General features: G+C 39.5%; 2 protein-coding genes across 2 annotated transcripts; both read right to left on the reverse strand.

Moving 5' to 3' along the window:
• Window positions 1–9857: 9857 nt before the first annotated feature.
• Window positions 9858–46313, reverse strand: CPZ (carboxypeptidase Z). Its single transcript, XM_052682750.1, has 11 exons — window positions 46014–46313; window positions 33021–33044; window positions 31398–31772; window positions 30390–30602; window positions 28743–28939; window positions 27604–27765; window positions 21136–21294; window positions 17899–18034; window positions 16530–16669; window positions 13305–13404; window positions 9858–11513 (listed from the first exon to the last, which is right to left on the reverse strand). Exons 1-11 carry the CDS (start codon window positions 46099–46101, stop codon window positions 11164–11166), a joined length of 1944 nt encoding a protein of 647 aa, XP_052538710.1. The 5' UTR covers window positions 46102–46313; the 3' UTR covers window positions 9858–11163.
• Window positions 46314–60694: 14381 nt separating this feature from the next.
• On the reverse strand, window positions 60695–67641 carry GPR78 (G protein-coupled receptor 78). The gene is made up of 3 exons (XM_052682754.1): window positions 66364–67641; window positions 65891–66004; window positions 60695–62230 (listed from the first exon to the last, which is right to left on the reverse strand). Exons 1-3 carry the CDS (start codon window positions 67029–67031, stop codon window positions 61993–61995), a joined length of 1020 nt encoding a protein of 339 aa, XP_052538714.1. The 5' UTR covers window positions 67032–67641; the 3' UTR covers window positions 60695–61992.
• Between the last annotated feature and the right edge of the window lie 4448 nt (window positions 67642–72089).

A 72089-nucleotide genomic window follows, 5' to 3' on the forward strand; every position in this document is an offset into this window, starting at 1 on the left:
GCAAAGTCATTTACTGTTTTGAAACTGAAAGAGCAAATTCTGCATGGTCTTTGTCACTGGTTTAGCAAAAGAATTTTCAAACAACATTTTCACCCAAACTAGTAAAACTCTGCTTGCAATGGCCATGTTTCACAGGCGCCGTTCATAAATTTATGGAGCATAGCTCTTAAATCCGCACTGATTTAACATTCAGGTAACTCCTGTACCTTTAATGTCTTTCCTCCCAATTCCCACCTGCAACTTTGAGGGTTAAAGAAGCCCATTGCACTCATTTAATATTTCATTAATTGGATTTTAAGTCCACTGTAAAACCACGTACTGCTACCAGTAAGACATAAGGAAACACTGTATTAAGATAATATTGATTAACTTAACCAGCATAAAATGAATAGAAGTTCATATTGAGGCAAAGCTGGTTCAAGACAATGCATCCCTGGCTGTTAACAATTGTGACTCAGCTACTAGCAACTGCAGAAAGAACATAGGAAGAGACTCTCCAGTGCTCTCTAAAGTGTGCCATTAGTCTGTTGTTTGGAGTCACCAGACTGTCTTGAGTTGGTTTTTGCCCCCTAGGCAATCATCACAATTAATTGGGCATGCAATTTATCATAGACTAATTAAGTAGTTTCTACTGCATTTATCACTGCTTGTAAATGGAAGGGAGCTCATTCTGGCTTTTTATTTTTAGCACTGGCAGAACAGTTTAAAGCATATAGATTCATCTCTTCTCAATAGATAGGATGTTCTCAGCAGATGAGCACACTTGTACCCAGAAGGGAATGGTGGTTCACCCCAGGAGTATAGGATAGGTACATTTGCAGTTAAAATACTATTAGGCTGGTTTCTACTGGAAAAGACCTTGAAGCTCTTACAGGGTTTTTATGTGATTATATGTATTCCCACTTTTTTACCTTCTTTCTCCTTTTTTCTTCTTACTTTTTCTTGATCATTGGTCAATCGCAATCAAAATTTGAGAAAGATCTCAAAAGTAAGAAATCCTTCTAGGACTCCCACTAAGAAGGTGACTTTCCAGTGAGTTAAGCTCTTCTTAGGCCTGGAGGATGTTTATGGGAATATCAAGACACAAACCAAGAGGACATCAGGAACCCTGGGTTCCTGAGATGATGGAGTTATCAGTACTCTCTGCTGTTATAACTTTGTGATGATACCAGAATAATTGCTTTGCTCATTTGTCTCTAGGAGTCAATCTGCAGTCACAAAAGAAGATAGTAATTTTCCCACAGTGTAATGAATTACATGAAGTCATTATGGATAGAAGAGTTCAAATCCAAATGATAAAAGGAAAAAAATAAATGTTCAGCATTGTTTTTGTAATTGGAACAGGAAATCAATTCTCTTTTGAGCACAATGACACAGCCTAGCTACTTTAGTCAATTGTTAAGGCATCTTAACAAATACTCCTGAGTCCTCATCATGATTACTAACATGTGCCCAAAGGGTTGTGTGGTCTCTTGTCTTAGTTTATGCACAAAGGTTGACTGCAGTTCCTTCCAAAAAGAAAATAAAGACTGCAAAAAAAAAAAAAAAATTTCTCAACAAGCAGATATTTCTCATTTGGTTCTTAACTGCTTATTGTATTTCCCATCCACTTAACCATAACATTTATTTTTATAAACTGAAGTGCCAGGGGCATGCTTGCAACACCCTTTTGTGTTTTTAACATGGATAAAATAGAAGGAAACTGGATGTATTTAATGGTGTGACTCTAGTGCACATTACTATGTGTTGCAAGCAGTTGTGATTTACCCACTTTAAGCCAAGTGTATGTGGGCACTGAAGTTCTTTAACAATAGCTGGAGTGAGCCCTCCAAAGCTGTTTTTTCCCCTCATTTTGCTCATTTTTTTATTTTCCCCTTTGGCACCAGAATGGGTGGAGGATGGATATTAGCAGAAGTCAGAGGAAAGTAGTCCTTGACCAGTACCCCATGCAAAGATGTATTCCTTAAGTCACTTCTCCTTCTTAGAGAAATTTAGGCAGTAGCATTACATGTTTGAGCATGAATTTATCTTCTGGATTATATAGAAAGTTACATAGGTGCTCATGAAGATACCAACAACTTTAAGCCCTAAGATTCTCTAAAAAGCAGGCAATTTTAGGCCAGATGGCCTTTATCTACCTAATGGTCATTTTTATGTAAGGAAATGCTAATCACAATATCTTACAAACTTTCAGGATTCTGTCTGAAAAAAAAAGAAAAAAGAAGCACAAGGAAGCCTACTCCTGCTAAATGAAAACTTGGTTGTACAACCAGCCACGCAATGAAAAGATTGGGTTTACAGCTCCTTCCCAGCTTCTGAATATTTCTACCAGTCAAGTTCTACCCAAAATGCTTTTCCAATAAATCATTTAGGGGTTTCATTGGAAATCTGGAAAAATGCTTCTTGACTTGTGAAATGTTCTAGACTCAGACTGAGTACAAGTTTGCATGTTCATTAAATACAATTAAAAGTGCACTTTACAATTAAAAATAAGTAACACTGCACTTCATAGAATCATAGAGTCATAGAATCATAGAATCATAGAATGACCTGAGTTGAAAAGGATCACAATGATCATCTAGTTTCAACCTCCCTGCTATGTGCAGGGTCGCCAACCACCAGACCAGGCTGCCAAGAGCCACATCCAGCCTGGCCTTGAATGCCTCCAGGGATGAGGCATCCACAGCCTCCTTGGGCAACCTGTTCCAGTGTGTCACCACCCTCTGTGTGAAAAACCTCCTCCTAACTTAACATAAACTAGGTTGAATTTTGCTCTCTTACCAGTGCACATATACTTTGTACTTCTGATTGTTTTGGTAGTTCTATATATAAAAATATATTTCTACATGATAAAGTGTTATGAAAACGACTTAAAATATTCCTCAATGAGTTTGACAATATCCATTAAAGTACGATATCTTCAAATGTCACTTGACTCCTAAGAGTCTGAAGACTACAGATTTCTTATTTTTGTCAGTAACATTCTCCAATAATCTATACATCTGCTTCTGCTCATGCCTGGAATTCAGCTAGTAGGACTGTTATAAAGATGTTTACATCTAAGTTAATCACTTCATAACGTATGTTGAGAAATGTGTGCAGTTTTAGGCCAATCATGCTGTTTCTGAGACATGAAGTTGATCTCTAGATTAGACAGACAACATCTTAAAAATGCCTAATTCCATGCATTAACTATATGAAGAACTTGCAGCTATTATTTTGGTTGTCCGCATTTACATCAAAGTCTGGTGAAATTAATTCCTCTAAAGGTACTCCAGGTCCTCACATGTCCAGTCTGATAAGTGTATTCAATGCACTTCATGAAGAGTGAACAATCTCTTGAAAACAGGGAGCCACAATACAGGATTATTCTGTCTTTTTGTCTTATTTTTCTGAAAACATGGAGAAAGCATAAGAAGTATGCTAGAAACCTAAAATGGCTTAGTGATCAGAAAAATCAAGTTAGCAGGAAAATAAGGGAAAGAAATACTTTTTATGGAGGGATGAGCTGAACATATAGCAGCTATATTATAAACACAGGGCTATTGAAGACAGGGCTCTGCCTTCTCTAGCTGAGATTTAAATGAAAACTGACATAGATGAGCAACCTGAGCGCTGAATGGACCAAGCCTTTCAAGGGAGGTAGTCAGAGGAAAATCCAATTTGTGAATCCCAGCAGAGACAGAAATAGGAGCCTTACCCCTGAGCATGCAAAGACTGACGCTTTTGAGCAATCCAACAAGCAGACATTTAAGTGAGCATTAACATCAGAAGCAAAGTAAACATGGACTTTTGGTACAAAGATTGGAGTAGCTGAGCAAAGGTTCTGAGATTTTAAAATCAGAACTTGTCTAATTCCTACATATGGAATGAAATGGCCTTATGGTCAGAAATACATTTTCACATATCCTCTGTGCAAATACAACAAATGTATTCTTAGCAATTTTAACAACAGTGACTGATTTACTACAGGACTACTAGTCTGTGTTCTATTTTTTGAATGTTTCTCCTTTCTTCCTTCCCTTTTTTACATTAGTGAAGAATAGATATTTTTGTCAAAGGAATCTTCCAATTTCCTAACTTCCTACTGAAAGACAGCAGTACTGCCTAGAGCATTCATTTAGCCACATGATAGTGTCATTTTATATTGTTATATCTCTGCATGGTTAGCTTTCTAGAAGCCCTAACCTCTAAGCCTTTCTGCTGTCTTAAACTACTCATGTTTCACCTTTGATTTCATAGCCAGTTTTGTTAGTGAAGAACTGCACCTTGTAAACTGTTGAAGTTTTATATGGATAAAAGTAACATAGCTAACTAAACTTCTTTGCAGTAGCTTTTTTTGGCTAGAAATGCACATATTCATATTCTGGTCATAGCTGTGCTCCATTCAGTTTAGAATCAATATAGCAACAAGGAAAAAAACCTTAAGTTTCATGATCCACCTGCTTTTGCAGCCTTTGTTATTTGGCTTGAAACAAGGTATATTAATCATGTCTTCAAAAATCACAGCCAATTTAAATGAAAGCAATATTATTTACTATTTATATTATGTTATATGTTATTTATATTATTTACTACTGTTTTCAGAAATCACCTTCTCCCTGAATAATATTCTAGTATAAAATAGCAAGTTGCCTATATTTCTTTCTTTGCATATGTATATATTTGTTTCTCAGAGGTTTATTCCTTTTGTAGAGTATAAGTTTATATTTGGTGGTTTGGTTTTTTAGTAGATTTATGGATGATTTTAAAATTATGTTTGTGACCAGCATTACAACTGAGGCATCCAGGGTATGACTTAATGATGTTCATTTGAATACTGGGTTATGTAGTTCAAGCATATATTTGGCTGAAATATTATTACAGACATAAAATTCTAGTTAATGTCAGTGTACGAGCTACGCAGTCTTATTTTTCCTTCAGTTAGCAGTGCATTGCTTTCTGGAATATACTGCTGCATACTTGTCTGTGATTTGTATCTATGAAATTTTATTTTCTGATGACAAATGTTATCTTTATTCTTGTTAAAGAGGAATAAAAGGAATAAGGCAGTGAATTCTGAAGTCATTTTTTATTAATCTAACTTGCATGGACTTCACCAGCCTGCTTGTCATTAATCATACATTATTGGTATCATCTATGTTGGCTGTTACATATGTAGCTCTAATAGAAATTCCCATTTTAAAATTGCTGGCTGCTATTGGATCTAAACTAATTCTGTTTCGTGCTTGAGGAGAGCAGGCAATGGTAAGCACTGTATGTACCTGAGTGAAAAAGATGGATAGGGCTCTTGTAGTTAGCCTACTGATTACCAGCTGAAGCAAAATTGAACAGAAAACATACTAAAGAATCACTGCTTGTTTCCATGTGGTCAACCCTTTATACAGAGAAATAGACTGGAAAGTAGACTGGAAAGTCTTTTACAGCAGGCCCAGCACAGAGAAAGCCAAGAAGTCCTAAGATTAAATCCTCACTCTGTCACTTCATGAATACTCTTAAACACCCTCTCAGATTTGTCACTAACCAGTTTTCCAAAAGGATTGCCAGCCGCCCAGCACAAGTCATCTCAGACTTGCTGAAGCAGATTCACTACCAAATTTCATCCTCATCACTGTAACATCTTATTTTCTTAGGCCCTTCTGCATAGGAAAATTCAAACTCCATGTTAAATATCTGCTTGTACTATATAAGGCACATTATTCCTGAAAAATTCATTGGGCCGTAATGTCATTTGGACACTAAAATGAAGGAAAAGCAAGAGACAGAATTTCTACTGAAGTGTTTAAAGTCTATGATGAACGTTCTTGGGAATGGGGTTACAGGCACTGCTTCAGTGCATTTGGAAGTATTTGGTTGCAAGTAATCATTAAAACTGAAATTAATTAGTATTATTATTAGGCAAAAACAGAATCACTGAAGAGAAGCAGAAGTAGGAATTCTGTCTGAACTACCCTGATCCAAAGTGAACAGTGGAAAGGAGAGCTGTGAGTGTGGCACAGCCACTGCCCTGAACAGGCAATGCAGCGTGGAACCTCTGCACCGTGCAGCTGCTGCTTGTGCTCAGCAACAAGCAAAAGTAATTTGGGAAATTGACATGGTACAGTGTGAAACAATCACAGCATTTGTCTTACTGCAGCGCTGGAGAAATGGAGCAGCAAAACTAAAATAGCTATGGCGTATCAACAGCTATGACAGAGCCTTTAAAGTTAAGTAGAGATTTAGCTTTCACTTACTGAACATCTGTGCCAAAAATTAGAATTATAGAATTATAGAATCTTTTTTTTTTTTTTTTTTTTTTTTAAAGAACATTAAAATAATCTATCCCAATCCCAACACATTCCCACCGTGTGTGCTAAACACATCACTCAGCATCACATCTTTATGTGTCTTGAACAAATCCAGGAACTGTGACTCCATCACCTCCCTGGGCAGGCGCTCCCATTATGTTCCTATGTTTCTTGTAAATTTACCCCTTCTCTTGTTTAAGGTTTAATTTCCAATTATTGTAACACTGCTGGCATTTTACACATGTAACTGCAGCACAGATGTCAGTACCCAGGCATATATTGCAGAGCATGTATTACACCAACATGACTGAAGCTCCTCGGTGTTTTTTTAATGAGAAATTAACAGATTTTGCATTGTATCAGGAAAACCCTTTCCCTGACAAAATAATAATAATAATAAAGCAAATACTGTATATTGATAGTTTTAGCAGATTATACATTATAACAATTATTAATGAGTTGGAAAGGAAAAATAAACTTGTTTTTTATGAAGTTCCCCAGAGGGAAGGAGAGTAATTAAAAAGATATTCTTCAGAATGTAAGTGGCTGCAAGATGCAAAATTATATTTGAATTCTTAACTGACATTTTAGAATTGTGTTTCTGTGTGAATTGCGAAAAATGGAATATCCTGACTTCATTGAAACAGAACTGCCACTATCATTGAAGTAGTGGTATTTTCAAGCAGAAAATGTCTTAAAATGTTTCATTAGATTCAGTAAACATAAACATCAGTACTCATTGCATGAAAATAAACAGTATGTATCTTGTGAGAAAGAAAACTGAAAGAAATGAGTATACATTACGTTACTAAATTCTATTTTGAAAGAAGGAAACTAAGGAAGCCAGCAATAATATCAATATTCTTTTAGATTAGTGAAGTTTTCCCTGTTGTTAGAAAGCGATACAACTCCTTAAAGGAGTATTTAACTAAAAAAGACTCTTCTCCCATCATTTAAAATAATCCTAACAAAGTTTAGCTACCAATGCTTGTTAGTGACTTTTTTCCCCCCTTTTGCTTCCTTTTGAAATCAAGACCTATACATTGACACAATGGATCTGTTTCAAAGATATATATGTAAATTTCTAAAATATTTTTTTAAAGTTACACTTCTTTCCATAATTCAGTTCTGAAAGACACTTCAGCAACAAACACCTGTCAAAAATTTAAATATTCAGATAATTCTATATTTATAATTTTATTTATTTACTTCTTTGGGGATATGACTATACTTTTCTACCTTTAAGAACTATTCATACATCAGAATGATATGGGAAAACGATGTTATGATTCCAAACTTTGTAACAATTATGGGTCAGTCTCAGTACTCCAACGATATACTTACTGATGGTGTTCTCTCTTCCACTACACTGCCATGATGACACGAGCGCAATTACTTCTCTGCTGTTGCGTCACTGGGGGTTCCTAGGAGCCCAAGTGGGAGGAATCCCCCTTCATTCATCGTGTATTCATTCAAGTAGGCCTAGATCCAGAAAAAGGACATGGCCACAAAAAAAGTGCTACAGAGAAACCCTCCTGGGCACTGAGTTGGCAAGCCCAGCTTGACAGCTGGTTCACAGGACTTCCAAGAAACCTGAAATATTGCTCTGGAGTGCTTTCATTTTGCTGTTAAAATGAGATGTTGAAAGAGGAAGAATGGGATAGGCAGTACAAAAAACATAAACAGGAATCTTCAGTGGATAGTGATTTTGACATAAGTTGTGTTTCTAGGAAATCAGCTTAAAACACTCTCCTCTTTTCTGTTGTGAAGAAGATGAAGACACTCCTTATTACATGTGGGTGGCCCAAGAATGAAACATCACTTTGTTAAAATAGATGAAAATGTCAACTACTGCAAGCTTTTCTCCTTTAGCGTCTCTCTTATGAATGGAACAGAGACCCAAGGCTTCTTCGGTGTAACCATATATGCAACTTTTGATTTAGCTCCTGGTATTTTCTGTAGGTGTTCTTGATTTTTTTCTGCAATAAGAATGAAAAGTAATTTGTACATATGACATAAAGAGATCTTTGCTCTTTATGTCTGTAATTGTATTGCTTAGATTTACGTATTTTGACTTGGTGGGAAGATTCATTGCTGGCAGCCTGATGAGTTCTGGATATTTGGCAGATTAGAGCATTTATTAATGTTATTGCTTTCTGCAGAAACAGTTTGGCTCCATGGCTGAGAAGATCCCCTCAAACGTGGAGACTAGAAAATTAATTATTAAGGAGGATGTTACAAAAAACATATGTCAATACTGTTCAATATGTGGTTGGAAGGTAATTGAAAAAGTTATGTAGTCTCTGACTTAAAAGGAGAGGGAGTCTCATGAACACACACTGTAATTCTTGAAAGCAGTCCAACTGCTAAACGTGTAGTCCTCTGGAAAAAGGCCAAGCTGAGTCTGCAAGGCTGGTTTTGACCAATGATCTCTTTTTTCCTTACTTTTTTTTTTTTTTTTCTTTTTGTATCTTCAAAGCATTGATAAAGACACCCCAAATCTAATCTAAACTCAAACGAATGTTTGAGATCACCAAGAGAATGCTGGAAGTCTTTTCCATCTCCAAGGAGCTGAGAACTGAAGATTTTGTTTCTTGGAAAAATGAATCAGTTTCAGAAGACTGAGGTATACCTTTTCCCAGAACTCTCATAATTGCTTCAAGGCAGTTTTACAGATCCCATCTCTACATGTTGCTGTGTGTGAATCAGAAGTCTGATCTCAAATTTTTATCTGCTGAACACCTCCTTTTATGGATGAGACAGAGAGATGTAAGGAGGTTACTCTTGTTCTATTGTACCAATTTCACCTTAGAGCTATGGTAGTCCAGAAGAGCTGCTTTTTACACTCTCTCAAACTTAGCACTTCTTAACAATTTTCCCAGAAAATTGTCTTTCCACACTCTTGATTGCCATCTGCTATTTCAAATGGGACTCATGGAAAGGAATGGTTTTTCTGCACAGCCATTCTGTTTTATATTTCAGTTGGCTTAGCTGTACTGTGCTTACTTGAAAAAATTCCAAATAGTCTTATGAGAATATGGGATATACTAATAGAAAGCATCTTTTTAAGTGAGCAAGACATTACGTACATAAAGAGAACAGCTAATAGCTAGCAATTTGGCATATTTTTCTGATTTTGTTAGTCTTACCATTTTTTTCACAGTATAGTGTCTTTGTAAAAAATGACCATAGTAAACAGTGGTAATACTTATTGCAGGAAATACAGTCTGGAGGTATATCTCTTGCTTATTTCTCTGTGAAACATTTAGGATTCAGAGTTTCTTCAGTTTAGTAAGCCTGGGAAAGGATCGCTAATTTGTGTATGCAGTACATTTGGCCTCATATAACTAGTTTTGTTAATGCTATGAGTTGGTTTTCCTTCATTTTTACATAGACTCCAGACCTGCAAACATTTAAACACTGGACTAACAGATTCTGAACTTCTATCAGGTTACAGCAGGAATAAGGCACTCAGCACGTACAGTGTCTGGCTGCAGACTTAAAGTCATTAATCTCCTGGGTCTTGTTAGGCAATTATAGTTTAAGATACATGCACATGGAGTACAGGACTCATGTAATATGGGATTTTTTTAATCTAAGTTGAGGAAAAGGTTTTTAGAAATCATAGGGCAATCCAGACAACTAATACAGCAGTTCCTGGAGGAAGTACATCAGCTCCAAACACCTTGATCACACAGTGTGGCATTCAAATGAGAAATTACTGTAAGTGCATGAAGCTCATTATCCACTGCAAGCCAAAAGGAAGTATGAGTCTAAATGTTTCATCAAAATCATGGATATTCAAAAAGCATTTCTGAGGGAGGACAGCATCTTGCAAGACCACTATTTATGTATTTAACTGTTTTGGAAAGAACTTAATGATTTATTAGATTATTCCATTAATAATCCAGTGGACTAAAGACTGCGTGATATTAACATCCTTTAGCATAATATGTCATATTCTTCAAAGTACTTCATGCACTTTTCTACATAATAGGTTGTGTGTACTTCCATGAGTGAGCATATTTTTCTGTGTTTTGCTTTATTTATTAAACTAGAAAACTTCAAATCATATTAACATTTATACATCATAATGATTGGATTTTCACACTTCTTGGAACAGAATCTACTTTCCAAGCATTTTTCTTGATTCTGTAGGTCTATTGATGCAAAGGAGTTCAAGGAAATAAGACTGACTAACAATTTTTTATTACATTTGTCTTCAAAGGGTAATTTCCGAAACAGTACTTGGGAAAACATTATTTAATGATTCCTCATTAATACTGACCTGTCTGTGAGCAGCCCATTCTACGGAATGTGCTACTTACTCAGGTACAGATTTACTTCCATATTCCTAATGATTTTTTTTGCAGTCCAAAATCAATACTAATGTCACACGATGGACTTAAAAAATGACTGTGAGCTATATTAGAAGAGCTAATGAATGGAACTCAATATAGTAAAATAATGTAAAAAGAGAAGAGATTTCTGAAAATTGTTTTTAGTACGTGGTCATTAATATGTTAAGGCATGTACAAAAATGCATTAAAGGATCAGGAATATATTCCTGCAGGTACTTAGAACCTAATAAATAATGAATGTGATGATTAACTACATGGGCAGAAGTACAGCACATTACTAAGGAAAAGACTACATAAAACCTGTCTCTTGAATGGGTGAGCACCGTTGCTTTTAATATATAAAAACAATTGAACAGACTCACTTGTGTGCAAAGAGAAAACAAAAGAAGCAAGTGGCTTGAATTAACATTGTACTTTCAAATGACACAGATTTAAATATTGCTAAGAGCAATCAGGGTGCATGGAGCTGGGTGGAAGGGCAGCAGAACAAGGTGTGCAGAGCACAACGGCACCATTCAATGCTGTTTAAGCAGCCAGAGGGGTTTATGCAGGCCTAGAGAGCTGAAGTAGGACCACCACCAGGGCTTCTCCCTGACCTGCTGTGACCCTCCCTGAGCCTGTGCATGTTGAGCATGAGGGTCAAACAGTTCCAGTGGGTCATACTGGTCATTCATGCCTTCCATGGGCCGGCGGAGAAGTTTGTTAGGCCAAACCTCAACGGGTCTAAGGACAAAGTCGACTCGTCCAGCCCGTTTCATCTTGATGGGAAGGGTGACCCTTTTCATCACCCTGGTATAGCCCATGGCTTGGGCAGTGATTACATACGTCCCTGGAGGCAGGAGTCGCCAGTAGTCTCCATCAGCAGCTTTGGAAAGGCAAAGACACAAGAAGACAGAGTTTAGTTGGTCTTCCATCCTTTACAGACACATAGTCATACTCATGTATACTCGTGAATACATACATACACATATACACAAACATTTAGGGAGCAGGTTTTTAAAGGATTTTAGATTCAAGTCAACACAGATTTTGGAAAAAAGTTCAGACTAAAATATTTGAAGGACAAAAATATACTCTGCCTTTGAAAGTCTGGCATTTGGGAACTTAGGGAGTAAAATTCACATACAAAATTTCAGTAACTGGGGAGCTTTCGTTGCTGCTTGCCTATGGGCACAAGGAATAACTCCAAAGAAATAATATGAGTTAAAAACTACGTGAAACTTAAGAAAGTGAAAGCAGAATCCAAGCTGCAATATACACATAAATATAGCATGTCAAAAGAGGTAAGAAATCCCTCTTTTTATTATATTACATTCTACTACTTTACAGATGTTGTAGTGCATAAGACCATGGAGTCGGAGCTGCAGATGGTATAAATTGCCATTAGTATAAAATGAGTGTAAATTTCCTCCAGCTGAAGGTTAGGCCCCGCAGGCAAAAAGCAGGGAGTTTTAAAATGCAATATTTACTCTCCATTTTGTATTCCCTTTATTTTAAATGATATGTTTCTTAACTCAGTTAACGCTGTATTAATGTTATTTTCCCATGGAATTTTTCAGTCCTTTTTTTGACACTGAAATTTAAAGATGTTTTAATCCTGTAACATTTTTAACCCCACCTAACACAAGTACAAATGCTCCATTTTACTTCAGTATAAACATATTTTTTATTCAACCCTTAATTCTTTAAATGTCCATTGCCGATGTAAAGCCATCACCTGGGAAGAAATTTGAAAGAGACCCTAATTCATGCCAGAATCTCCCATCAATTTAAAGGATATGCATAATCTCCACTATTGCATCCTCTCTGATGTTAAGGTGTGTGTTTTTTTTTTAACTTGTGATTTTTTATTTTTTTTTCTTTTTCCCCGAAAGCTGGAAAGCATCCACTACATAATAAGTCATCGTAGCTTTCCAAATTGATTCAACTATCGTCATAAAAAAATGTTACCATTAATGTCTTCTGTTTTGCAGTCCTATGGCCTATCCTGTCCCATTGAAATCAATAATAAAATGAAAGTATTTATTCCAGTGCTCAGAACTTTAGGACTGTGAAAATTAGCAGTTGCACACACCTCGATATGTAGTTATCAGCTGGTGACGTTGAACATAATTCAAAATTCTATGTTCTTTTGCATTTGATATAAACATTGTTCACAGACTGCTTATATTTGTACTGTTTTTCACATGGAAAAAGTTTGCTTGCCTTGCAAACACAGTACTTATTCCAGCTGCTAAAGCCACTGTAGATCCTACTATACATTCTATATCTCATGCTGTGAATGTCTCATCTATTTTCCATGAATACAAGATGGACAGAGTAGTCTTGGTCTCCCAGCAGGGATATTGCTATATTCCTCCAGACATGAACTGTGTACTTCTAGATGGATTTCTGAATTTCTCTAATACTCATTCTTTTTGATGGCTGGCTGACAGCTTCATGTGGAAGTTTTAACTGCAAGGACTGTGTCATCCCAGAGATATGACAGACTCAACAGTCAGTTTGATGTTTGCTCTCTCTTACTTTTCTCAAACTCACAGCTGAGCCTTGACTTCTCAATAAGGTGACATTTCCATCAGATATGACAAGAGTTCACAGGTTCACTTCTCAGCGCTTTCACTCTGCCCCAGGAAAAAATCTGAAATAAAAATATTACCTGTAGTGATATCATGCTGGATGCCTCTGACTGAAATTCTAGCATTTTTAATTGGGTTGCCAAATTTATCAGACACAATTCCTTTTATTCCCCGATGAACCTGGAAAAGCAAAGCAAGGATAGATAAGAGTCATTGATCATAGCACCACATCTGAATATTCTACCCGTGTTGAGAGGAAACAACTTTTGAGAGGTTTGATCCATTACAGAGGATCTTGGGTGCTAATAACTCTTCTGATCACATCTACACTGAGATCTCAAAAGCAGCAATATCTTCTTGGAGAAAGCTGATGAAAAGGGAGAACTGAACAAGCACTTTCCCAGGCTAGGCATGCTGCTGTGCATTGCAATGAGGATCCCTTCACTGCGCAGATAAGTAGCATCTCATGATACAACTTCAGCACTTAGAAACTGTTGCTGATTGCCTACCCTAGACCCAGGACCGGAAAGAAATGAAAAGTTAAAGCTGTAAAAAGTAATCTGATGCTCTACACACAGTGTAAAGGCATCATTGCTGCTATGAGCGGAATCAAATCAGCATAGAGCAGTGGCCCTTTACTTAAAGTGCAGCATTAAAAGATGTGAGAAGTAAATCAAAATCATGCATAATTCTTAGCTTTAAGACAATAACACACATAAACAATATACTGCCATGCTGGCAGCAGAATCAGTTAATGAAGTTTTACAAAGAAACTAGGTGTTTTTTGTTAGTTGAAATAGGTAGTTTTCATTTTCTTCCACTTCTTCCTAAGGGATCTCAAAGTGCTTAAAGAAACAAAACTGCACAACTGTCTTGTGGTAGACATAATTTTACTATTTTAGAGTAAAAACATACAAATAAAATAATAACATGAATTCTAAGTTAAGGAGAAATTAGAAGAAGAATAAATATTTGTAATGTTATATTAATATTATTAAATATGTAATCCTTTGTGCAATCCTGATATCCTATGCAATTCTTAATGCAATATTTTAAAATCATTTTCAACACGGGTTTATGAATATTAATCAATATATAACACTGAATACAGTTACAGAATTTTAATATTTTTATGTCATATGAGCGAATAAGAGTATTTCAGGAAAATTTTTAGCCACTTTGGACTCATCATCTCCTTGCTGCCTACACATCACTACATGTCAGACTGTCATGATAGCAGTGTGTACAATATCCTTCTTCTCTTCTCTACAAGCACAGCTGCTTGAGCTGATGAGAAATGTGTTTGGTGACAAAATAAAGAGCAATGTGAATTCTGTCAAAAGAAAAGGTGCAAAAAAAAGCTCACTTTATATAAGAATCTTTCTTTTGGAGCTTTCAAAAATGGAAATTTTTCTACTGGAAACTCTATATGAGCTTTGTAATTGAAAAGTGATTCTACTTCTGTTTTTCCTGTGAATTGCTATGATTAACTTGTGCTGTTCTTCTTTACTTATTTTTCTTCCTGACTTTAAAGAGCAAAGCATCAAAGCAGTGAAAAAAATAAAGTGGAAAATAGATACGTTTAAAAACAAGCAGTTGAACATCTGAATTTATGGTAACTTTTTCATACTAAGCTTTTAAAATAATTAGCATTGTCAAATGACAGCAGGCTTTTATTTAAGGTGAGATTCTACTGTCATTTTAATGTAGCCTTTCCATACTGAGTAGAGCAATGCACTGATGGATTTAGGAATGACTCAGTCTAAGGACTTAAAAACTGTCCCTTAAAAAAGATTATGATGAAGAACTGCAATTTACTTTTCAGCATTGAACTTGAGGATTTATCATATGGATAGTGGGTAAATCTGGTCAGAAGAGTCATCTCTGAGCCAAATTGAATTTACACTGTAGACATACTCAAAGTAGTATGACCTCATCCAACTTCAGTAATAATTTTGCAATTACAACATGAGAGGATAAAAATGACAAATATGAAATTTGTTTAATGATGTTGATTTGGTTTGCTTTATTAAATACACTGTTTTTGGGTTTGCCTCAGGTCTGTGCCATGTAGTTTTCAGAGTGTTTTTTGGTACAACTTCCAATGGGGAGAAGAGATGAGTGTTTATGAAAATGAGTGCTACTTCAGTGTGTTAAGCCAAGGAGATTTGTACAACACCAACCAGCCTGGTATGTATCAGAATAAGAAAAGTTAGAATTGGTTGTGGCAGACTTAATCCTTATCGGGAGTAATTCAGTCATCCTTATCTGCAAAGTTGTTTTGCTTACTGTCCTGCGTTTACTCAAAAAGCTTTTCCAGCACAGACTTCTACAGTATCTCACACTATAAAAATCTTTACATCTTGAAGGCTTCAACTGCAATATATATGGATTTAACCCAGCTCCATTTGGATTCACTAAAACTCATTTTCATCAGACAGCTGTAAAATGAAATGAGTTTGGTGGTCTGTACTGTAGACTTTATTGAATGATGATACTTACCACAAGTAGCAAGAGGTTGCTTAGAAAGGCAATAAAAACACTCCTAACTATTTTAAATTACTGTGTACTCTATCAAAATAAGGCATGACAGAAATCTAATCTACTAATGGCTGAGAGAAAGAGGAGCAACTTCTGTTTCTGTGCTCACTTACTTATTGTCAATGAAGTATTTGTTTTTGCTGAGCTCAAGCTTATTATTAAAAATGACTTTCTAATGGCTTGCTTTAATGCTCACAGACATACAGTTGTCCCTTCAGAAAATGAGGCCTCAAGCCTTTTAAACTGTTTTCATCTAGAAATTGAGCTTAGAAGTGTGGAAACAATGTTTCTAGCAAGTTACTAAGAACCTCCCCATTTCAACTGAGTCTGTATCTCCTGTTGCTGTACAGCGGAGTTTGGCCGTGAGCACAGAATATTACAGTGAAAAAGCTCCAAGAAGCTTTCTGGAAAACAGATCTTGGTTTATTCTTCAGGAGAAAGGCTGATTTGTATTTTTCTACATGTATTTTTTTTTCTTGGCATTAAAGTTAGAAAGTTGATTTATAACATTGAAAGTATTTAGATACAATTCCCTTTTTCATTATTTTAAATTCCTCTATTTTCATCATTCCTGAAAGACAAGGCAAATATTATCTGAATGCTCTGTCAGACAAGTGGAGGCCCTGGGCTGCAGGTGGAATGTGATGACTGATTTAGTGCTGTCTCAATGATAACTAACCAGGAAAACAGTAATGGGAGAAATATTGACAAAGAAAATAAGAAGAAAACCATAAGCATTAAGGTCTGAAAATGTAGAGTCATACCATCTCCATGTAGTTCAGAAGGGCATCTCTGTTTTCATGCCAGATTGTAAACAGTTCTTCTTCCAATGGAAATTTTTCACATCCTACCTCCACAGTAACTTCAAAGCAATTTGTATGAAGATAATTAAAATCTGCCATACCTGCAGGTTCAGAAAGAAAAAGAAGAGATAAAGAAGAACCCATTTAACTCCAAACTAGAACTTTGCTGTTGCAGTTGGATGAAGGCAATGGCCAATATTTATAAATTATCCAACAAATTCAGAATGTTAGAACTTGTTTCAGCTGCAAATTAACTAATGACTGTAACACTGCTTTCCAGTGAAAAAAACATCATTTCAAGTATTGTACACCTGGCCAAGAAGCAGCAATAGAAAGATAAGAAACGGAAAAGGCCGGAAACCGCAGCATAGGAAGTTCCGCACAAACGTGCGCAAGAACTTCTTTACAGTGAGGGTGACGGAGCACTGGAACAGGCTGCCCAGGGAGGTGGTGGAGTCTCCTTCTCTGGAGATGTTCAAGACCTGCCTGGATGCCGACCTGTGCGACCTGCTGTAGGGAACCTGCTTTGGCAGGGGGGTTGGACTCGATGATCTCTGGAGGTCCCTTCCAACCCCTACAATTCTGTGATTCTGTGATTCTGTGAAGAATTGGCTAATCACATTAATTGGATAACTAGCCATATTAGATATAATTGCCAAAGCTCATGAGGATATACATGACCATTTGCTATTAGAATGTTTGGAAATGTTTCTGCACAAATGGCACTGGATATAATTTTCAGAAGAATGGAAATCTAAGATATTTAAACTTGATTCTCACTCATGCCTCACATCTTTCTGAGTGCCCAGAAAGATTAGATACTGATTAGATACTGAAAAAAAATGAATAATACTATTGAGGAAATAAAATTACCAACTTAAGCACAAGTTAATGGGAAGTTTGTTTCTGCTGTTGTTTTTCATTTAAAAAAAAAAGTTTTTTTTAAACAAACTGAAAAAGCAATACATTCAGAAAGAATACAAATACAAAAAGTGAAATCAAACCTATGGTACTAAGGTGTGACAGCACAGCATTAAGCATTTATTTCTACTTTTCAGATTTAAAAAATAGAAGGATGTTATATACAATAACAAACATGACTTGTATAGCTTGTTAATTTTTCTAGGTTTTATCAGGCTTAATTATGTCCCTTGGCAGCTGGAAATAAGTGCTATACATATCAATATTTTAATTCCTTACAGATAACTTTTTGCAAGGATCAGACTAAAATAAACTGAACTGAATAAAATTACTTCTGTCAAACCCTTGTATCTCATAAAGGTCGCATAGAGGTTTTACCTCACTTGAAATGATGGTAAAGTGGTTTTACCTCCAGTGAAGCTGTACCACTCAGCACCATTTATAATACCTCCACGTTTTACAAAATTTCCACCACAGCGATGTTCCGATCGGTCTGAGATGACTGGATGTGCATCAGCATAGGCTTTTGCCAGCATTTTAAACATCTGGAAAAAATGGTGTGTAATAAACAGTAAACATGTTAACCTTCAGTCATGGCTATTGCTGCTAGAAACTCTTGTTGTTGTTGAGCCCAGACAGTGAGCAACTCTGAGTCCTTGAGGCTGATGGAGAGGAAGAACCTCTGTGCAAGGATGTTCTGTCAGAAAGCTTTCACTTGCTTTCTTCTCTAAGGTGCTTCTCTGCAATCCAATTTATTTAGACAATACTAAATACCAGTTGATTTTGTAACACTTGGCTTTAACCTGTCTTCAGCAGACATAGAAGTTTGTTTGGTCGGTCTAAATCCCAGGTTTAATAGCTGAAATCAGGTCTCTCCATTATGTTCTAACTGTTGCTATTTTTACTCCTTCAGAAACACCTACACCAGCTTCAGCCCAACCAGATCTTTGCATCAGCTGCTGGTGATTAAAATAGACAGTGTCAATTTGGTTTGCACTTATCCTTCTCACAGGACAACCTGCCAGTTTGATCTCAATGACAGTTGCTTCTCCATGGGGCAGAAAGCATTCCTAAAAATGGAAAGATAGGATGTAGAGATGGAGTATGTCACCACCGATCTCTTAAGAGTGTTAATAGTGATGAAGAACAGCTGAGTCACCATCCAGAAAGGAAAAGTGATGAGTACATGAAGTGAAGACAGAAGAAGCAGTGATCTGGGGGAGCCATTTCTTTGAGTCAGTTTTCTGTCACTTTTTCTTCAATGTGTATTCCAAATTTTAACACGTATACTCCCATCTGTTTATTTGATTCAAATCTCATCTATAAAAACTACAATTCCAGATTTCAGCCCTGAAATGACAGCAATTGTAAGAAGCCACCAGATCAGATCAGCATTACAGGTTGCACTGCACAGTTCTTAAGACAATGTGCAAGGAACTGGGTGTCTAAAATCTTAGGTCACTTCCAACCCAAACCATTCTAGGATACTGTGATTCCCTGTAAAGAAAATTTGCCAAAATCTTTCTGATGGCCAGAATAGCTGTGACTGGCCACAGACCTCAAAATAATTCCATGTTTATACAGAAGAGTGCATTATATAAAAGAGCATAAAGGGAGATAATGAAGAGGAATTTTGGAAGCGTGATGCTCAGTTGCTAGAACAGGGTACATGCTGTTACATGCCAATACTGATCCCACTGATTGACACAGGTTGGTTTTTTTGAGTGGGAGAAAGGGAAAGTTTCCATTCTGCAAAGGGAGTGAACTTGACTCCATTTTAGTGTGTGTGTTTCTGGTCACAGGGATCAGTGCCACTTCTGTATCACAAAGCAACAACAGTTTGCTGGAAACAGCAGGCAAAAAAAAAAAGGAAGGTTCTGGATTAGGTTAGCCCAAACAGATGCAAGAAAGTGACATAAGGGCATGGGTCAGTTTTGAGACTCAGCAGCTAGAAGCCTAGCCAGTAATGCAGGTTAAAGAGGCTTGAAATCTGCCACTGCCAGGAGGATCTCCATACTGCCACACATATACCATGAGAGACATACAGAAATGGCAGCATCCAGGAGCTTTTGGAGATCTAGTTTGAATGTGCTTTGCAGAATTTGACTTTTGGAATTCTGAACATTATCTGTACTGCAGCATTTCACCCAGGGCTGCAGCCAAGGGTGCAAATGTGCCTCTCTTCCCCTTGCATGGTGCATTTGGTAGATCACTGTTGAGAACAAGGGATACAGCTAACATATAGCAGCTAAAACATGCTGCAATACTTCAGGTTGCCAGTTGCCCAGAAGCAGCAGCAGCAGATGACATTAGTTAAATGCAGGTCACTTCACTAGTACACATTTTATAACTTCCTGAGCAAAAGCCAAGTGATGCTGGTAGCATTATTATGGTTCCTGAGCTGACTATTGAAAAGCTGGTTTAAATGGAGGACATCCCTAACCCACCCCTATATGTTCTAAACTTCCAACCTTGTAACTAGTTTCCCAGGCTTTGCTGATACTGACTATGAAGCCATCTCAGCATGAGGTTCTGTGTCTTACAAACCAGGAATCTATGTCTCGCAAACCAAGGATACAATTAGGGCTCACTCCATCCCAAAGGATGGAGTCTTTTGTGTTATGTTATGTTATTAATCATTTCATTCAAAACATCCATGCTGTCTCTGAATGGAGATGATGGAGGGACAGTTGTCCTTCATTCCCACATCTGAACTGCTGGATGAGGCGTGAGTGGCCACAATCTTGCAACATCTCTGTGCTAACTGGGACTCCTTTAGCTAAATCATTGTTATGCACACACAGCCAGTGCACTTCATGCTGCTCAGAAGAAATGAATTGATATGGAAAGTGTTAAGTAGTGATAAATATTTAATAGTTGCTGATGAGAACTGTCACTTTAGAAGAGATTCATCCCAGAGATGTGCTCAAAGATAAGGGATACCTCCAGTCAAACACCAACTTCCAATGATTTTCAATTGCTGTAAGCTGGGTAAGGAACCACATTTACTTAAGAGGCCAGGGACACTTTTAGCATACACTAGAAGGATAAAGAGCTGGCTCTTCTCCTAGTGGGCTTGTCAGCAATGAATAGTAGATTGAGGAAATCAAAGGGAAATAGGAAAGACAGCAAAAAATTTTACAGAAGATTTACAGTGATTCCCAGCTGAGGAACCTGAGAGGGGAAAACCATTCCTATTCTTCTGGAATAAATGTTACAAGGCTGCCACCATATGGTAGGCAGCCTTTTTGTTACGACAGATTTCAACGAGAAATAACACTTCTGATGAGGATTGCTTCTATCATTCTAGGAAAACAGTGGTAAAAATAGCAGAGCTTTCACCCATTATATAGTGATATCCTTACTTTTCTTAACCTGGGTCTCCTGAAAGCATGTTTGGCCTCACAAAACATGGGTAAATTTGTACACATCAATCTGATAGCTATCTTTTAGAGCACATTCATTAATTGTATGAATTACTATGAATGCAGAAACTTTTTTTTTTTTTTTTTTTTAATACCTCCTATTTATTTCCATGGAAACTACAACAGATACAAAGAGCTAAATAGCACTACTTGATAGAGAAAATTCAAGTTCTGGATATGGATACCATATCAATATACCTACTGTACAAAAATAATCTTACCTTCTCATCAGGTGTAGGGGAGAACTCTTTTTCTTCCATAGGATGCCTTGAATAGTCGTAAGGATAAGTCACAACCAGTTCACCCCCATGGAGGCTGGCAGAGAGAACAAACGGGATGGACCTCATCCACTTCATGACTGCTTTAGTCTCAGGTGCCACCTGAAAACCAGGAGGAAAAATAGCCATGACTGATTGTTCAGCTCTGAAGAGATTTGGTTTTTAGCAGGATAAAGTCCAGTGAAGAAGAGTGTGTCAAGAAGGAGAATGATGAAGCTCTTCAGCTCTTCCATTCCAATGATTAATGGGGGAAAAGTTTCAGTTTGCTCCAGGGAACAGATTGTAGAACCATAGGATTTCTGAGCTGGAAAGAACCCTTTATGATCATCTAGCCCTACTCCCCTGCAATGAACAGAGGCACCTACAACTAGATAAAGTTGCACAGAGCCCTGTCCAGCCTCACCTTAAATATCTTCAAGGCAGAGCATCCATAACCTCTACGGGCAACCTGTTCCAGTGCCTCGCTGCCCTTACTATAAGAAATTGATTAGATTACACGTACTGTTTTTATATCCCTATAAATCAGAAGCAAACACTGTGGAAAAACTCATGAAAAAAACCCAAACCACCACCACCAACAACAAAAACCCAAACAACAACCAAAAACAAAAAAACAGGAACTTTGACAAAGAATACTTTTTCACTGCAGTGACATTTTCAGCAGTTCAAAGTGATGATGGCATTATTTGTCGCGGTGCTTTACTATTATTTGCAAACCAGATGTCTTTTCTAATTACACTTCTGAAACAGCAGGACTGACTTTGGATGGAATACAAGGACCAATTTGTAATGCTCAGCATTGTTGCAAATAACGTCTCATATATTAACCTTAGCTCTGCAAATAAAAGGAAACGAAAAGATATAATACACAGCAACAACTGCAGTTCACTTGCAGGGAACTATTGCAAATAGATCACAAAATTCGTCTTTCTGGCAGTGCATGTGAGGTGATAGCTGCCGGGGAGTGGGGATCGGACATCGCAGACGCGGGGTTCCGTCCTGCTCCGTTCTGCGGAGCGATTTCACGGACCCAGCTTCGGCGTTGGTGAATTCTTCGGGCTAACAGTGTCACCTGGTGGCTGGTCCTTGCAAGCCCAGACACCAGTCGCTGCTCTTGGAGGTGAGGCTGTTTTGTTTGCAACTTGCGAGGATATCAGGGAAAAAGAACGTCGTCGATCCATATTCTGCTTTGCACAAGTGCAGATATGCAAGTTTAAGTATATTAAAAAAAAAAAAAAAAAAAAGTGCAAGGTTTGTTATGCTAGATTTACTTCAGTGTTTTCTGCAGGGCTGCCAACACTGCACGTCACCTTTTGCATTGATTCCATCCACTCTGGGGAAATCTTCCAATCAGGGTCCTGGAGGGGCTAATATCCAGTGCTTGTGAGGCTAAGTGCCTCTAATGGTTGTGCTATATAGCTCAAAACACAGTAGGTACAGAACTTAAATAAATAACACCCTAAAGACAGAAACATTAGGTTCACTGCAACAGTAATTCCTGTTTTCTTCACATCAGTCCCTGCGCAGATGTAACTTTTGGATGAGGCACATCTAAATGGATATTCTGGTATATCGACCAGGCACACTAGGAAATCACACTTTTCTACATCTATTCTCTTCATACATCCACTCACAGCTTTACATTTATCTGCATACGATTTGGGTGTATTAGCTGCACTGTTTGAAAAGTCTGTACCTTGTATTTGGGAAGCAGTAGGAACATGAGGGCCATGACACTGCTGCAAGGTAAATCACTGATGGGCAGATGGTTGGATTTGATGATCTTAGTGGTCTTTTCCAATCTTTATGATTCTATAATTCTATAATTTTATGATTAAGAAATGTGTGAGTTGCAGCTAACATATGGACACAGCTAGATTGCGCCACCTGTCCACTACCAGCAGCACTCTGCACACTGGAAACCTAAATCAGGCTTTTTGTTTAATTGTGAAGATTAGTTCCCAGAAAGGGCATGGCCTGAAAAAACGTTCTGAAAGTCAGATAGAGAGCACTCCAGAAGGAAAGGGTACTCCCTGTCCCACGTGCAGCTGCCCAGCCAGCAAGGACATGCCCGATGCCAGAATCAGCCATACTTTCAAACAGTGCTCTTAGGTCTTGATGAGATTTTAGCTGCTTCTGTCATTCCGTGGGCAAGGGTAAAATTAGAATTTTGACTCAGAGAGCTCTGATATTCTGCTCTCTTCTGCTTAGCTGACTTATTCACTAGATACCTGCATAAGCTGCAAGGCACTGCTGAGTCACATAGCCAATGTCTTGTTGAACCAAACGTTGTGGAAAAAAACAGTAATTTCACTGTCATTGTTTTTATCCTAATAGCATTTCAGCAACTTTGTGATCCATGATTAAAGCTTTGAAATGTGTCCATCCCTTTTTATCTTGGTTCAGATCCTTTGGATGATATCAGATTCTGTCTCACTCTGGCCTTTGAATGTTCATAGACTTTTACTATAATGTGGATTCTGTGTTTGTTTTTCATTTTTTTCACCAAGACTCTTGTTTCTCAGTCAGAGGAAATCAATCTTAAGGTATCCATCTCACAAGAACAATTTGGGATATAATTAGAAAACAGCTAAATTATTTGGGCATAATTACAGTGAATGGGCATTACCTTTTAAAACGGGAATCTCATTTTTATCAATTATACTGCAATTAGTTACTGTCTCCATAGCTTTCAAAGGCTTTTTTTCCCCCTCTTTTAGAAACAACAAGGTTCATTTTTCAAAATGCTATGCCGGCCTCCACTGGCACAGACCTCCAAATTCTGTTAGAGTCAAGCCAATTTAACTGGATTCACTTCAAATGAAGCCCAAAGTCTCTTAGACCAAGCATTCAGACCCCTTAGTTCAATAATTTAAAATGCCAGGGAACAAAAACCACTGTACAGTAAGGTCTGGAGGGAAGTCAAAGCTCTCCTGAGATTATGAGATTGGCTGGGACCACTTACAGTGTCCTGCAATACCCACATAATTACTTTAATAAGGCAGGTAATAAACACTATTAAGTAAATGAAAGCTGAGACACTGGTGTTGAAATGCATGATCTAATGCTTTTGCATAGACAAAGCTGACTTCTGTAGGAGCCATGGGTTTGTTTGCCTGACAGAATTGAAACTCCTTATGGGAAAGGTGCTTTGGCTGCCCTCTAACTGCCACCAGTGGAGGAGAGGAACCCAAGCTGGTGAGACTGCTTACACTTATGTTTCTGAACCATGCATAACTACAGTTATTAAGGAGATTTTGTGGTGCCATTCACACCACAGACAAATTAGTTCTCTCCTTTGTTCTGCAAAGCACAAGGTTTTGGAGATGCTTTGGGTATTGTTTAGGTCAGGAACCATTTTGGGATCAAGGAAGCACCTAGAGGTCCCCTGAGTCCTTTGGTAGTATGAAGAATGAATCACTGAATCATCACCTTGTTTCTAATTCATTTTCCTAAGCAAGGACTAGCCTTTAGGAGAAGGGCCATGTTTATACCCCAGGGCTTGTTCCCACTAAGGTAGTCATTAACAGAGGGTGGGTTGGTGCCAAGGTTTCCCAGTTCCTTGTTTGTAGCGCAGACACATGGGAGTGACCACGGACAGAACTGGCCACAGCAGTAGAGGTATCTGTGGGAGAAATGTTAGCCTGTCTTCAACTAGCCCTCTATAAACTGCTCTGATGATACACAACATCTAAGAAAGCTGAACAGGTGGTTGTAAAAATAACTGCAGGAGGCTGCCTATACTAACTATCCCAAAGAGTAGCAGAGTGATCAGGACAGACGTAGAACTCAGAGGTGGAATCAGGGAGGTCAGAGAACAAAGATCCAGACAGTTATGAGGACTCTAGGCTGCATATGGGATAAGCTGACGGTGGACTATCACAAAGAGGGATAAAGGTCATCTTTTACTTTCCTTAGGTGTGCTACAGCCTTCAGCCCTGCACCTCTGGATGCAGTGAGACGGAGTGGCACATAACTGGAGGCAGATCTCCATTCCTTCCCCAGTGTCTGCTTCCCACTCACTACATCCAGTCTGAAAGGACAAAACCAGCCTTCTTGGATACCTCAAAGGAAAAGTAAAAGCATTTTCAATTAATTTTTCAAATGTGTCAGATGATTCTGTATCCTGCCTGCTCAGGGGACTTGTATAGCCCATGAAAGAGCTCCTAAGGCAGGGAACAAATCATTGCAAGCATCTCCCTCCAGGGAAGCACACATATAGATATGGATCAAAAAGAAGTGCATTTGCATGGAGTAGCCAACTTAGACAAGATTGAGAACAAGGCAATGTTTGCTCTCAAACCAGGAACCCAGCAAGAAGTTCTCACCAAGAGTCAGCTTCGGCAAGTGGGCTTAAAGTAGCATAGCTACTTCCAATAAGCTAGACATATATATTTATAATGACTGTTGTGATATAACATTGTTATTACTCAGCATGTTCTGGGTAATTAGTACTTCGTGCTGTAAATGCAGGCAGGTTCCCAACTAAATGATTAATCTTGGATTGCCATTTGGGAATAGGATAACAGATACATAGAAGTGAGCTGTGCTCAGAGATTTATTGCAAAACACAGGCATTCCTAGTCAAAATTCTGGCTTTAAAGGGAGGAAAAGAAATTCCTTAAAAGAGAACACGGATGGCTCTGAGCCTAATACCTATATGACAAAGTAAATCCTTCACGAGACAAGGTAAACCATGAAAAAACTACAAAGCACAAGTGGAATGACCTGAAACAATTCCCTCTCTAGACATCTATCCTAAAATACATTTTGTCAGCTGTTTTCATTTAACCTCTGGTTCTGCTTCACATGCTCTCAACTCTTTCTCATCTGAGGCTCTGTAAATTACTTGCATTTACTGTTCAGTGTTATCAGTCATCGTTCAGGAAAAAGTTGGAAATTATTATGCCCATGACCTCTTATTCTTTCAGAAATCTAGTGACATGAGCTGGGATCTGTACAACAACATGCATAAAGTAGAATAAACTTCTTGATATGACTTACGTTGAAAATCAGTGATCTGATAGAAAGTGCACCGGTAAGTTCCTCATAGCTTTGCATCATCACATCTATATTAGGCTGAGGAAGTGAGGTGCTTTCATCCACGTGTCAGTACTGTGAAATGGGTTACCAAAACACTGGGGGAGCATTAGAGATTTCTTTGGGATATAGTACAGTCCTTTTATGAGAACATCTATAGAAAAGTAGAAATTCACAGAGTGCTGTCTCAGATTTTTTGCTAACACTGAAAAAGGCTGCTGAAACAATCCTGTTCCCCATGGGAACTCTGGGTATCACTTAGTGAAGATAAGTGCAAGTTCTTGCAGTGGAGTTTCTGTTCTGCTCTCTGAGTCTAGAGGTGGCAGCAACTCTCCATTCCAACACCACTGCCTCCCGACTGGATTTTCCCATTGCTCCAGCTGCTTGTAGTCATTTATAACCACTGTTTTTGAGGAAAGCATATGCCACATGACTTCACACTAAGCCTTTTTGTGGTTTCCAAGTCAGAAACCACAGCTGCATCAAACCTGTGCAGAGCTTCATGCAATGAGATCCGAGTCTGGCAATCACAGAATTGCTGGTTTTGGCAGGGACCTCTGGAGACCACCTAAACCTGGACAGAATACTCCAGATGGGGCCTCTCCAGGGCACAGTAGAGGAGGAGGATCACATTCCCCTACCTGCCAGCCACATTTTTTTTAATGCAACCCACAATATAAAAATGCATAAAAAAGCTTTTCAACATAGAATCACAGAATCATAGAATGGGTTGAAAAGGGCCAAAATGATCATCCAGTTTCAACCCCCTGCTATGTGCAGGGTCACCAACCACGATACCAGGCTGCCCACAGCCACATCCAGCCTGGCCTTGAATGCCTCTGGGGATGAGGCATCCACAACCTCCTTGGGCAACCTGTTCCAGTGTGTCACCACCCTCTGTGTGAAAAAATTCCTCCTGATATCTAACATAAACCTCTCCTGTCTCAGTTTAAAACCATTCCCCCTTGTGTTTCTTTGACCTTACTGCTCAAGTCAATCACAATTCAGTTTGATAATCTCTTTCTAATGAAATTAGAGTGCTTGAACAACGTTAAGGGAGGCAATGATAAAGAAAAAACAGAAAAACAAAAACATGCTACCTCAGTTTAAAAAACTAACAGTGAATTGATACCTGTTATGATTCTTAGTTTATAATAGCATCATACAAATTATCAATAAATTTTCCCAGTGACATCTGCCTCTTTGGCCAGACCTACACCAGGATTTTTCATGGCAATTCTGAACATGTTAAGTTTAGTTCGACATATAAAATCTTATTACTAGAGAATAACCTAAGGCCAAGCAATCTCAGGTTCTTAATTTCTGAGCTGCTCTGTAGTATATGAAATTTATAAAATCTGTAATTCATACCTTACCCCACCAGTAGGATTGCGGAATGGGGATATGGTCCAGGCGGGCCCCACGAATCCCAGCTCTTCTATAAGCTTCTGAAGTCAGATCAGGGAAATTTCTGTTCAGGTCCAAGTTCTGAGCTGTCTGCCGGCCAATCACCCATCCATTGTAACCAGCACCCTAAGATGTAACACGGAAGCCCAGTTCAGTATAACTTAGTGGGAAAAGGAGGTGTTTAAAATTTCATTTTATAATTAGCAATGTTACATTTTAAAATACATCAGAGATAAGCTAAAAAAAATGTATATGCAGTCAGAAAAAGCCATAGTTATTAATCATTCCTCATCCCCAAGATTGCCCTTACTAGCATATGAAAGCTATTTCACTCACCAGTGATGTGACTCATGAGAGGAGCACAGCAGTTTCTTACTCAACACAGAACAACATGCAGAGTGGGTTAGAAGAGAAGAAAAGAAAAACAAAATTACAGCTCTTGCTCAAAGAAAAGTTCAGGCAGAACGCAATACCCCCAGTATCATTCTAATGGGTAAAGCTCACCACTTGAGCAACTCAAAAAAAGGAAAGTCCTGATTTCATGTTTCATGCCAATTATGCTATTGATAGAAGTGAGGTAAAAAGAAGAATGCTAGGTAACATCTGTCAGAAGTGTTGCTTTCATACATCTCCTTCAGACATCAGCTGATCTCTGAAAACTGGCATCCTCATGAAAGCTTGAAAGTACAGACCATATTACCATTTTATTACATCTGTTAGTCTACAAGAGGAATAACGTCTATTCCACAGTATTAAATTATGTTTCCTTACTTACAAATTAGTTTAAAAGTCATTGAAGTGAGTCAGTGGGCATCTTGTTCTAGAACTGATAACAGAGACTGTGAAATGTGTGAAAAAGTAGCACAGTCATTCCCACATCAATGCATGCAGAGAGGAAAAATGGCTAACATGGCTCTGGTTGCTTTGAAGGTCTGTTCGCATTGTCTTCAGAAAGCAACCTACCCCCATAGCAGCCTGGAAGCCCAGCTGCTGATTATTAGCACTCTGTTCCATACTTGCTGCTTCACTTAAAGTTTGTATTTTCCTAGGGGGAATTTTAGAAGCAGGAAGCACTGAACATTTATTTATACAAAGTCTCTTACTTCTTCCGCAGCCAGTTCATACCCATCTGGGTTGAGTGAAGGCAGGAGATGAATTCTGGTGTTATTGATCAAAGTTTGGATGCGAGGGTTCCCGAGAAGATACTCTGAACACAGATACTGAGCAAGGTATATCAGCAGTTCTTTTCCCACAACTTCATTTCCATGCATATTGCCAATGTACTTAAATTCTGGCTTGACTGTGGAACATGAAGCAATGAGATGCTTTAATTTGATTATACCTGGATGGCTTCCAAAAGAAGAGTAACACAGACAGCTTATAGACGAAAGTTTTATTTACAGTAATTTAATGCATACATTGCTGTAAACAGTACGCCAACTCCAGATGAATTTCTCTCCCCTACAAGTCAGTTCAGCAATGATTTAAATCACTTTCTGGATGGGTGAAACAAAATCCATACTTTCAGGATCATGTACAATAAGGGGCACCCATTGCTCTAAGCTTTTATTTATTTATTTATTTATTTTGACTCATTAGTTGTGATGCTGCAAATGTCAAGCTGTAGAAAAGGGACAGAACACACCCCTGGCACTCTCACTTAGCTTGGGCAGCTACGATGCTTTGTATTGTCACACATCTTAGAAATGACCTGCAGATGTGTAATATATTACCCACGTATTTGGAACATAAATTAGGTAATGCATAAAAAATGCCTTTTAGGCATTAGGCTAAACAGACTTGGAATAGAACTATTAGTAACACTAAACCTCACAGTTCTCTGCAGCTATTCTCCCAGTTTCCATCCTTCATTAGAGATTAATGGAAAGTAGAAAATAGATGCACCCTTTCCTGTCTAGCCCTTTGTTTTCATCTTTGATCCCGTCCATCGCCTAGCACTGGACCTGGAAGGAGGGCTGGCACAGAGCTATTGTGCCAGCTTACTAAGGCTACCAAAATCACATCCTGAGAATCATGGAGCAATAGATTTAGAAGGAAATGCTAGGTGATGTGTTAAACTACCATCTTTTATCATACTATATCACACTTTTTATTTTAAAGCCTGATTCATAGGCTTTGTTTTATCCTGGCAAACAGAGTATTGCCTAAAAAAAGACACCTGCAACTTCCATCCTTTTTACACAAGAGAAGAAGGACAATTGGCCAACAGATAGGAGTTTAGAACTTTGCTGTATTAATGATTTCTTCTGGGATTTTGCTGAAGTTCAAAGGCATCTCAGAATATCCCCACACCGTGCAAGGAAGTGTGCCTGAGAGCAAACAAAATGAACACTAGGCTCAGCTGCCCTCTCTGCCTCCCCAGGGGCATAGCATACAGAAGACACAGAAGCTTTACCTCAGGTAATAAGCTCATAAATGTATTTGGATGTAGCTCTGTGCTGAGCCTACATGGATGCTGAAGAACTGTCCAAAAACTTTGCAAACTGGGCATAAATAAATAATAGTCATACCACTGTGCTCGTATACATGGCCATATATTTAGGAACAAGGAATTTAGGAAAATGCAACTGGGCAATAATTACTGCAGCAAATCATCTGCCATCACAGTAATCTGAGAATACAATGTTTTTCAATAAACACTCCTTACATTTTAAGTAGTATCTTTTTAAAGAGGATGGATAGTATGTTGGATTTCCCTTAAGCAACCCATCAACACTGATAAAACTCACGTAGTTCATGGTGACCAGGCTTGGTTGAAAACTCAATCACAAAAAGGTCTTTTCCTTCAAAACTGCGACCTATGCTGTAAGTTGTTGCAATATGGGAGCATCTAGAAGCAGTCTTCTTCAACGTGCTCACCATTTGGGAATATGAATGATGTTTGAACTGAATAAAAGTAGCTGGCAAGTCTGAAGGCAAATCTTCTTCAACAACTACTTCTCCTGCAAAGAAAAATTGTAAGACAGTGTTTAAAAGCTGTCATTCTCAGAGGATTACATAAATACCTGTGCTTTTCCACAAAATATATTTTTCAATAATAGAATTATAGAAAATGAATCTGCAGTCCAAGCCTTAATTCTATGTACTACATCCTACACTGTTTATTTTGGCATATATTTCTTGAAAGAAAAAATAGTAATGCGTATGCACACCGACACATACACTGTGCAAAATCCAGTTGCAATTTAGTCATTGGCATGCTTAACGCTCTTCAATCATAAATATACAGATTTTTCCCTTTGAATCCGACGGATCAAATTTATTTTCAATGAAATTCAGCTATTCTGAACTATCTAGATCTTCTTCATCCAAACAAAGATCTGCTACTATTACTAATGAGATGACTTCACTGAGCTTGTCATGTCACCATGAATTTGTGTACCTCAAACCTTCAGTTTTTAAAAAATAAAATATTTTTAGGAAATGTTTCAAATACATAGACAGCTACCCAAAATGCTGAAACAGAGGACAAGATTTATCTAAATACATATCAAGTCCAAGTAAATAGTACTGAGCTGCTTATCTTGATCTTTGTATGCAAGGGAGAGGAATGGGTACTTCTTGAGCCCAGTTTAATAAAGTGATTAAAACAGGTAGAACAAAATGAATCACACCTTGCAAATGTTTATAAATATGACAAGCTCAGAAGTGTTGTGCTGTAGGCATGTCAAGCTGACTGAAATGAGAACTTTCCAATCAAGTTGAGTAAGATGTGTCAACAGAGCCTCTTTCCTTACCTCTCAGCTTTGCCAGTGGGTCAAAACATCCTTCTTCTTCCCCAGCAAAAAAACGATCACAGTCTAAGAAGTAGGGCCAGGCCATGTCTATTGCATCAAAAGCAGAGAGGCAATTTTTTTTCAGGTTTTCACAGACATGCCTGCAAGGCTTTATAACTTTGTCCTTTTCACACTGTGGAGCCAGCACTGAGCACCCCAGGAGCCTCAGATCTGGATTGCATTCTCCTTGCAGCAAGTTGTGCAGCACACTTATGAGAATATACTCAGAGCTGTACTCAATCACTTCTCGAGACTTCTGATCCAGCAAATTAGGATACATTGTTTGAGTATAGGTAACATCTGTACAAGAACTTAAGGAGATGTCCACACATTTTGCTATGAAAAAGAAAGGGGAACATATGAAAAATGGCTTCTATCATCTGTTCTCTGAAGAGTTCAAGGACAATATAACAACACATTTAATGAACATTTTTCTGTTCTTATTCACAGGTAGGCCTGAGGTAGTTTGCAATACTCTCATATAAATTAAAAGAGAAAAAAAATGATGAGAAGTATACTTAGTCCAGAGATTGACAGTGAACGGTCTGATGCAAGTAGATGTCATTCAGGATTCAAATGGCCTTTTGATTGAGAGATGCTCCAAAAGTAATCCCTCTAGTTTATTATGTTGGTCCACAGCACAACATCAGAAGCAGATGCTGGTAGTATGACAGTACAGGTTGAACTTTCCCACCAGTTTTCCATTAAATTTTGTTGCTGTGTGACAGATGGCAGCAGAGTGGCAGAGGAGCAGTCTGACAGAATGGTGCCTGATGTGGCAGTGTGTATGAAGAAGAGGTGTGCCACTGAATTCCTCCACGCAGAAAAAATGACATCCACTGACATTCACCAACACAGGAGTGCCTGGCCCATATAGGAATTCATTTAACAAATCATATTTGGAAAATACATTGGAACCAAATATAAAATTATCAAAATCTGGTTTCCAAAGGAAAGACTATGTCATGCTCTAATATGGTAAAAACACAGAACCCTGAAAAAGGTGTGCTTATGATATGCTCTCTTCCCTGTCCTTGCCTCACAGTATGGATTCACTAATAACGTGAGATTACATTGATATTTTTTTTATTCAAGGGGAAGGTATTGGAAAAAATATCTTCTTTTTTTGCCTGGTCACCAAAATTTGACAGAGTTTAATCTCTCTGAAACTTCAGCCTCTCTGTGAAGTTTGATTGCAATTGCAATTCAGAAGTTATTCTGTGACTTGGCTTACAGACATGCAATTTAATACACTTTAAGAAATCAAGATAAGAGATGTTAGAAAGTAAAAATGCTGCTAACATCTTCAGTCAACTCAGAGGTAAAAAGGAAGTAATAAAGAGATGTCTCATCATAAAATTTCTGGATATTATAGTAGTGGACCCAGGTATTAGCATTTTTATCTTGCTAATGTCTCTAAATGGTAAAAAATGTCAGAATGGCAAAATTCTCCTCTGTATGAGACCATCTCTCCAGAAACTAGACCTATTACAGCATCCATTGTAGAAAACTTTTCAGGAAATAATGAAGAAATACTTAAGATGCTGAGATTTTCCAAGGAGAGCAAGTAAAGCCACATCCTACCTTTCTGTGCAGTTTGGCATTGACCTGCAAATAAAGAAGACAAAAATAGCATTAGGACAGCAGCACCTATCTCACCTCATAGTAGGAATTGTCCAACCTGGAAGTCCCACTGGGTCTGCTGCATCTCCATGTACACACACGAATACAAACATACGTATGATTCCCTAGTAGCTAGGCTTGGTCTACCCAGTAGCTGACCCCTGAATCTGCTGGTACATCAGTGGCTCAGCCACTGAGGCACACACTAGTCTAACTGGTAGCGGGCCCATATCTAGGGTCTCACTGGTACAAAGACCCAAGCTCCCTGATCTCCTCAGTAGTTGGCTTAGACCTTCTGGGCTCTCAGTAGCCAAATCTGAGACCTTTTGGTTTCTCCAGTGTCCATTCGAGTTCTCAAATGCTCAGTTCCCAGACCTCTTGTCCTTTTGTCCCACTAATGTAGCTTGATGTTTACTGTTAACAGTACACACAAACACACACGATCCATTTCAGTTTCTGCTCCCCAGACACAGGAGTCCCTCTGCCATGTGTTTCCTACAACAGCTGCTGGAATGTGGAGCCCCATCCACCCACATCAATAAAGAAAAGAGAGAATCTCAAACAAGAAAATAATTGGAAATAGAGTTTAATAAGAAGACAGAACAGATTCAAATGAGCAGGCGTAGGACATAAGCCAACAAGAATATTGCCTAGCCAGTCTCTGGCCCAATTAAAAGAGGGAGTATTTGACAATACAAACAAGCGTAGTTGTGTAAGAAATGGGGCCTAAGTTTAAAAAAGACACTGAGCTGTGCAGTCTTGACAACCTCACAACGTTTCTGGACATGCTTAAAACTCTAAGTTATACGCCTAGGAAGCTTTGGAAATTTGGGAACCTGGTTTAGTCTAAAATACCACAGGAGTCTTCAAGTAAATACTAACAGGCTTTATGGACCTTCATCTAACAAATCTCCTGGTCCTACATAATCCTGTACATATAAATTTCTCATGGAGAAAATAAGCTTTTGCTGGTTCTAAGAGGATATATTTCTTCCCATCTGACTTGATCCTATCTCTAGATACTGCATTTTATAATCCATTTAATAGCATCTTGAAACTAATTATTTGCCTTCCAGCTACTCTCACTGGAAAGCTTTCCCAAAAGCTCACTCCTCTAATAGCTAGAAATTGCCTTTTAATTTTCTGCCTAAAAGTAGTCATGGCCAGCTTATATCCGTGTATTTTTGTGCCAACATTGTCCTTCCGCTTAAATAGCTCTCTGCACTCCCTGGTGCATGCCTTCTCTGTGTGTTTATGGAGAGCAGTCAGATCCTCTTAGCTTTCTATTTACTAGGTCAAATAAACAAGCTCTTTTAATTCTGAGTAACTCTATTTGATGACCCAGGGGAGTCTTCTTTTGTTCCTGTAGCCAACGATTCTATACTGTCCTTCTCTGTTTCTAGCAACTAAAGAAAAATACTGCTACTAAAGTTGTTTTCATCAGTGCCTCATAGAAGCTAAGCCATTATGTTTGAGCTTTTCTAACACTGAAGGGTCTAGTAATATCTTGGGGAACCTATGTTGTTATTTGTTCTGTCACTTTGAATATAGACACCTAGCTTTTTGCTCAGTGAATTGAGCTTTGTTTTCTATTTTCTTTCTAAGGGAATTTTAAACTTCTCCCAGCAAATTTGTTTAAATGTAATCATGTACATATGTTCTGCTAATCAGTTGATCAGTCCTTAGCCAAAATAAAATCATTATAACAAGAACAAAATTAAACCTGGAATTTTATGTTGGAAGCAGACTTTTAATTGGATATGAGTCTAGTTCTATATTATGAACTGTCATCGATGCACATTTCCTCATAAAATAAATGAGGGCTCAGACCAAGCAGAAACAGCCCATCTCCAACAGCAACAAATTCTAGTATCCAGCAAGCTGGAAAAAATTTTATCCATAAAAACACTTTTCCTGGCTTGGTTCATTATGCTAGTGCAATACACAATACCTGGTTCATCAATACTGCTTTCTGTCATAGGATTTTAATGTTTCCCCTACTTTGGCATGATCCCTTACTAAGGTGAGAGCATGCCTAAAAAAGCCTCAGCTCAGCCAGGTCCCACATTTTGTCTTACACGTGGGGATAATCAGAGAAGAGTTTTTTGTACAGTGCTAGGTGGGAAGGAGAAAGGAATGAACACTCAGAATCAGAGTCATTAAGGTTGGAAAGCACCTCTAAGATTATCAAGTCCAACCATCAACCCATCATCACTGAGCCCACCAACTCATGTCCCTCAGTGAGATTAATACCTTTCACTACACTGAAGGGTGGTTAGAAATGACTGCACTGTAGCTGATCTTATTATAAACTGGAGACTGTGTGCACTAGGTATAGTTCTTCATGGGGAGTAGGAATAGTCTTTCTCCAGCTCTTTACATTTCCTCAAAAGTAACGTCCTTTCCCTCTTGGAAGGCTCTGTGACCTGCTACAAAGGCCATTTTTGTTTGTCTCTCTGATATATGATGATCAAATAATGATACTGAGTCATACACAGTTTTCCATACCAGTATTATTGTGCAGGAGTGCTATACCCATCAGTCGGTTTCATACGTGGCACAAATATATTTTCAATGGTATCCCAATATTGCGCTTATTCAGCTGGAGCAGAAAGGCATTCTGGCAACAAGATGGACTAAGTAGAGGAAACCAAAGGGAAATGGCAGCCAGGCATGGTCTGGGCACGGTGCTGCTGCTGCTTACCCCTGCTCTGGCTCTATGAACAGCCTTACTGCTTTTAGCAGATGCTGCTTTCTGCCCAGCTGGCCAGAGAGAAAGGTGCTGCAAAGGAGTGGATATCTGATGGAACAGATGTGTAAAACTCTGCTAAGTCATATCCTACAGCTGGGTTCATGAGAGGTCTGAATCCTTTTGTGAGCAGGAACAGACATTAATACAGGAAAGACAAAGATATCTCTGGTTTCAGGTTGTCTACTACTTAGCTTCTACACTTGGTTGTTTTTATCATATTTATGTAGAGGGGAAATCTATAAAGTAATAAGGCTATTATCCATTATTAAGAACATTGATTGAGGAAGATAGATTTAGTTTTCAGATGAAGAAACCAAATCCATGTAAACGTGTACCTTACCTGTGGCAACTGAAGCTGTAAATATCAGAATGTGATAAGCAGGGGCAATTCTTCAGTAAAAGATGAAGCTTCTTACAACTTATGCTTAAACTCTGTTTCCCACTATTTCTGGCCTGCGATGTTCCTCATGAGCTTGAAACTATCAAGTCTTACTCACTGACAAGCAGCAAAACTGACTCTTTCCTCCTAGATCCTAAACCTAGAGCTAAGCTTAAACTTAGATCTAGAAGATGAGGATGTTCAGGGGAGATCTTATCACAGAATCACAGAATCACAGAATTGCAGGTGTTGGAAGGGACCTCCAGAGATCATCGAGTCCAACCCCCCTGCCAAAGCAGGTTCCCTACAGCAGGTCGCACAGGTCGGCATCCAGGCAGGTCTTGAACATCTCCAGAGAAGGAGACTCCACCACCTCCCTGGGCAGCCTGTTCCAGTGCTCCGTCACCTCACTGTAAAGAAGTTCTTGCGCACATTTGTGCAGAACTTCCTATGCTGCAGTTTCCAGCCGTTTCCCCTTGTCCTGTCTCCATTCGCCACTGAAAAGAATCCGTCCTCGCCATTCTGCCCCCCACACCTTAGATATTTATAGACCTGGATCAGGTCCCCTCTCAGTCTTCTTTTCTCGAGGCTGAACAGACCCAGTTCACTCAGCCTGTATTCATAGGAGAGATGCTCCAGGCCCTTCACCATCTTTGTGGCCCTCTGCTGGACTCTTTCCAAGAGATCCCTGTCTTTTTTGTACTGGGGAGCCCAGAACTGGATGCAGTACTCCAGATACCAGGGCAGAGTAGAGGGGGAGGATCACCTCCCTCGACCTGCTGGCCACGCTCTTTTTAATGCACCCCAGGATGCCATTGGCCCTCTTGGCCACAAGGGCACACTGCTGGCTCATGGCCAACCTGTCGTCCACCAGGACACCCAGGTCCCTCTCCGCAGAGCTCCCCTCCAGCAGCTCATCCCCCAACTTGTACCGGTGCATGGAATTATTCCTCCCCAGATGCAAGACTCTACACTTGCTTTTGTTAAACCTCATCTGTTTTTTTTCTGCCCAGCTCTCCAGCCTGTCCAGGTCTCGCTTTACACTCTTTACAGCTCCCTGAAAGGTATCTGTATCAAGGTGAAGGTCAGGCATTACCTCTTTTCTCAGGTAACTAGTAATAGGATGAGAAGTAATAACTTTAAGTTGCACCAGGGGATATTCAGACTGGATGTTAGAAAAATGTCTTCTCATAAGTGTGGTGAGGTATTGTAACAGGCTGCCCAGGGAGCTGATGGAGTCACCATCCCTGGAGGTATTTAGGAAACATGAAGATGTGGCACTGAGGGACATGGTTAGTGGGCATGGTGGGGGTGGGTTGATACTGCACTAGATGATCTTAGTAGTCTTTTCCAACCTTAACAATCCTATGATTCTAAGTACCATGCATGTGCACTATAACACACTGTTTTCTCCCTGTCTCCCTCTGCCAGAAACATCTACGCAGCTTCTGCCATCTCAGAGGCCAGCTCTGCCCAGCCTGTGGCACTTCTGTCCACCACAGCCCCCTACAAGCTGCTGTGTGAACCATTCATCAGCCAAGGCTCCGTTATGTAAACACAGACAAGTGAGCAGCCTGTTCTTCCAGGTTATCAGGAGTTACTATGCATACGAACAAGAGAGAAAAGGTCTGCTATAAAGCAAGTTCTAAATGTGTATGAATGCTGGTGTGGTGTTTGGACATTTCCTACTTTTCCTAATGCCAATTCTTGCATTTGTTTGGGAGGGTGTGGCTCTGCGAGGGCCAAAGATAATTCTCCAGTGCCTGTACTTATACAAAGAAGTGTGGATGCACGTAGCTGGGTCTGAGCCTCCTGCCTGTCTCTCAGAGCCCAACCCTAGAACTGCACACTCCTTCCTGCATCCATGAACTCTGGGTCCCCACGCACAGAAATGATCAGCAAAGAAATCTCTGTCACAGCTTGCTTCAGCAATGTTTTCTCTTTTTCTTGTGAGTAACAGTGGACAATAATGTACAGACAGCTTCTCAGGCCTCCAGATTAACTTGGCAGACTTCAGTTGCTGATTCTTGTGTACTTGAGAAAGCCTAATGTTTTTCCATTCTTTGAGCAGAATCTTTCCTGGGCTCAGAGGAAGACGGTTCTTCCTCCTCACAGTCCCATTTGTGGACAGGTTGCTACAAAGAGACCTTTTTCTTCCTGATTCAGAACAGTCTTTTCAATTTTTTATGACCATTTTTCTACTTTAGCTTTTCCACCAGAGGTACAAAAATCCTCTCAGTAGCACAGTTGCTATTTAAGATTATGGATAAAGTCACTTACTGAAGAGCAGAAAAGCCATTTCAAGCTTTCTGAGCCCTCTCTATAACATACACTTCTGGTTTTAATTTGCAAAAGCAAGCTTGAAAATCTACAATACAGCACATACATATTTTACTGCCAAGATCACATTTTTTCCCCTTGATGATTCAGCACTGAAAGCAGCAAGCTGCTGTGATTAACCCATAACACAGACAATAGATCTCAATAGCTACCTCCAATGCTGTGGCTTGGCTGGTTGCCTTTTCAAAAGCAAGGCCAATAGGAGACTTAGGCACTAGAGGAATAAGCCCAAAGGTGATCATAAATTCAAAACATCTAAATCATTCAGTAAGGCTTACACAATTGCATTGTAATTACTGACAGACTGAACAAGATCAGATGATTTGTTTTGTAAAGAGCAGCACACCCCCTACCACTTTTCTGGGTTTCTTACTATTTTGAATAGGAAGACATATGTATTCCTTTTAGCCTGTTTAAAGTCAAACTTTCCTTTTCCAAATAGAACATTTCAGTTTCAGATCATGTTAGAATTGCTTTCTCTGTGCTTCTACATGGCCGACTGAGTCAGTCTTTTTAATGATCATCTACCTTTTAACACTAAAGATGCAAAACTTAATATCAGTGGTAATATGCAAACACTGCTGGGCTATATCACTTTGCAATACCACTGCAAACAGCAAAGCACTGACAATCTCCAGAGCTCAGTCCTAGATACAACACTGGTTAAAACCAGGAAACACAGTAAGGTATCAATGGGTGGAGGATAATTTGGAGAACTAAATTAATGGCAGTGAAATGAGGCGGCTGAATAGCTTGGCTAGGGTATAAATGGTCAAGCAGAAAATAGAGAAGGAATGTAACTGTGTATCTAAGGCACATGCACAGGGGCAAAAGCAGAGAAGATCCCAAGCCACAAAAAAGGGATTTCCAGGAAAACTGAAGGAGTTAGAAGAAAAAAAAAAAAGCAGCCCACATGGTTAATTGCTTTTTCTGGATACATCAGAGTCTTTGTGTGGTGAGGACTATGTTTCTAACATTTATCTTCCACTCCAGCAATTACTGTAATTTTCCCAGAGAGAGATGTGTTTGCTCCTTTCAGTATCTAAAGGGGGGCTATAAGAAAGAATAGGACAGACTCCTTATCATGATTTGTTTTGACAAGACAAAGAAAAACGGTTTCAAACAAAAAGGAGGGGGATTTAGATTGGATATAAGGACAAAACGTTTTTTTACAATAAGGCTGGTGAGGCATTGGAACAGATTATCCTGACACGTGGTAAGATATCCCCATCCTTGGAGACACTGAAGGTCAGGTTGGACAGGGCTCTGAGCAAGTTGACCGAACTGTAGATGTTTCTGTTCACCACAGGGAAGTCGGACCAGATGACCTTCAAAAGTCCCTTCCAACTCAAATGATTCTATGATGATGATTCTATGATATACCTGAGGCAGCTCTTAGGGAGTGCTAAACTGAACCCAGCAGCATTAGGATCTAAGATGGAGAGGGGTGAAATGCATTGACTAAGAAGAAAAACAGGCCTGTAACACTTGCACTGCATCATGTGAACTCCCTGAATCATAGTCAAATATCATCGATAATGTGGCACAAATGCCTAGGTAGACAGTTCAGGAGACTGAAATTGATTAGTTCCCTTTAAATAAGCAGGCAGGCAGATAAGATCTCTCTTTCTATACTCCACTTTCTTTGCCCATTCTGTATGTGCTCTCTTTGTAGTCGATCTATGCACCTGCATTTCTACAAAATGGCATATCTAAGCTAATGTCTGGATGCTGTCTGACAAAGAGTATACGTAGAAATATCAGCCCTTTTCCTTACTTGCCTCCTCAAATTGTCTAATTTGCATTCAAACACATAAAGTGCACTACCTCTACCTGCAAATGGCAGTTAACTAAAATTTAAAGCCAACTCCTCTGGCTCAGAGAGAGTCCCAGGGAGAAATGGGCAGACGTGCTTCCTAGGATCTCAGTGAATGTGGGTGATACAAGCCTATTTTCAACCCCCACATGAAGAAGCCTGAAAACATTTGAAAGAGATTAATGACTAATCTGCATTCACTTTGAGGGTAAGATCATAGCAGGAAGAGGCAAGGCAATGATTGTTATTAACCCACCTTCTCTCTAATCAGCTGCTTCTCAGAGTCCACTTAAGCAACCATTTTATTGAGCTATTGGGGTGTGTCCCTATAGCAATGATGCTGCAACTAGCTCCTCCAGGCCTGCTTCTCCTGTATGCACAGGGCTAGGACATGTGACATGATGCTGAAGGTGAGATGGGATCTCCCATGGGAGATGGGTGCTCTTACAGTCTGCAGACCACCACCCAAAATCTGTGAAGATGCACACAGAGACTTGACACTCAGCAACAACTCAAAATCAACCTCAAGAGTTGTCCAGATGAAACTCAAAGCTTTTATTTTAGGAGCCTTAAACAAATTGAGGAAAATTACTGCTGGCTGGCTGTCCATCCCCACTGACTGTCTCTGTGCTTCTGGCAATCGAATTTCCTATGCCATCCCAGCTGCATCTCTGACTGGGAAGTGCTGCTCCAGAGAGCCCTTCCAGCTGAAAATCCCAAGCAGAAAAATAACCCCAGAAGAAAACCTGCTAAATGCCTTCTTTTGGCCTCAGCTGTGATGCTTTCCTTGTTGCAAGACAAAATCTACAGCTGTGAAAAAGAAAACACAAGAAAACAAAAATAGCAACAGCAGATGCTGGACTTGCATTTGCTGTTTCAAGATCTGACCATACATAGGGACCATTTCTCTGTGTATGACTAGTGAAAGTTAGAGAAAACTGTTCAGATCTAGACAATGCTGATGTTAAAACAACTAAGGTGAGAATGTTGAAGAGGTCAGGAAATTTACTACCTTCTAAGGGATCAAATTATCATCAGAGTGACTGGAGAAAGGTGAAACCGCCTACTAGGCTGGTAATGCAGATCCGTGACATCTCCATAGCTTTACTTTGTACATGTATATTCTCTAAAGCTCAATTCTCAGTTCCCACTTTCTAATGATGCAGTACTCTCTCAGTGCTTTGATCTACCAGAGTCAGAGGCTTACCTTTCAGTAAGTTCAGCTCTGTTGAATACCACAGGACAGAGCCTCACATCTGATAAAACTCAAGATAAAAACCTCAATTTATCTTTCCAAAGCATTTGCCAAAATGTCATTCCATCCTCTTTAAGCACAGTCTATACAGCCCCCTAGAATAGCCTCGTCTCTTCATTAGGTTAGATGCATGAAACGTAATAACTAACATCACACCTGGCTCCTCTGCAAGCAGTTGAGCTTCAGCCAAATGTGGTAATTTCTAATGCTACAGAAGATGGATAGTTAATTCAACATTCTTGACCAAAATCATAATAGTGTTGGGATTTTTAAATCCATGGTTTAGCCTCATTTTGTCTCCCAAATTGGTTGTCCTCTTATAACCCTGTAAAACTGAAATAGCACCAATTAAATCAATGGAACTACAATAGGATAGACAAATGTATTGAAATTCCATGGGCAGAACAACCTTAAATTACTAAATTCCATTGACATTTGACAGCTACATCCAACTAGAATGTTGTTTGTCCAAATGAGATTTAGCAGTCACAGAAATAATGAGGAGGAGCCCTGCAAATAGACCAGGATGCAGCCTGTCAGCATCAAGTACCATGTTCAAAAGAAGGCAGGTGACTTCCTCTCACATCTGCACACTCAGCCTCTCCTGATTCAGAGGAACTCACAGAACTTATGTAATATTTGCTTCAGATGTGAGAATGAGATGTCTTACATGACCTGGGTCATCTAGAGGGAATCATGGCTGCTGTTAGCCAGCTGCAACTCCATTCAATCCCAAATTAACTGTGTGTTGGGAAAGGCTGTGTCAAGAAATTCTAAAGATCAATCATCACTGCTTCTAATAGCCTAGATACATCTTATGGCAATGGACATTTTTGTGTGGGTTTTGATTTGTATTTAGACATTAACACTTCAAAAATACATAAACAAGTATCCTGAAGAAAACTTTGCATTCAGATTAAAATCATACATAAGTTATTTCAGCAGTAAAAGAATATACCCACCAAGTATACTTTCAATGTATACTCAGCCTTTATAAGCGGCAGTTTCTGACTCACTTCCCATGTTAAATGTTGCCAAAACCAGTGTTGCAGAAATAATAATTGTGTAAAAATACTCAAGCCACTGATGGGAATCCAAACAGCTCACATGACTTGGTGATGAAAACCAAGTTTACGAGAGCTGGAATTTCTTGTCTTGTGAGTATGCATGATGTAGTTCTGCATTCCTTTGTTTTGACAAGACTTGGATACGTCCACTTTGGGCACAGCAGTGAGACTCCAAGACCTTGGGATCTCCCACATGGGTTCCATGGCCACATTTCTCGTCTGGTTCTGCCCACTGTGGGACAAGAAATGCAAGAGGAACTGTACAGTCCCATGAAGAGCAGCTGGAGAAGCTTTGCCTCTATGTGTATGCACAGGCATGGAAACAAACAGTGGAAATGTACACAACAGCTGAACTAAAACACTCAACTCATGAAGCTTCAGGGCCAGCCTGAAGCTTGTGGAAGGCAGTAGCTTCTCCCTTGGTCATGTACCAATAAAGTAAGGTAAACTATGAAAATGCTGGAGAGGGGAAAGAGAAAAGCACAGTACTTCATGCAAAGCTTTTTTTTTCCAGTCTGAGTGTCTACAAAATGATCACTCTTACTTAAGGCCATAGATAGGATCTACCTCCCACTCCCAGTGGTTAGGACCAGGGCCCTCCGGAGGTGGCTGGGAGCAGATGAGAAACAGCCATGTACAACAGCTTCAGTCCTCACAAGCAACATCCAGTGGGCTAACTTCATCTATAAGCAACCCTGGCAGTGTTTAAGAAGTGTCTGGATGGGGAGCTATGATATATAGTTTAGTCGCTGTGGTAGCAATGGTGATGGGAGGATGATGATCTTGTAGGTCCTTTCCAACCTTGTGATTCTATGATACCTTTCAACTAGAGAGTTGAAACCCAGGTGCCTAGGCACCCCCTTTCTCCTTCATAGCTCCCAGACCCATCTCCTGCCCAGAAGGCTGCACCTGGATCCCATATAGAGGCCCCACAGGCAGCAGCCCACAACACCCAGCCCTAGCATGGGGTCTGCTCCCAGCTGTCCCTGTCCCTGTGAGGGAAGCCAGCTGCTTTCAGTGCTTTGAGGCATGTGACTCCAGCCTGCTGTTTTGTTTTGGTTTTTTTTGCTCACAGTGCTGCATTTTACTCATTACCACCAGAATACACCAGTATTCAATGTGTGGTGCTCAGATAAAACAGAAACCTATGCCATTAGCTCCCTCTGCTAAAGGCTGGTCACCTTTCAGGACAACTTGCCAAGCTGTACTTTGCTTATCCAAGCTACAAGCTCAATGGCCAGTGAAACACATCAAAGTCTGGAAGAGATGCCTCTCAACAGGGCACTGTAGCATCCTATTGCTCAGAGAGGCAGTGGCTTCCTGGCTCCTTGTGGTGATGGCACACAGCTGAGAATGGGTCTGCTCTCTCTCCCATCATGGTTCTCAGCTGCTACTCAGGAAGCTCCCCAAATGTTGCCTGATGCTCGTGCCATATGTTGGTGACAGTCCTGGTGTAGGGTGACAGTAATCATCTCCTTATTTTACTAAACACAAGGACACACAGCATTTCATCAGGATCTTTTTACTTTTAGCTTTGTTTTGATTTCTTATTGGAAAAAAAAGAATGAGTTGCAGAAGAATATTACTGAGAATTCTCCAAACCCAGCCCCAGCCTTGCTGAGAACCAGGCAGCAGTATTGACTCCCCTGGCTTCCTCCCCTGCACTGGAAGCTCAGGGCACTTTGGCTCTGGCCACTGAATTCTATCAAAATCTACACTTCGTGTGAGGGATCCTAAAAGAAGAGAAAATCCCAGTACAACATCTGAAGGCATAACCTGCTGGATATTGAACATGAACGTGTTTAGCACTGCAGTTCCCTGTTTTCATGTTGCCTGACACAATGTTACTTCCTTGGAAAAGGAAGAAATCTGGCAGGTCTCTGGATACCCAGGTTGCCTCTTAATTCCTGGTCCAAGAATGGTTACTGGTAAGTGTACCCCATTCTCACACTGCACAACATACTTTAATGCCCACAGCCTGCCATCAGCCATCCTCTAGGGCCATTTTCCAGTCCTTCCATGTGCAAGGTGTATTTCCACCACCTGCCCTTCCCTAAAGACAGCACAACTGCAAACAGATCCTGCCACAATTACCCCTCAATTATCCCTGCTTTTATGGTTTCCAGGATTAATAACACCCCACAGCACATCTTTGATCAGCTGGAGAAGAATCAGAGCTCTCTGAGAAAGGGTATGCTGCAAAACCACACAGCCTCTTCCTGTAATTGGCTGCAAATAGTCTACAACATTTCTCTTTGTGCAGCTTTATCCAAAAATAAAATCCCTTCAGGCTGTGGTAGACCTCACTTTGATGTTTGTGGGAACAGCACTCTAAAATTATATATACTGCATGGCACACGGGTTGTGTTGTATAGCAGTGCAATGTCACTCACAGATTATGACTTATATTTAAAATCCAAAATATAGCTGTACTTCCTTGGGTAACAATAAGGTCATTTTCAGGTTTTTTATCCTTTCTTGCATTCCTGTAAAATAACTCTGAATCGTTTTGAATTTGAGCTCTGAAAGCAGTTTTTCTCTACTGTTTTTCTAGAAGAGCTTGTCACTACACTGGAATTGCTCTGCATTCACCTCCCCAGCGTCCCCACATAAAAGAAATCTAAATTAAATCCATTTGGTAAAGAAAAGCCACCACATATTTTTAAAAGATACTCAGTATTTTATTAATTAGTCAACCAGTTACTGAACCAAGAGCTTTCAACCCATTCAGCAGCATGTTTCTATTTCACCTTTATTCTAATGGGCAAATCTATCCTTCCAGCCAATCAATTCACACAAATTCCATATTGCTTATAGCAAGCTACGACACATCCTCCAGCTCTCACATCCTAATAATTCTTCTCATACTTTGGACTTAGAAAAGAAAAAAAGTGACCTAAAGCTGAACGTAAGGAGATTTTATTAAGCACAAAAACACACAAGGTCGAAAGTTCACCTCCATGCAATCTGACTGCCAGATTCCTAGAAGGCAAGGCCAGAGATGGGGAGAGCCCATGGCATTCCCCAGATGCCAAAGGGGATCCTACAGACTGGGAACTCAAAACTGACAGAAAAACACATCTGCACACGGCCCTAAAAGACAGTGGTGGGAAACATTACATTGCCTGACTTCACAAGCTTGTTTTTTTAATTTGTATCCATGCTTTCTCAGCACAGCTCCAGTTTCATCACAGAGATATCTGCAGATTCCCAAAAAGCCAATCTCCCCATCTCTAGGGGAGGGTGACATCGACCTCCCATGCCCTGAAATCAGAGTCCTTTTCTCTTCTCATCTCTAGGAGAAGGAAAAAGGCTAAAAGGGGCTTTTAGGGTGGTTAGCCTTACCTAGGGTCTCCTGGCCGGTTTCACAGCGGGGTGCTGGCTCTGTGGCCCTAAACAGCCCGGTGAGGAGGAGCAGCAGGCTCGGAACCATGCTGAAGCCCTTGTGCAGGCAGCGCAGTGATGTGGCACTCGCTGCCTGATGGAGCGGCTCCTCCGCTTGGAGCCTCAGCACGGCTCTGGCTCTCCGAGGCACGGAGGAAATCGGTGCACTGCGAGGGCATGCCCACGTCTCGCTGCATATGCAGTCCAGGCATCAGATTTCAGCTAGCATTTGAGCTTGGAAAGCAAAAGGCTTTGAAGCAGAGAGGGAGGAGGGATGAGCTCTCCCTCCCCTCTGCCTCCCCACGGTCTCCCTGGTGCAGCCCGGTTTGTTATTTCGGTAGCAGTGGGGGGTGAAAGGGGTCCCTGCATCTTGGGGATGTGGTCCCTCACTTCATTCTTCGTGCTGCAGTTTTCCCAAGGGAAAGGGGAGCGGCAGTAAAGCCTGTCTCACTGAGTTGAGAGCGACTGCCTGGAGAAAACAGGGAAAAGACACACACACACACACACACACACACACACAGAGAGAGAGAAAAGCAATCAAAAGCAACTTTCTTCCCAAAGAATGTTGTTTCATAAGCAGCTTAAACTGCAAGTTTAACACACAATATGACAGCATAGGGAATCGAAGGTGCATACCCTCCAGCACACAAACATGAGACCCCACAAAGCAGCCTTTGGGATTCTCCTCCAGGCTCCACCTGGTCTTGCCAGTTGCTTAAGATGAGAGCCAGTTTACATAAACAGATTTAGATTTCAACCTCTTCTTAAAAGAATGTGTGGTTCTGTAATAGCTGTGGTTCTGTAATAACTTCACAAAAGCTAAGGAATATAGATTAAAAAAATAGATTATTTAAATGGGCAGTTTTTCTGCATTGAATTTACCTTAAATTTTATTATTATTATTAAATAGAAATATGGATTGCATACATATAAAGCAAGTATGGTGGAAAAGTTTGCTTTAGGTAAGATGAATTTTTTTTTTAGACCTATACATGGAAAAAAATATGCATGTATTTCCCCTCCACTCTCTCCCCCCCCCAGATATAACACAGGATAATCTTTCCACATTCCCCTAAGGACTAATACCTGCTTACACATAAGAGCAGAGAACTTCACCTTACAGTCAGAGCACACTGATTTCTGCTGAGCACTATTAGAGGGATCGGCAGGGAGTTATGGTGCTGTATGATAATGTAATCAATTGAATCTCCCTGAAGGGAAAGATGCAAAACAGACTGACAGGCCAGGAGAAAGCTCTATGCCTCTTGAAAATTAGATGATGTCTGATCATGTTTGGAAGGGTTATGCTGCTGGAAGGATTAAGAAGCTCAGTTTTCTTGCCTCCAGTATTTTTGACTGGATCCAGAGACTATAGAGGCTGTCCTGGGAGCAAACAACACCAAAGCCCATCATGGTTCAAAGAACAAAGAAATTATTTTCTTCTTCTAAGGAAAAGAATATAACTTGGCTGCCTTTTTCATCGACCGTACAGCAGCTAGTCTGGTCTCTTACCAGCACAACACTGAAGGATGTCCAAGGGTAGGATGTACTCCACCTCTGCCCAGCTCCCCACCAATCTGCAGTCAAGCTGCTCTGAGGACCCATCTGATGCTTACATACTTGGTGTTCCCAGATACAGCCAAGAGTGCACAAATCCTTCCTATCCAGGCTGTGCATTTTAGCCTAAATTCCTTATAGTGAAAAAAAAGGTGCTGTGGTTATACCTACAAACCAGTGTGACCAACTATTCTGGGAAACAAACACTGATCCCTTTCTTGAAATTTTCTGCACTCCTCATAAGTATTGCAATGACATTATCCCTATACATCCATTTGTTCTTTGATATGAGCTCCACAGCAGAACTAATCCTTCAATAGCTGTAACCCAGTAGGCTTTCTCATTTTTCTGTCTCTTTTTCTGGTGCCTTTTGTTTCTGCCTACAATTTCTCCTCCAATCTTTTATCCTTCAGCTAGATTCTATATCCTCGTGATTATCCCCTTCTCCCCACCACCCTTCAGCCCACCAGCCCATATACATACCACATGCTTAGGATTATTATTATTTTTTTTTAAATAATGCAAGCAAATCTAAGTCCACTTTTTCAGGGTCTCCCACAGCATTTTGCAAATCAGTGACACTTGCCTTCAGTAGCCCTACCATGATACTCAACATCCATATTGTGCTCCATAGTCCCATCACACTTGGAATTTTGAGCCATTTCAGAATAGCTATTCATTATATACCTGAATTAAATGACTGATATTTTTTTTTCCACACAGGGGCTGGTGACGCACTGGACCAGGTTGCCCAAGGAGGTTGTGGATGCCCCATCCCCAGAGGCATTCAAGGCTGGGCTGGATGTGGCTCTGGGCAGCCTGGTCTGCTGGTTGGCAACCCTGCAAATAGCAGGGGGTTGAAACTGGTAGATCATTGCTGTCCTTTTCAACCCAGGCCACTCTGTGATTCATTCTATGATTCTGTGAATTAGAATGGAAGAAATGCTGTGTTTAACATTTTTCATTCTCAAAGTTATTGTATCCATCTAGTATTTTTTGTATGTTTGTGAATGGATCTCAGCTCACTCATCTAGTTCAACCATATTTTGGCCCTTCATTCATCAAATACAAATGGAGACAGTACTTCCTCTGCCTTGCATAAGGCTGTACAACCTAGTTATTAACCTGGATGCACTCTGAAACAAGGAAGACATTGTATCATCATAGCAATGTTCAGCTTAATAAACCTTGCTGAGGGTCATGGCTCCTTGACCTCTGTGCAGAGCTTCCAAGACCAAAGTTACCATTCTATAAATAACTGAAACAGGGTACCCCTCACTCCCATGGGTCACCTCAGATTTCTTGCTGACATTATTTAGAACTACTTAGTGGTCTTGGAGTATCAGCAACACTGATGACAGGAGTAGATGTGAACCTATTTTTTGTCTTTTTGCAGCTGTATCCAAGCCAAAATATAATCATGCACAAGTGACTATCTCTTTTTGTTTATTTATTTATTTTTGCTTCCTTAGAAGAAGTAATAGAATTGAGTAGAAGGGACAGATACTCTTGAAATTCCTGTCAGAACTTACCCGTACCTGCAGGTCATGAGAAAGGGAAAATGGGTCCAGATCTAATAGTTAAATTCGTTTGTGAGATTCTTACATTTCCATTGCACAAAGACATCTCTTATTTTTCTCCTTTCCTCTTCAGTCAGGGCTAAAAAGGGAATCTGCTCTCGAAACAAACAGGGAGAGAACTAGCAGCTTTCTGCAAAGGCATAGCAACTTAAAAAAAAACAAGCAAAAAAACTCCACAGACCTTGCATTTTCTATCTGTAGTTGCAAGATCTTACACCCCTGTGACGTGACTGTGGTTTAGGCTATAGTAGAGATGTCAGAAAGACCCACTAGAGCTTTTTGATGCTAAGTTAAAAGAAGGAAAACCATTTGTTCTCTAAACATAATTCACACACATGCAAGTTAGTTTGCACATAAGTGAAGTGTCTATTTTACGTTGGGGATGCAAAGAATATTCTGATCTTTACAATCATTAAACAGAGTATATACAGTGGAATGTTTTTTCTATGTCCTTTGGGACTATCTATGAGAGATGCTCCAAAAGTAATGCTTCCTATTTTATTATGTCAGCACGTGGTAACAAAGTAGATGGCAGTAGAAGCTGAATCTTCCCACCAGTATTCTATTATATTTTGTTGATGTGGGACAGATGCCAGCAGACAAAATGGCACCTCACATGGAAGTGTGTATGGAGGAAAGGTATGGAACTGAATTCCTCCATGCAGGAAAAAATGGCAGTTAGACACTCATTGGCACTTGCTGAATGTAGAGCAGTAGATAAGATCACAGCGAGGCAGTAAGTGGTGCAATGCAGCTGTGGCAACAGGGGTGTGAAGGACAAGACATGTTCTGTATGTCATATAGATGCCTTTTTAAAAAGAAAAAAAAATTAAGCAAGCAGAACATTCAGGCTCTTGATAATCCCTGGTGAAAATGCACAGATAATGGTGGTGACAATGTTGGAAGAGAGTGTTTTGTAGCTGAGAATTTTCTCGATCAAGTAGTGTTATTGTGTTCTTTTTATCTCTTGCAGTTCCCATAGGAAAAAGTAGTAGGCAACTCTTTTAGAGTGACCTGCATATATTACAGCTGGGGAGATCTTAATGTTCTAACAGAACTTTTTAAGCAGTACCTTTTATCTCAACTTTCAGTTTGTTCCCTTTACGACCCATAAGATTAAACCATCTTTAGAAACTGCCACAAATATCCAGAGTCAAAAGTTCTATGGAAATGCTAGAAGAGAGCAAAGAAAAAGACCATATATGAATTGTCTTGTTCTTCTGCATTCTACCCTAGGAGTGGCTCACAGATTAAAGCTTTCTCCATGCCTCAAATACTCTATGAATTCTCTTTAGCCTCCAGCAGTTATTTTTAATCATTATCAGCCAAGTCCACATTTGTACCAGCACTTTAGGGAAGAAAGAACAGACCTCTGGTAGACCATTCCAGAGTGAACCAGTCTAGATTTAGCTCCTTATGCTGAATTTCTTGTAATGGCTCTAAAATTGAACTTGAATTCATTTCTCTTTATTTATGTCACTTTAGCACAGTTTGCTAAATGCTTTTCCTCCAGATTTTATCATATGCTGGAAAACAAAGCAAGCACTGAGTATTTCTTACCCTATGAATATAATGGTTACAGATATTTTTTCCCCCTTGATTAAATATAATAAGTGTAAGAAGAAAAAAGTGCTCTTGAAAAAAATTTAACTCATTTAAATTCATTAAAAGTACTGCCAGGGATATTTAAAGCCTGTTTTCATATTCTGCCTGACTTGTCACAGATTAACTAAATCAGTGACCCACAAAATTAGTTCCTTGTAGCACTTCCAGGTAATCCACAGAACTGATCCTATCATAATACAGAGGAATGCAATTAAAACAGGAGGAGACCTTGTCTTCCTAGGCAGTTCAACTGAAGATGTGCCTGTATTTTAATACGCTTTTCATGTAATTTCTGGATTCACTTGGAGTAAGTGGTAAGAAATGGAACAACTGAAGAAGTTTCTTTTGATGACAGGTAAAAATGATGTCTAGTTAAAACTCAGCTATGATCAAAGGTTCAAGCGATATAAAACCTGGAAGGAAACATGGCAGCAGATGTTAGAACAAGACCACAAAGAAACTAGAGTAATAAGTACGATCCTGTATGCAAGAAAGTATGTGCAAAATAGCATACACCAATCACCAAATGCCACCATCAAGGCACATTATTTAAACTTCATCATTAAAAAGATAGAAACGACATGAGGATTTTGTTATCCTCTCAAAGGATCCTTTTTATTACTTCCAAATGTGAAATAGAAAAGAAGGATTGCTGCTAATTCCTTTTGCGGTCTTTGTTCAAGATGAGACCCAAAGGTGACTCTTTCTGACTCTCATAAAGCAAGAAAAAGTCAAGTCCATGAATCACAGATCTGAATATATAATGACTACAAGGAAAAAAAAGTGCGCTCAAAAAAGATCTGTTCTGAGAACTAAAGGTCTTTTTCTTCTGATCACAGATGGAGTATTAAAAATTAATACCAGCTTTTCCAGAAAAGAACTTGACAGTCCTATTTTGAGACTCCTTTCACTTTGTCTCTCTTCCTTGTCTCACAAAACATTAATGCCAAAACATTCAAAAAAAGTCCTCTGAGGGTTACTTTGCATATTCTCAGAGGTGCTGGAAGCTTTGAAAAAGTGACAGAGTATTTCAGTTTTCAGATACCCAATGGGGAAACACTGATCCTGATTTCTTGAAGGCAGATACTCAGCAATTTCAAAATAAATACAAAAGTTTCAAAAAAATGGGTGCTAAACTTAGACCGGAAGCCATTTCAGTTTATATTGAGACTTCCAGCTTCACATTTAGAAATAAAATCCTGATTCAAATTTAAGAAATCTAATCCCAGACATCACAGAATGCTAGGAGAAATAGGTTGATAAGTTAGTCAAAACTGGATAACTTCAAAGGTATTTAGGCACCTAAAATCTGCATTTCAATATACTGATACTGTACATCTAACTAAAAATCTGAGCCACAATCATTTTAGGAAGTGTTGTAAGATTTGTTTTATATACAATATTCTCAGTTTTTAAAGTGGCATGGCCACATGGTGCTGCAGAAACTTCCCCCAAATATGGGGTCTTCTCTAATAAGTAAGGAACTTCAGCTCAGTTTTCATTTTCTTCACTCAAAGAATCTTCAAACAGTGGTGGAATCCACAGGGAGCCTCTCTGAATGTACGTAAAATCATTGGCCATTGTAAGGCCTATGTTTTTAAGGCATTGTTTCTAACCCCACTTTCCGTGTTCAGACTGTTCTTTGTGGGTGATTCAGCACATCTTCAAAGACCAAAGGAACAACTGAATAAGAATACCAAAATAAGTGGAAAATCCAGCTTGGAGACCATCCTTAGGATTATGCAGGACCCATCACGTTCAGCAGATGATACTTAGCCCCACAGATGCATCCCAGAAAGCCTGCCCAGTCTAGAGAAAGCAAGCTGACCTCAAAGTTGTTCTTCCAGTTGCTCTAAGTCTACATGGGCATAAACCACAGGCTTTGAATCAGGCCTGTAATGCACCATCTCAGCTCCCTAAATTATTTGTAAGAAACTCATTGGTTCCCAGATATGGATACCTATATTTGACGCAGCCTGTAAGTGTATCTGTGGAGGTCACTGGATCAGGGCTGTCTTTTGTGACTCATTCCAGGGTTCAATTAGAGTCCAACACAGCACTGGTTTATTCCACCCTTCTGCCACATTACTCTGCATCCAGTGATATTAAAAGCACAGTTTTAATTTCAAGAAAAGCATTAACAGATTGGAAGGAATTTGGAGATAAATAACAAATAGATTGAGGGGTTAAGCATTGACTCATCATGAGAAATAATTTAAGCTATAGGCTTGTCTGGGCCAACTAACGATTAATTGCATACTCAGAAAGAGTCCACAAGTATTTCAAGTATGTAAAGTACTTCTGAAAAATAATCTGTATAGGACAATCCAACCCACACTTATGAAGGGTGAAAAGAACAAAAACAGGACAATCAGGATGAGTAAAAGAAAGGCTATAGGGTGTGTAATACCAGCCATATGCTGCAGTGGGAGAAATTCCAGCCATGGGTTAAACTCTGGGACTGGTACCATCAATTAGTCAAACCTTTCTTCCTGCTTTTTAGAAGGGCAGTATTTCAGATTAAGCCTCTGTCAGTGAAAATTCATCTATGGTACTAATATTATGGTGCTGCTTGGTTAAAGACCTGATATACAACTGTTAAGATTTGTACAGATACAAAAAGTTCTGCATCAGATACACATCGAACTTAGCACCATGGGAGAGGTTCCTTATTTATTCTTTCAGCCTATGAAGTCTTGTGGCAAGATCACCAGCAACACAAAAACTGTCATTGTGGTCTTAGCCACATTATTGCTGTTCCTGATCACAATGGTGACAATGAGCTCTCTATGACAGCTGGGAATCTGTATTTCTCTGTGTTTAACTTTGATTAGGGAAAATTAGAGAAACACTGACTCACATAAAATGCTGACATGACTCAAAATTTTGATTAATCAGGGGTTTAAAAGAAAGCCCAGAAGGCCCTGACAAACAGGACACGTTTGGACATAGGAATCCAGAGAAATTCCTGCAGAAGCTGAATTTCTCAGTTTTCCTACTGATTATTTTGCTAGTCACAGCTCTCAATAACTCTTCTTCCTCCTTGAATTAACTACATTGCACCAGGAGGCAAGTCCAACTTCCTGCTTTCTACTATGAGAAAGATGTCAGAGTGTCAAGAAACCTTGCTACAGCTAAGAGCAAGCCATTTACATACTCAACCCTATGCTGGACCTGTTTAACTTCAAGTTGCCAAGCAACCACTACCCTCAAGACTCATCAAATCAATGCAACTGCAGCATGTGAAATTTCAAGGCAAAAGGTGCTGTGGTCCATTTCTCTGGTTCATATTATGTACAATTGAAAGCCAAAAGGTGACTAACACTCTAAGGACTGAACCTGAGAGAATCAGCATTAGACAAAGAGGCTATTAAGCTGGTAGGGTAATAACAGATATTTAGCCATTGTAGAACAAGCCCAGAGGAATCTAGTATATATCCTCTCATCGAGTATGTTGCATTTCCATCCAGTATTCCCTTTGCAAGTGTAACTGGGGCAGTAAGATTTCTTTTCTTCCAAAAATGAAATGAAGTTTTTTGTGAGATATTCATGCTGAACACCTTTTACTTCTTAATTCAGCTATAAAATGATATCTGATAATTCTATCTGAAATCAAATAAGCCATGAGATTCAACAATATAGTCATATTATACTCCTGTGTGTCACTGACTGCAGAAACTGGTAGGTTGAAATGTCAAAAGACAAACTAGATTCAGTAAGACTTTTGTTTTCAATGTAAAGTACACAAAACACACACAGAAAAATGGGGGTAGGGGAGAGGACAGTGGTGGAAAGAGTGGTCTTTTTCTCTATCTTAATTCATTTGCACATTACAATCCTGCTGAAAAAACTGAAGAGGTTCTAAATGTAAAACTAACTTTAAAAACACCAAAATTCACAGAAAAACAACATCACAGAAAGAAAAAAAAACAAGTGAGGATAACAACATGACGGTCTAAGGGTATGCACCAGCAATAGAAGTGTTCTGGATAGACTGGTTTTCAGGTGACATGAGAAACCTGAGGAAAGGGAGAGACTTCACAAGGCATTGATGGAGGAGGAAGCATGAGGATTTCAAATGCTGAATGCTCACTCAAAGAGAACACAGGCTAGCAGAGATTCAAAGAGAAAATTCTTCTGTTCCTATGTCTGTCCAGCTCTCTTATATCTAGAGATGAATGTAACCAAACAGAAGGAAATTTACTTACAGAAAAGCTTATGGATGAAGTGTGCAGTTAGAGGGTGTATTATTATTTGTTCTTTGTGATAAATACCTTTCAAGCAATAAACAATATTTTTAAGAAGGAAGGAAAAAAATGGATTTCAACCAATTTTCAGCACTTCTGACTCTGGAAATATATTAAAAATGAAAGATGAAAAAAAAAGAAAGAAGAAAAGGAAGAAGCTTAGAGGGCCAAATTCAGTTGACTGGAGTTACTGTGGCTTCTCAACAAGTTCAGGTATCCATCAGAGAGGATGCCCAAAGGAGTATGAGAAAACTGAGGAAAATGACTTCTTAGAGTTGCATGCTACTGCTAGATGTCTGGAGTACTGTTTGTCCTTTGTCCATCCTATAAAGATGCATGGGTCCTGTTCTTGAATTCTAATTAGCAATAGCTTTCTTTGAATTCGTCTCCTACTGTCAGTGTTGGCCATAACAAGAAGCATGTTTTAAAATGTCCCTGAAACTCTTGAGCGATATACCTGCAAACAAATTCAGGATGAAAGTTTTATTCTTCTATTTGTAAGTATCTTCTGCAGTGTGTTCCAGGCAATTAGGTTCATTTTTTGCTAAATGATCTTTTATCTGTATCTTAAGTCTCCTAAGAAGTACCATTCTAGTACTTCCCTGCCTTTCAATAAGGGAGAGAACAAAAAGTAATGAAATATTTGGACTACTTTGTAAGGATCCCAAATACATATTTTAAATACCTGAATCAAACTTCATCAGCAACAACAAATATAGTTCGATTATCTGAAAAGCAAGATTCAGAGCTGAAAGGTAGTCTATGAAATGAACTTATAAGATGTGATCAGCAATCATTCGTAAAATGTAGGCCACACATTGCAAATCAACATTTTAACAGAAATAAGGACAAGTCTATAGTGAAAACTGTAGACCTAAATCATACTTAAATATTCTTGTGAAGATGCACATGCAAGCCCAATATCCAGCCTCATGCCGTGAAGCAAGGGCATTGAGTTATTTATTGGGTTTCAGCAAACTATTCTCAACATGTTCCTCTGGGCTGACAGCTGCAAAAAAGAAGAACAGAGTTGGATACATAAAGACAGAAACTGTAAAAGTGTATTAAAGGTGGTAATGAGACTGGCTCTTAAGGTCAAGCTTCACTTGAACACAATTAAGAGTGAAAAACCTTGTGTTGGAAAAAAAAGTTGAAATGTGAGAGAATGTGTTAACTAAAGATACTTCAGGGTTAGGCATGAGGAACAGAGATCTTGGGAATTGTTTCAAGATTTCAATCTACTTAGTGTACAAAAGGAAATTTGGAAATTTCAACATACATTGGATAGCTTTGAATTTTCTGGACACAAACTGTATTGCTGTTGTGTGCAAATGGAAAGATTCAGTGAAATGGATGAGGCATGCATAACAAACAAATCGCTATGTCACAAATAGTGATTTGTTACTGTTTGGAAAGCTTTAATTTGAGCAGCTTGCTATATCTGACAGTAGAATGGACTCAGAGATGAATCACAGAATCATAGAATGGTCTGGGTTGAGAAAGACCTCAAATAATATCTAGTTTCAACCCCCTGCCATGCACAGAGTCACCAACTACTAGACCAGGCTGCCCAGAGCCACATCCAGCCTGGCCTTAAATGCCTCCAGGGATGAGGTATTCACAACCTTCTTGGGCAACCTGTTCCAGTGCTTCACCACCCTCTGAGTGAAAAACTTACTCCTAATATCTAACTAAACCTTTCCTATCTTAGTTTAAAACAATTCTCCCTTGTCCTATTACTATTAACCCATGTAAACAGTCATACCCTCTCCTGTTTATATGCTACCTTCAAGTACTGAAAGACCACAATGAGTCTCCCCAGAACCTCCTCTTTTCCAAGCTAAACAATCCATGTTCCCTCCACCTTTCTTCATAGGACAGGTGCTCCAGCCCTCTGATCATCTCAGTGGCCCTCCTCTGGACTCATTCCAAGAGCTCTGCATCTTTCTTGTTCTCAGGGCCCCAGGCCTGGATGCAGTACTCCAGATGGGGCCTCACAAGAGCTGAGTAGAGGGGAGCAATCACCTCCCTCTCCCTGCTGGCCACCCCTTTTTTAATGCAGCCCAGAACACAGTTGGCCTTCTGGGCTGCAAGTGCACACTGCTGGCTCGTACCCAGTTTTGCATCCACCAGAACCCCCAAATCCTTATCTGCAGGGCTGCTCTCAAGGAGGTTTTTCTCCTAGTTTGTGTAAATACCTGGGATTGCACCGGCCAAAGTGCAACACCTTGTATTTGGCATTGTTGAACCTCACTAGGTTTTCATGGGCCCACTTCTTCAGCCTGTCCATGTCCCTCTGAATGGCTTCCCTCCCCTTCAATGTATCAGCTGCACCGCTTAGTTTAGTATCATCTGCAAACTTGCTGAGGGTGCACTCTATGCCATCGTCTGTGTCATTGATGAAGATATTGAAGAGCACCAGTTCCAAGACCGACCCCAAGGGACATCCCTTGTGACCAGCCTCCACCCTGACACAGAACCATTGATCACAACCCTTTGGCTGCGTGCAGCCAGCCAATTCTTAATCCATCAAACAGTCCATCCTTCAAATCCATACCTCTCCAATTTAGAGAGAAGGATGTGGTGAGAGACTATGTCAACAAGGCTTTGAAGATGAAGATGCTTTAGTTAATGTTCATAGAGTTTCTGAAATCTATCTGAAAAGCTTCACAGAATGAGCGAAGTTCTCATTACTCAAAAGTACCTTTCGCTGTATGGACCTTGTGACATTTAGCACACATGCTTTGCAATATGTTTCATTTGCATGGAGTCTACGAGAAACCTAGCTGGGAGTGACTCACATTTTATTTATTTCTCACTTACAGGAAACTAGGTGTTCTCTGCTCTTTTCATTGTGCACCCTTAGACACCTTCATGCACCTACATGTCCTGGCAAGAAAAACTTGCTGGTAGAAAGAATCAGGCATATGCAGAAATGGGGGCAGTTAGCCTGCTTGACATCCATAAACCACAGGGAAAATCAGCTTCAGCTCCAAGTAGCTGTTTGCACGCATTTTGCCAGGTGACATTTCACTCTCCAAAGCTTCTGGCACAGAAAGATGCTCATATATTTACAACCTTTCTTAAGGTCAACTCTGCTGTGTCTCCAGTGGAGTCATTAAATATTAATTGGACCTCGTTTCCAAAAATAAAAGCCAGAATCTCTAATTTACTTGTGTAATTAACACCTCTTACAAACCAGGTGCCCTCCTGAACTACACTAAACAAGCTATTTGCAATTCACAATCTCAAAATATGCTATGTACTTTTGGGACAAAGTTGCTTGTTGAATTCTGCATACAGAGTGGCACATAATTATTTTGAAAAAACAAACAAAATAACTTCCAAAGACTTAAATGCATAAACATAAAATATACCCATCATGTGATCTAGTCAACCCTTCCTGCTCATACAGAATTGTTCTGTTCACTGTAAGCATAAATATATATATATATAAGCAATTTACCAGGGCGAGTTTGAACATCTAGTCCAACAACAGTCAATGCTGCTAAATTTCTCAAAGAGCTTGCAACCTACAGTTGCAAGGAGCAAAATCAGTATTCCTATAAGAAGGTGTGAAAGATGTTTGATTACGTGTTTGATTACATAATAAGCCTAACATTAGCTCTGAAATTTAAGTTCAGCACCACAATTACTCACGTTCAAATAAAGTAAATACATTTTCAGTAATTAATTCTGCACATTATTTGCAAATGCTTGTTAGGAATTAATTTATCCAGGAAGAACCTGCCTGCTCTGCAATGGGGGTAAAGAAACTATGGAGTAAAAGTTCACAGATCTGAGATCTTTGTCACCACCTCAACTCAGAGACACATAAGCTTTCACTATCACACAGCCTAACAGAACAAGTTCTGGTATTGCATCCACCAATCATCTTCTTCATCCATCTTACTAGGTCTGAGCAGGCTGGGAGCCAGATCACGCCTATATGTCTTGGGAATCAGTTTAAGTACTCCTACCGACTCAAAACCTCAGCCTCATTGACAAGTTGATCTGCAATACAGAATCTAAGAAAAACAATAATAAAAAAATAAACTCATGTTATCTTTGGAGAGGCAACTCTGTTCTTCATAATTGTTAGAGCACTAACCTAGGAAATGTGGCAGGAAGACCTGCTTCCTTCTTCTTGATGGCAGATTCAAATTCCATCCCAAGTCTTGTCAGAAAGAATCTGAATCATCAGTCTTGGAAGTACCTTTGTGAAGGTGTGTCAAGAAAAACAAACTGAAGTTGAACGTCACCTCAGTTGCCTAGACTAGTTAAATTGCCCTTCAGAGATTTTAATCTGACTGCATTAGGAGAAAGATGTCACACAAGGAAGATGCAGCTCCGAAAGTGCTGATTTTATAACTATTGTTCTGAGGAAATTATACTTCTGCTGCTCTTTAGCAACTCACCATCATTTTCCCTAGACAAACACAGGTGGGATTGAGCTCCTTCACACTGAGGATGTCAGTACTGGGCAGCCCCTGTTGACCACACATTTCCGCTAGGGAATCAAATCACAGTATTTCCAGCTTCCCAACAGACCTGTCAGGTAGCAGAAACCACAAACCCTCTGGAGTGGAGAGAAGGTGGTAATCAGTAGAAAGAAAGAAAAATCTATCTGCAGAGCCAGCTGTGCATACTGAGCAGAAGATACCTTCTGGTAACACACATAAAATTATTCACAAATCGATATAAAGAGGGAAAGCTAGAAAAAGAACTGCGGTTCTTCTCACCTTTCCTTAGCTTCATATACCTTTTATTTCCTTTTGGAGCATACTGTAGACCTCAGCCTCCTAATTCTTTGTGAAAATTAAATACAAAAGACATTCTGTGACACCCAACACAGACTTAAGACCTTTTTGTTTTTCAGTTGGACCTAAGCATCTCCAGAAATGCTGAGTGCTTTGCAAGACTCAGTTGTATTGTAAAGTATATATATGGCAACAACCTAAATTCCTCACAAGGAATTGCTGTAGACTACCAAAACTTTTGGCACAAAACTGACTCTAAATAGCAGAAAAATTACCAGAGGTATCTGATCCTAGTGTTGAAATTGAGATGAAAGAGGCATCAGGTATGCAGCAGCATGATAGAGTGGGGAGGCATATGGAGGCAACAGGAATATAGTAAAACTGGAAAGATTCCACTCACAACATTTTTTTGATTTTTGTTTCTTTTTTTTTTTCGGAAATACTGTATTTACACAAAATTGGAGAGAGTACAAATACTTTACTAAGAAGACAAAACCATTATAGTACATTCAATTTAAACACAGGCAGATATATAGATGCAAAGCACAGAAGCCTAAGGTACTTGCATGACCAAAGAAAAAAAAATATATATATAGCATCAGAAAGGCAGGAGATAAGAGAACAAAGTATTTGTTATATAGAATCACCTTTCCTTGACTTCATTAGGTTTGCAGTAAGATGATGATGTCAACCACCCTTTCTCCATGACCACTCAGACACTGATTTTACAAAACAGTTAAGCATCTACTTAATTTTTGGCGTGGGAACAGAGCCATTATCACCAAAGGAAATTATACTTGTGCCTAATCACATGCTTATATACTTAGTTTGGCCAGGAAGAGACTTCTCAGTGCTTAATTGGGTACAGTTTATTGTTACATAAAAAATATGTGTTCTTTACTGTCTTCTTTTTTTTTTTTCTCAAAAAATATTTTAGAATTGCTTTAATTTTCTCTTCATGTACTAGATTAGAAAATAGTAACTTACTGAATGCTATAGAATATCTTCTATTTGTTTCTTTTATCATTAAAGGAATGTTGTTCAAAAATAATTCCTACATTTTATTTTCCAAAGCCTGTTTAGATTTAAAAATAAAGAAATGAGAAAAATACATACAATAATACAGCAGCTTTGTGTTTCTGGGCATTTGGCAGCAGGTTTGTTATAATATTTCTTAGACATCTCTTGACATTAGTTAAAATAATCAGATTAATTGATCAATAGAAAATAAAAGATTATACAATATTATTACAATCCACCAAATATAGTCAATGCATGAAATATTTTACACACTGCGTGTTCCTTAGAAAGAATTAACATATTGTAGCCTCTTCTTTGAAACCAAATGTCTTCTGAAGTAATTTTCCTTGAACACAGTGATAGCTGTCATTTCTACCATCTAACTGATCTTTTCTCTGTTTTGCTATCTTGAATAAAAGCTTGTTTGAATAGGACTAGCTCAGTGATGTAACTACAGTGCTATTTAACTAAACTCCATATATGTCTTTGTTACTGTTGCTGCAATTATTGTAATCACATACCACTGAAGTACTAAATAGTAGTAACTCAGATACTTGGACTTTGGTTATGCTTGATAGAATACTGGCATATCGAATATATGTACCAATTCCTAAAGGCTATGTTACAATCATGATGCCTGTTAATAAAGAATAATAACAATAACAATCTCAGATTCAAAGTGCTGACCCATATCAATCACTTGAGGCACCAATACAATAAATCAATTAAAAGACTTATTTTTAGTATCCAAAACTAACAAGGCAGAATCAGGACTGCCAAGGGGCATGCGCAGCACAAAGGATGCTGAACCTTGCCTTCCAAGCCAGGGATTCCTGTGCACCCAGGAGATGGTGGGCCTGCGGTTTGGGACGCTTTGAGAAATGTCAAGTCTTCAGCCTTGAAACATTAAAAGCTCCTTCTAAGCTTCTCTGAAGCCTCCATAGGCTCTCTTAAAGCCCTCAAGCCTACTCCATTCTGTCAGGGGCCATATATCTCACTAGCAGCAGACCAGGGAAGAGCCTTTTGGGAAAGTCCACAAAGAAGTGCATTGCATTAATGTAGCTTCCAACTACTGGAGACGCTGTCACCACTGTCAACATGAGAGGGCAAAGGCAGCTTTCCAGCACTGGCAATCACCTGTCTCGATCGAAGGGGAGTACTTGTCGTGTTGTTAGTTTGTTCTGTGCAAGCAGTAATCATTTTCGGTGTCAAGAGAGCTGTTGTACCCTGATGAAGGATACAGATCCCTTTTAAGTATCCTATTGACGATGTTGATCAGAACTTTTTTGTACTGTTGACGTAAAAGTGAGTAAACAAATGGATCTGATGCAGCCTTACTGTAGGTGAGGCACTTGCTTATAATTCCCCAGTAGTAGTTTATGGTAACAAAAGGAAGGAGCTCTATCAACCTGTTAAACATTAAAGAGAGATGGAAACACTTGAGTGTTGTATTCACACTGAGCCCAGTGCTCAAATCATGCCTCATGAAACATTAAAGTAATACTTATTTTCTTACAACACATGGTTCCTGCAACTCTGTACTTATTAACTCCTTGGATTCAATAAAGGCAAAGGGAACTATCTTAACAAAGCAACTGGGAAACAATAATAATTCCTTGTATGGAAAGAGGGGGAAATTGTGTTTTCAGTGTTAATGCTCTCATGAAACAGACATAATGAAGTACTTCAGTTTATTACTACTCTTTCTGAATATAGAGCTTTGTACTAGTAAGTGACAATGGTCAAAATCTTGGTAATATAACTGATTACTCCTTGCCCATGACTAGGATGTACTCACTAAACTCTTCAAATGTTTGGGAATGACACTCATGGCACCAGTCTGTTGCTCCTGAAAACTAGAGCCTCCTTTACATACTATCATATCTAACAACCTTCATAGAGGTTTGAGGTAAGTGTGTCTAGTAGCATTTACTTACCTGTGAAAATTTCTGTGTGCACTTGGCTGACTGTTAGTTTTGTCAGAGAAAACAAGGAGACAACACTTTTATCATCATTATTTGACCAGACAGCTGTCTCCAGACCTGTGTCTCCTGGCCTGTGCTTCATGGATGATTAGTGGCCTCAGCACCTCAGCTGAGAGAGGTGCATTAATCACAGGTAGAGAAATAGAAACCAAGTTAAACAGTTTTTTCCTCAGAGGTGAGAACAAACCTTCAGACTCTCCAGCAAGTGTCTGGCATACAGCTCATCTACATAGGGCTAACTCTACACAGAAGTGGAAGGAACATGGTAAAAAAGTTACGTTATCTGCACATCTTTTGTGAAATCTTTTGAATGTTCAAGAATATGCTGTTATATTTATTCAAGAAGGAAAAAAAGCAGCAACAAAACATCATGAGATAAAACAACTCTTCTATATCCTAAGACATCACAATTTCAAAAAGCAATTTCAGATGCTTTTTTCAGGCTTGAGGAACCTTTTGGCTTCCTTCCAACGTGCAGAGCTCCCACCTTGTAAAGTGTTCAACTTTGATGTTGTTCAGATCTCCTCTGTATAGAAAAGCTGACTTCCCAACACGAGGACTGAACTTTGCAACAAGCAGATGAACTTTATCAGGAAACATTCTCTTTTGAGACAATGAAACAATTCCTACAGCAAGTACATTTCAGAATCGCATTACTTCTGTTCTTCTGTTTGAAGCTTGTTGGAAAATTCCAGTGAATTCAAAACAGTAACAAAAGAGGAATAAATGAATGTATAAGACATAAAATGTGAGAAATAAATAAATGTACAATAACAGGCACTTGCTGTTGTTGTTGTTTTTTGTTTGTTTTCAGTTTATCCCATCCTGTAGTTCAATATAAGTAGAAAATATGCTATTGATATTTACAAAATTGATGTTTTTATAAACACACCAAATAAGGAGAGAAAGATATCCTTCAGCTATGAAAATAGATGTATTGCTATGCATCCCTTTTAATGTGTTATGGGCCCAAATGTAATTGCCTTGAAGCTCACGGAAGAAAAATATTGCAAGATAAAAGGCCTGAACTAAACAAGTCAGCCTTATAAATATCCATTTGAATGAATCTTAGTATAATTTTCTTGATTTCAGTAACATGACAGCAAAGATGAAATTAATTCTCAGGCTTTTAGTGAACAGATGAATATGTTGCTAATGATCAAAATCTTGTTCATATCTCTGAAATGAGGAGCAAACTGAGCTCATAGCACAACCTGAGTCACCAGGCCAAAAAGCAAGAAAAAAATGAAGATCTCTGCCGTTGCCATCACTGAGATTACTTCAGCACAACTGCTAAAAATAGGGTAGGAATGGAGAAGTGATATGATAGCAAGTCGTCCAGCGTCTGCTGCTATTGCTTTTAATCTTGTGCAGCCTGGACATTGTTTTGCCTTTGGGCCAAAGAGCATCCAGATGTCCTTCTCAATTGCTTCCCATTTTGCGTTTACTGAACTTCTTGGTCATTGTGAATGTACCTTGAGACATGCATCACATAAACCAAGACTCAGTCTTCTTATTGACATATGTTGTACCCATTTGTCACGCAAGGAAAATGATCCATCTCACCTTTGCCAAATGTAATGTCTGAGGAAGGAAGTGGCTTTTACTTTACAACCATGTAAGGAATAATTTGAGAAGTTTGCAAGAAGAATCTCCATCCTGAAAAATTGATACTGGAATTTGCTGAGACTGGCAGTATTCAAATGGGATGGAGATGGCAAAATTCACTTTGTTCAATAAAATTATATCCTGCTTATTGTAAAAATGAATAGAAAATGACTCAGAATGTACTAAATAATGATCAATTAACCTTTTAACTGTAATGTAATGTTAGTATTTGTAATAATCCTTTCAACTGCAGAAAAAAATGCAGCTATCCAGGCAGTCAGACCATTTCAGCATCTAAATGGGGACTGAAATGCCATCCTAAAGGTTAAAAAAAATTGTCATGTTTGTGCACTGGCTTCAATATGTTCCACTGCCCATGTAAGAAAAGGACAACAATGATGATCATAAATGACCTACATTTATGTGGTTATGACTATGTAAGATCAGAGTGGCTGAATTCCGTATGTTGGTGTGAATGGAGACCCTGACAACTTGGAAACAAATTTGAGAATGCCTTAATCAATGTGGTAGTTCAAAGAGAAGTGCATTTCCCTAGCCAGAAATCTGTTCTTTTAGAAAGCGTATTGAAAGCACCATTGAATGGTGACTATTATTAAAAAAAATAATAATAATTTGTGACATTTTCAGCCCATTTATTTTAGAGACTAAAGACTATATCCTCAGGTGCTGCTATTTGTTAAAGTTACATTCGCTTCCAACTCAGGCTTTAAAAATAATAACCATATATTGTATGAAGACATTACAAATAGACAATAAGAATGACATCTGACTATTCTAAAAGACACAGATCACCAGAGTGGATGCAAATGACTGGCCAGTTGAGAAGCATAGTGTTTCTTCTACATTCTTAAAGACTAATTATTGGTTTTCCTGGAAGCTAACTCCCAAATTAGGAGGTCAAGATTCATAATTAGTAATAAATTCACAGACATTAATGTTTCCAGACACAAAGCTTATCTGCCAAATTATCAGCCTGGATAAATTTAAGTTATGTCAGCTCAGCTTCTAATAGTTTCAGACTTTGGACTGATGCTTTTTTAGGACCTGAGATAATCAGTAGAAGTGATCTGCCTTTCCCTCTATTGCTTGGGTTATGCTAAGAAGGAAGGGTGTCAAATGTTTCAAACTGCTTCTATCTCCCAGTGGCATATAATTAATTCCTGCTACTCATCCTAAAAGCTTCTTGCTCTTGGCAGAGGCACCCAGACCTGGTTGCAATGAGGAAAGTAGAGCCAGAAGCTGACAGAGAGTGCACAGCTCTAGGGGCAGCAGCATGTGAATGTGTGTGAGCTGGTGCAAGTGTGTGTGTTCTGGTGGCCCCAGATCTCCAGTAGGCTCTGCCAGTCCCAGATTAGCTGTAGACTTCCCCAGCCCCACCACACCAGCACCTGCTCATCAGAAGGTACTTTCGTTTCTCAGACAATCCCCTCATTCACCGCATCAGGAGATACTGACCTGGTGATAATGTAAGGACCAAAACAGATCACGAATGACCCTATAAAAATACTGATTTTCTTGGTAGCCCGTTGCCTCCTTCTTTTCTGCTCATTGAGACAGCGCTGCTTCACACTGCAAAAGGAAAAGAGCAGCTGAGGGGTTAAGGAAAGGAGCAAGGAGGGAACAGCTGAGACCGGTGAGAGGGGAAGGATTGCTCCCATTGCTGGACTAGGGCATGGCAGGGCAGCTCTGTCTCCGTGGACCTCAGAGTGACACACCAAAACGGTTCCCTGCTACCTGGGACTGACATTTAAACGGTGCAGGTTACAGATGCACAGCATGTCTGCTAGCTCTCTATGCATTAGCTAGAGCCAGGAGGTTTTGCTAGGAAAGAACACGGGAAGGGATGTTGGGAAGACAGGACAATACTCTGCATGAGGGTACCTACTGCAAGAACCCCGGGGTGGTGGATATGAAAAGGCAAGAATTACCTGGGGTGGATATCCACCAGCAAAACCAGAGTCTGCATGGTTATAATGTCTATCCGCTTGCAGTGGAACCGAGCAACTTTCAACACCTTTAAATAGGTGAAACACAAGATCACCAGTGACAGCATGAAACTGGTGGAGTGAAAGACGATGGTGAACACTGTAAACCTTCTCCGCTCTGTCTCTTCCTTCAGGTGCAAGGTGCAAGAGGCATAAACACTGTTGTAATCTACCCATGAGTAAAACAAGGACACCAAGGGAAAGGTGAGAGAGTGGAGCCACGAGTAGCCCATCAATATCATAGCGTCCTTATACCGCATCTTGCTGGTGTAGCTCAAGGGGAACACCACAGCAATCCACTTATCGATGCTGAGTGCTGCCATGCTCAGCATCGTGTTGGAAGTCAGGAAAGTTTCCAGGAAACCCACAGCTTTGCAGATGCAGCCTCCGAGGGGTTGCTGGTTCCTCAGGATTCCCAGCAGGGTGAAAGGCATGTTCAGAACGGTAAGGAGCAGGTTGCAAAAGGATAAGTTCACCAGGAAAACCCCGGCGACCTGCTTGCGGATCTCTGTACTGTAGACGAAGCATAGCAGCACCAGGAGGTTGGAGAGCAGAGAGACGATCAGCACCAACACGAGGAGCAACGCCAGCAGCACGCCTGCCAAGTCCATCTCTTACCGGGTCCCCTGGAGCGGGCGAAGGCAGGAGGAAGGGGACATCCGAGCCGGCACCGCAGCCACCGCCCGCAGCCGCCTGCGCATGTTGCCGGGGGAGTGGAGCCGGAGGAGTGGAGAGAGGAGCCGGGGGCAGCGGGGCGCTAGCACAGGGGCAGAGAGGAGACAAGTGGGGAGAGAGGAGCCAAAGGTACAGGCTGGGAACTGGCCGAGGGAGAGCGGAGAAGAGCTGCCGGAGAGCGGAGAGGGGTACGCTGATAGCTAGAGGGAAGCGGAGAGGAGAAGCGGGTCCGAAGGCGGGGGGCCCAGGGACCGGGAGCGGGGTCAGCGGGAGCCGGAGGCGCTGAGCCGAAGCCGGGAGCGGAGCTCAGGGTGCGCTGTCCGCGGTGCTGAAGCGGGATCTGCGCCGACGACCGAGCTCCGCTGTTCAGGAGGTGGGCAGGGGTCCCCCTCGCGCCGACGTGATGGCCATGGTCAGCCAGTGCGCTCCCCTCCTTCAGGTACTGAGCATCTTACCCCTGTGCCCAGCCCCTGAAATACTCCAGCCGCGGAGCCTCCCGCGGCGACTCATGCGCAGACGAGCAGCTGCGAAGCACAGACTCGCAGAGATCGCGAAGTAGGTCTGATCCACTCCCGGACCGCAGGAGAGAGCAACAGGAAACCCAACTTTCCGTTAATGCGCAGCTCAGGAAGGATCAAAGCTGGCAGCAAGTTGCTGGTAGTTTAATTGCTGTGCTGTGCTGAGACACACCCTACGTACTCCAGCTGTATCCGGCAATACTGGAACCTGTAGCAAAGCTAGCCTGTGCACCTTGGAACGTTCCTTCCTTCCGTCTAATTACTTGTCCTGTTCTTTTGCCTTTTATTTCACAGCACCTTGAGGAATTCCAGCTTCCCTCTGGTATATTCACACCGCTTCCATCAGCCAGCAAAACGGGAAGGAAGTTGCTTAGCTAGAGACTTCACTTTGGCAACTCCTACTCTTTGAAAGCCCCAAATGACTGAGCAAATACAAATATTGGGGTAGTGCTGGTGTATTCTGTGGAAAGCTAAAATATTTCTCCTACTGTTTTACATTTACAATGATGTGTTAACATAACAGTAAGATGGTGAGAAACCTTTATCAGATTGTGACAAAAGCTGAAAAGACAAATATATAGGAGTCCAGAAATTCTCCTTCCGCACCTGTCAGGGATTTGGATCTTATGGCTCATGTCCAAAGATTTTCTTATCTCAAAAGATAAAATTAAAAATATTGAACTGTCTGCATAAAACTCTGGTACAGTAATAAGCTGCCACATCTAATCATTGTCATATTTCATCATATTTCACAGTTGATTGCCAGAACTGACATGAAGAAAAGGTATTTCACTTACTATCCAAAATGACCACTAATATCCTAAGGAAATGCAGTGTAGTATATATTGTTCCTACAATGTAGTCTTGTCACGCAAGTGTGACCACTGTGTGAATAACTGCACATAAAACTGCTTGAAAGAGCCTGCAGGCAATGGCTTCCTTTTCCAATAGCAGTTATAAGTTTTGGATCTGGCCTTAATTGAAAAGGTTGCTATGGCGAGTTGTATGTCTTAATGAAAGCAACAAGACATGAGATGTGCTATTTGGAAAAGAACCAGTGCTCTATAATTCCTCAGCATGGAAAGAAAATGATTTTTTTTATTATTTTATTTTATTTTTATTATTATTTTTTTTTTTAGCAGAAAGCTGTCATTTACTAGGCTACAAAAGAGCAGATATGTTGACAGTGCTTATGCTTAAACCAAAAAAGAACCCACCTGTGTAAGCAGTTGAGGAAAAAAATCTATAAAGCATGAGAGTTCTCTCAGAGTTAAGCTGTCTCATTTCTATCATTAAGGAAGCAACTGCTGCAGAGCCAAACACTACACAGAGGATCAGAAAGGACTGAACCATTATGGCAGAAGCAGGCTGTATCCAGAGCAGAGGTTTTGCAATTGTTCCCTCTCCCATACCAGTAATTCATAAGATTCCCAGTAGTCAGAAACCGTCTATGACTTACCTTTCATTAAATATGAGCACAAGGTTATGGAGCTTTTATGTTAGCCATCTGGGACTAGAGTCTGCCTGAGCAGTAATGTCAGGTGGGGTAGATGCTATTTTATATCATCACAGAGCCAACCTAAATGTGCTGTTCTCTTACTGTGACAGCTACCTGAGAAGCTATTTCCTGTTGGATCCAGACGAAAGCGATTTCTCTCTCTTTCTTTCCCTTTCTCTCTCTATTTGCTAAACACACTCACATAATTTCTCAAAGAAAGGCTTTTCAACTGAAGAATGGTTTCTGAAAATGAATCGAAAAATAACACATCAAAAATAAGAAAAATGTGGTGGCAATTAGCAGAAAGCCAGGGAAAATAAAATAGAAAAACCACGTGTATTTTTTTATACATATGGTGACAGAGTGTGTAGTATGGTCCCTACTAACAGTATCCTGGTCCTTTCCCTCCTTTGTTTTCAGAGGACCTTGGCCCACATGATAAATATGTGTGACTTCCTGTGGGATGTGGGTCCTGTCTTGTCCTTTTCTCACTTACAGGCACCAATGGAAAACACTCCACCTCAGTTGCCTTTCAGTTTGGAGTTCAGTTTTTGAGTCAGAAAGCAGTTGTCTGTGTGAGTCCAGAATATTTGAACTTGCCATTGTGTGTTTGCAAAAGTAGGCATCTTCCACCTTAGCCTCCAAAAACATATATCCATGCTACCTTTATGCACAGGTAAGTCTATCAAAGCTCACATAGGTCAAGCAAAACACACGTTTTCCCAAACAAGACCTTACGGTGTTTACTTTCATAATCAATAAGGTGGTTCTGATTGATATTGGGAACAGTGGAGGCTGCCATAACAAAAATAAGAAAATGAGGAGGAAGCATGTGTAGTTAATTATCCTTTCATAGACTATTCAGTTGTCAGGGACTAGGTAGAGTACTTGAGACTTTTATTCTAATAGATGAATCATTCATTTAATCTACAGATCTATCTATTCTAAATACTGACCACAACTTACTGGATTTGATGGCTAATGGATTGTATTTACTGGGAAGGAATAGGGTATGATTCAAATTCCCTTTTAGTTTCACACCAGGGGAGATGTGTCATGCAAATTCCAATGTAGATCACAACTGAGTATAATTCAGATTTAATCACTGTATTCAGCAATGCCTAGGAACACATTTAATTTGATTCTAATTTAAAAAAAACCACCATGATTGAAGACCTCAAAGATTACATCAAATACTTTGCATGCACATAGAAGAGCAATTCTTCTCCCTAGCTTTTCTTATGATAGGTGAAGAGAGGGAAATTGAATTATATTAGCTAATAGAAGGGACAGTGGAATGACTCATGAACTGATGCAGAGAACAAAGTTTTTCACTTGCAGGCCACTTGTTAAAAAGTGTCCCATTTCATAACTTAGCAATACCCCTAACATTTTTTAATATGCTGTCTAAACAGCTTTGGTATTCACAGTTACCGATAGACATATGGAAAAAAACCCTCTCACAGCCATGATGGCAGCAGTTATGGTAGTTTTGCTACAGTAGATAGTGAAGGTTTAGTGGAGGTTAAGCCCTCTAGGTCAATCAAGTCTCAGCAGCAATCTAATTTCCTATTCTTTTATTTCCTTTTTTTAAATTCCTTCTTTCTTTTCACAATACTACTTTTTTATGATATGAACTGGAGGGTCTTTGAAAAATCAGGGCATCTTATCTGCTAGAATAAGACAAATAAGCGTGTAGATAGTAGTAATATAACTACTTAGTTATATGTTAGTCTCTTCATAGGAGAGGCAAAGCCTGACTCATCATTTTCATACATTTCTGTTATACTGTACATGGCAGAATTCCAGTGGGCACATTTGTTACCTGTGGAATATCTTTGCCACAAAGATCTTCCTAATATGGAATAAAGTCAAACTGAAAGGTTTACACATTCCTCCTATCTACCTCTACTCTGCAGGGAAAAATACTGGAGAACTAAAAAGCATGCATTTTTATCATAACTACATGAAAACACAGGAATAAAAGAAAGAAGAGTCTCAACAACAAAGCAGTACTGCAGATTAAAATTACTTGAAAATTGCTTAAATATTACCATGAGGAATCTCACAGTCCAGTAGATAGTCTTGCAACTGTATTAAAACTGCACATTCACAAAAACATTCCATATGATATTTGTGTTTTTGTAAATTAGATATATTCCTAGAGTCTACAAAAACTGATCTCAAAATAACTCACACAGAAAATATCTGATTTTTTAGGATGAAGTCAGGGATTGAAGAAAAATGCAAATATACTGTAAGGATAACCAGTTTCTTATGTTTTTTAATGGAAATAGAAGAAGGCAGGCATTGGAGGATGAAAGAAAAACAGCAAAATATTCACAGAATTCAAACCAGTTTCAGTTGAGATACAATTATAAAAATGGATAAGAGTATGTGTCCATATTTACTCTTTCTCCTACCAGTTCATTTTATCTTCATCTTTAGCAATACGAGTCAGCAGATACATACAACTAGAATTCTAGATTGCAAGATTCAGTTTTGAAATAAAGCTGGCTGGATTTTTTTCCTAGAGTACACTGGAAATTAAAAAAAAAAGGAAAAAAAAGAAAAAAAAAAGAAAAAAGAAAAGTTGTTCTAGCAGCAAAATAGACTGATTTCAGTGATGTTCTGGTCAGGTGGTAAACAAACACTATCTGCCTATGAAGAACAGTAGCTTTATTACTATAATGCAGGTCTGAAATACTGATAGAGGAATACTGTTGTCTCAAGTAAATGAAATGGAAACTTATTTGTTTTCCATAACTCAGTGACAGGTTCTTCAAAATACTCAGACTGTGTTCATTCTCTCCTCAGACTATTTCTACAAGGTTAGAATCATAGAATCATAGAATGGTTTGGAATATAGAATTGTCAGTGGATTTCTACTGAATCCCCAAATGACAAAACATGTAACCTCCTTCCATTTTCATCTATTTCATGTATTTCCTAAGGATCTGGTATGTGGATAGATTTGA

Source organism: Tympanuchus pallidicinctus, unplaced genomic scaffold (assembly GCF_026119805.1).
Source record: "Tympanuchus pallidicinctus isolate F22 unplaced genomic scaffold, pur_lepc_1.0 scaffold2, whole genome shotgun sequence".
In the NCBI taxonomy this organism is placed as follows: Eukaryota; Metazoa; Chordata; class Aves; order Galliformes; family Phasianidae; genus Tympanuchus; species Tympanuchus pallidicinctus.

What these genes read in the sequence shown, in the direction of transcription:
- GPR78 (XM_052682754.1), bottom strand. Translation starts at nt 67,031, where the DNA reads ATGGACTTGGCAGGCGTGCTGCTGGCGTTGCTCCTCGTGTTGGTGCTG. An exon ending in CTGGTGGATATCCACCCCAG is followed by an intron (nt 66,005 to 66,363) that starts GTAATTCTTGCC and finishes TTCCTTTTGCAG; the next exon opens with TGTGAAGCAGCGCTGTCTCA. An exon ending in GGTCCTTACATTATCACCAG is followed by an intron (nt 62,231 to 65,890) that starts GTCAGTATCTCC and finishes AATGTTTAACAG; the next exon opens with GTTGATAGAGCTCCTTCCTT.
- CPZ (XM_052682750.1), bottom strand. Translation starts at nt 46,101, where the DNA reads ATGGTTCCGAGCCTGCTGCTCCTCCTCACCGGGCTGTTTAGGGCCACA. An exon ending in ATGCCAAACTGCACAGAAAG is followed by an intron (nt 31,773 to 33,020) that starts GTAGGATGTGGC and finishes TCTTTTTCATAG; the next exon opens with CAAAATGTGTGGACATCTCC. An exon ending in GCCTGGTCACCATGAACTAC is followed by an intron (nt 28,940 to 30,389) that starts GTGAGTTTTATC and finishes CATGTTCCACAG; the next exon opens with TCAAGCCAGAATTTAAGTAC.